The 72,089-nt window shown below is 42.9% G+C and overlaps 2 protein-coding genes and 1 long non-coding RNA gene across 3 annotated transcripts; 2 read left to right on the top strand and 1 right to left on the bottom strand.

The window, feature by feature from the left end:
- Positions 1–32,371: 32,371 nt before the first annotated feature.
- LOC142664295 (uncharacterized) lies at positions 32,372–37,182 on the bottom strand. Its single transcript, XR_012851259.1, has 3 exons — positions 37,128–37,182; positions 32,957–33,120; positions 32,372–32,470 (listed from the first exon to the last, which is right to left on the bottom strand). It is a non-coding gene; the product is annotated as an uncharacterized LOC142664295 (long non-coding RNA).
- A 5,457-nt stretch (positions 37,183–42,639) lies between these two features.
- LOC142703389 (oocyte zinc finger protein XlCOF29-like) lies at positions 42,640–43,502 on the top strand. Its single transcript, XM_075848233.1, has 2 exons — positions 42,640–42,787; positions 43,269–43,502. Exons 1-2 carry the CDS (start codon positions 42,710–42,712, stop codon positions 43,500–43,502), a joined length of 312 nt encoding a protein of 103 aa, XP_075704348.1. The 5' UTR covers positions 42,640–42,709.
- Positions 43,503–64,584: 21,082 nt separating this feature from the next.
- LOC142664128 (uncharacterized) lies at positions 64,585–66,403 on the top strand. Its single transcript, XM_075843094.1, has one exon. The coding sequence runs from the start codon at positions 64,606–64,608 to the stop codon at positions 65,713–65,715; it is 1,110 nt and encodes a 369-aa protein (XP_075699209.1). The 5' UTR covers positions 64,585–64,605; the 3' UTR covers positions 65,716–66,403.
- The last annotated feature ends 5,686 nt before the right edge of the window (positions 66,404–72,089 follow it).

The raw sequence follows: 72,089 nt of genomic DNA, 5'->3' as shown, positions 1-72,089 counted from the left end.
AACAAAAATAGAAAAGGTCCTATTCCTTTCCGTTTTTTGTGGAACAGTCTCGGCCATTCCATTAATTTGGTCTGTTGAAACAACGGACCACACACGGAAGCCAACCATGTGCGTGTTTCACGGATCCGTGATTTGCGGGCGCACAATGAGCAACGGATGTGTCCATGAGGCCTTAGTAATATGAAAAATATAAATACTTATACTCACCTACAGCAGATTTCTCCTCGTATATTAGGGTCCAACGAAAAATAATTTCCTTAGGGCATGTTCACACGACGCTAAGAAAAATAAATGCTGAATACACAAGCGTTTCTTGTGAAGCAGTTTTTAAAATACAGGGATTTTGACACATTTTTTGAAGTTTTTTTTGCGTGTTTTGTGTGCGCTTTTTGCACGTTTCTGGGAGTGTAGTTTGGACCCCCACTGACTCTGGGAACATTTGGCGCATTTTATGCACCAAAGAATTGATCCAACACTTCTTTTTTACGCAATGCCTTTCGTATGTTTGTTATGTACTAACAGCTCGCTTTCCAATTGATGTAAATGGAAAACTTAATCAAGTGTTTGACGCTTTTTTTGCGTGTTTTTTTTTACTCATTTTGTGTGCGCTTTTTGCAAGTTTTTTTGTGCATAATTAGGACTCCCATTGACTATGGGAACATTTGGCGTGTTTTACGTGCCAAAGAATTGACTCAACACTTCTTTAGTTACCCAACAAGTTTTTTAAAAAACGCTTGCGTAAAAAAGTGCGTTGTATGTACTAACGGTGCATTTACCATTTATGTAAATGAAAAGCATAATCAAGTGTTTTTGGCACGTAAAATTCGCTCAAGAATGCGTCAAATACACACCGTGTAAATCTGTTAACTGAAATGTCATGCACCACAGGGTCTCCCTCTTCATTTTCATCATTCCTAGGGCTTGTCCACATGTAGCAGAATAGCTGCGTATTTTCCATCCAGAATTGCGGACGGAAAAAACGCAGCAGAATTGAGTAGCACCAAAGTGGGTGAGATTTAACAAATCTCATCCACACTCTGCGTAAAAATTCAGAGCAGAAATTTACCTGCAGGGCGTATTTTTTGTACCGCAGCATGTCAATACCTGCTGCAGAAACTTTACTGAATTGATGTTTTTCAGAGGTGATGTCGCCATCTCCCAGCATTGTGAAGAATGCAGCAATATACGCAGCATTATCTGCAGAAAACAAACGCAGGAAATGGTGAATTTTTTTTCCAGAGCAGAATGTTTGCTATTTTCAACAGAATTGCTACAGAAATTTTCTGCAGTAATTCCCTTACGTGTGGACAAGAACTTAACTTTATGGGGTGTCCTACAGCTTCTGCCCGCTATCATTTGTACAATCTCTTCAAAAATGGGAGCTGGACAATGCTTAGCTATTTGAAGACACCTTTTCCTGGCTTGTAGCCAAAAATAGGGAGCGGGTGAGTCCCCCTCCCACATTTACAGCAGCTGTAAGTCAGGTTGCTTTGCCTGATTTACCTTGCTGTAATTCTTGAAAGTGCTCCCTATGGTGGCCAACATAGGAAGACATGTCAAATTATTATTTAAATTGTAATATTTCGAACCTTGTGGAAGAATAAAAAATTCACCAAAAAACCCTAAAAAAAGAATAAAAAGAAGTAACTTACTTAAAAAAAATTTTTTTTTGCTATTATAAACAAGAATATGCTTTCTTCCATACGTAAATTTTCTGAGTTCCAAATTTTGATATCTCTGTAAGACATCTTCCATATATAAAACATCAAAATGGCTTCTCCCCTGTGTGACTTCTCTGATGATCCCTAAGCTCACCTTTAGTAGTTAAACATTTCCCACATTCTGAACATGAATACGGCTTATCTCCTGTGTGACTTCTCTCATGTGTAACAAGACGTGATTTATCTGTAAAGCATTTCCCACATTCTGAACATGAATACGACTTCTCTCCTGTGTGATTCTCTCATGTTTAACAAGACCTGATTTTTGTGTGAAACATTTCCCACATTCTGAACATGAATATAGCTTCTCTTCTGTGACATCTCTCATGTATAACAAGACTTGATTTATCTGTAAAACATTTCCCACATTCTGAACATGAATATGGCTTCTCTCCTGTGTGATTCTCTCGTGTCTAACAAGATATGAGTTTGCCGAAAAACATTTTCCACATTCTGAACATGAATACGTCTTCTCCTCTGAATTCTTCTGTTTGTAAAAAGACCTGAGATTTTTGTGAACCACAATGAAACCTTTTACCCCCTTTCTGAGCTGTACTTGTGGTAACAATCTGTGATTGGTCAGGAGAAGGTTCCCCATGATTAGAGGAATTATATGATAGATCTTTACTGTAAAGTCCTGGCTGTACATTAAGGGTAATGAGGTTTTCTCCTGAAGACTGCTGCATAATATCTTCATCTTCTACTTTATAATTGGTCGATACCATGAAGATTCCCTCAGACTTCTTACTGGGATTTTCTGTTAGGATTAAAAATGTATTTTGTGATTTTGTTTCAAAACAAAAGTTGACAAATTTATCACATTCATAAGCTAGAAACACACATGCAGTGTTTTGTGCCAAAGCCAGAAGTGGATCAAGCAGGAAGGAGAAGTTAAGTCATGCCTTTTAAATCTACTGCTGGCTTCAGCTAAAAAAAAACCTGCCCTAAAAACTATGCGTGTGATTCAAGCCCTATAACGTGTTGTATAACACCTTAAAATATATTGATGACAAAGTCCAGGATTCTGGTCTACACCCAGTCCTCTACTTTTATTAAATAAAGCTTAAATTAATAGAATTTAAAATAAAAAAGAAGAACCGTGACTGTCTTCTGCCAACAAATACATTTGGCCCTTTAATACTAACTAGACATTCAACTTCCTTACGACAGCCATACGGCTACATACGTTCCAACCGCCAATGCCCCGCACAGTTGTCATGTCTATAAACGTTGACAGCCTGGAACGGGGTTTAATGTGTGCAGTGTTGCTTCAGTGTAAGCAGCGCTGCCCTTTCCTGTCTACCGGCTCACTCCATAAGTGCCGGCACCTCTCCCCCTTCATCAAACAACCATGTGTTTGATCGCTGGTAGGGGGCTTAGAAGTACAGCGCTGCACACACTGAAGCAGTGCTGCACTTACCTGTCTTCCGGCTTTCTCCCCAATGGAGTCTCCGGTGGACTCCTGTCTTAGAAAACCCCTTGATGTCACTGTTCATATATGGACAGTGACATTAGGTGCTTTGAGATTCCCACAATACCCCTTCCTCTAGATAGTGCCACTCCCTGTGTATTACCCCATTATCCTTGTATATAACCCCCATCATCCATGTGTACTACCTCATCATCCCTGTATATAACCTCCATTATCGCTGTGTATTACCTCATCATCCCTGTATATAAGCCCCATCATCCCTATGTATTACCCCATTATCCCTGTGTATTACCCCCAACATCCTATAGAGGGATGAAGGTGGTTATATACAGGGATAATGGGGGTTATATACAGCGTTGATGAGGGTTATACACAGGGATGATGAACCCATCATTCCTGTATATAAACCCATCATCCCTGTAAATAACCCCCACCATCCCTGTATTTATATAATCCCTGTAATAACTGTATATTTCATCGGGGCAGGGGGGGGGGGGGGCGGGCAACGCGCTACCCGGTCATTACATAAAAAGTGAAAGGGACAGGTATCAGAAGCGGAAGACTAAATGAGGAGGGGGCATGGGCGATGAGAGGAGACGGGCAGGCAGTGCTGGAACTCCGATAGAGAGGAGGGGGCGTGTACTAGCAGAGACGACATTCCCTGTCTTTGCTTAGCCAGCACTTCCGGCAGAGCAGAGCCACATCGCGTCAACAACTAGGTTTTACAGGCAGTGGGCTGGGCGGATGTTTCATGAGCTCTTCAGAGCTCTGCCTCTGGTACCACTGCCTGTAAACCTAGTTGATGACGCGCTGTGCATCTGCTCTGCTGGATGTGCTGGCTGAGCAAAGACATGGAACATCAGAGGAAGTGAAAAACTTATTCTGGGTGCGGTCACGTGACCGCATATTAGCAGTAACGCCACAAGCTATAAACAGACATTATATTAGGAAGTTAATTGTATATGTCACATTGAGTTAAAGTAGAAATAAAATGTATTCCTGGACAACTCGTTTAATCCTCAGTTTTCCCTGAGGTAGTGGGTGGAGCCGAACTGCTATCATGTCTTCTATACACATCATACACAGAGCAGAAGACCATTCTGGTCCACTATCTCTCTGTAGCACACCCTTAAAAGCTGCAGCAGCATGAAGCACATCATAAAGCAGTAAGCAGTGCAGTGTAAAATCCAGCACTAGGGTGACATATAGCTCTTACCAGCAGCCTATGTCTTCTCTCTCTGCGTCCCCCTCACCTCTCCATCCGGTTTAAGCGTTCCATCGACATCAATGGTATAGCGCGCCGTTAGTGCATACGACACGTTTTGTTTAAAAATGTAAAACACGTCGAAAATGCGCCAAAATCGCACCTAATTTCTATAGTCAATGGGAGTTCTGATCGAGCAGGAAAAAAAAACGCCGAAGGCGTGCAAAAAATGCAATAAATACGCGTCAAAAGGGCCTGTAGTTTAAAAAGAACTTTACAAAAACACTAGTGTTTTTAAGGGTATGTGCATGCACAAAATAAAAACGTCTCAAAATACGGAGCTGTTTTCAAGGGTTTTCAGCCGTTTTTTTATACAAAGTCACGTTTTTCGCTTCGTTTTTTACAGCCGTTTTAGGAGCAGTTTTTCTATAGTCTTTGAAAAACGTCCCCAAAAACGGCTGAAGAAGTGACATGCACTTCTTTTTAGTGGCTGTATTTTTCCGCAGCCGTTTTCCCAATGGGCAGATGTTTGGAGGCATTCTGCTTCTGATTTTTCTGCCGTTTTTAGCACAGTGTGAACAAGGCCTATGTTTTCACATTACGTCCTGCCTGTCCACTTATCATATGCGGCGGAAAATCTTCTGGCGCATACAGTATATGGACACAAAAAAACATACAGTATAATTTTTTTTACTGGACGCCACTGCATAAAATAGCGCAGTCCCACCTGAACTGTGGCTTTTTTAACCTCCATCAGGTATATGGGACTGTTTACCATACGTTCTGGGAGCTTTCCCGGTGCATACATTACACGGATGGGCAGGATGTAATGTGAAATTACCTTTAGGCTGAGTTCACACGGGGCGGATACGCTGCGTAAAAGAACGCAGCGTATCTGCCCTGTGCGCCGCAGGGAATTTGGGGCGAAAAACCGCACCAAACTGTGGGGCAGTTTCTTGTCTGGAATGTCTGCTGCAAAAAACTGCAGCACTTAGCCAGCCTGCAGCAGCGGTCACATGGGATGAAGCGTCATCCCAGAAGGCCGGTCCTCTGACATCCTCCAGGCCAGCCTCCTGGGATGACGTTTCGTCCAGCGGAGGTCACATGAGATGAAGCGTCATCCCAGGAGGATAAAACACAGATTCCTAGGTAAGTATAATATATTGTTTGTTTTCTGAGTTGCGTTTTTTGCAGGAGGATCGCTGCGAACCCGCCGCAAAAAACACAACTGCTATTTACCACCCCATTGAATACAATGGGGAAAACCCGCAACAAATAAGGCGCGTTTACGCAAATACAATTGACATGCTGCAGAATAAAAGTCTGCACCGAAGGTCAGTTTTTTCCGCACAGTATTTACGCAGTGTAGATGAGATTTGTTTTATCTCATCCACTTTGCCGTTACTGTATTTGCTGCAGATTTTCTGCAACTAATTCCGTTGTGTAAAATCCACAGTATTTACGCAACGTGTGAACTGGCCCTTACTCCGTTTACTAAAAGGCTATCTTTTAGCAAACCGAGTAATACCCCAAAATATACTAGTGGTCCTAGTGACTAGATAACAAGCCCAGAAAAAGAAACAAGTCACGACCAAATAATTGAAAAAAATATATATAAACAGTCTTTATTGAAGTTGCTTTAGACACAGAGACAACATACAAACAATTAAATATATTAAAATACCAGAAACCCTCGAACAGGGATGGAATCAGAACAAAAAAGCAGAGCGACCCCCAGATAGTAAAATATGGTCCAAATAATCCAACCAGGAAAAGACCCTAAATTTAGCTATAACGATTTCACAGAAATGGTGCAAAACTATTGTACTCATTAAGCCCATATGGGTATAGGGATCCCAACCTCATAATCCAAGTGGTTTCTTTCTGTCCCAAGACCTTCTTTCAATTTCCTCCTCTAGGACCGATAAGTACCCGATCAATAGCTCTCACTTTCAGGAGTGATGAATCACAGTTATGAAATAACCTGAAATGGCGAGGAATCGTATTAAGTTGTGATACATCATCAATTCCCATAGCTGCTTGGATGCTCAATACGTGTTCCCGTACCCTTCTGCGTAATTGTCTGGTTGTCATACCTACATAAATTTTGTCACAAGGACAAACGGCAAAATAGATGACTCCCGTGGTGGTACAATCAATGTGATGGGTAATCTTAAATTCATGTGTATGATCAAAATCATAAAATGTAGTTGCCTGTTCGATGTTTGGAGAGGCTACGCAGCGTCCACATTTAAAGCACCCCCATTTGGGACCTCTAGATCCGAATACATATTGAGGTTGTAAACCTCGGTGGTAGCTATGTACCAAGAGATCCTTAAGGTTTTGGGCTCTCCTAAATGTGATGGAGGGAATAGGTGGTAACAATTTACCCAAAGTGTGGTCCTGCTGAAGTATTGGCCAAAATGTTTTCATTATCACCAATATTTCCTCGGATTTGCAATTAAAGTTAGTGATCAGGCGAACCTTGTTTTCGGTGGCATCTTGACGGCTCGAGCCCTGTAACAGCATCGTTCTTTGACTCCTTTTTGCCCTATCATAGGCTCGCTGAATAGATCGATTACTGTATCCCCTTAATTTGAAACACTTTTTGAGATCTTGGGCTTGCCTTTCAAAGGTGTGTTGGTCTGAGCACAAGCGTCTTGCTCGTAAATATTGACCAACAGGGATGTTTCTAATAAGATGTTTAGGATGGGCCGAGGATGCATGTAAAATCGAATTAACAGCAGTCTTCTTTCTATACAGATCCGTATGTATCAGTCCGTGATCATCTACTCTAATCTGGATATCAAGAAACTCAACTGTAGTCACGGATACTTTTATTTATTTTGGGGTTTTAATTAATTGTTTATTTCTGGCCAATTTTTTTGATTTCAATTTCTTTGATAAGTTTTTTCTGCAGCTCCCTGTCTCTCTGCCCTCACTGGTGGTGCCGCGTCGAGTGGGCTGGTTGTTCTTGTCTCCCCGCCCGCTTGGCGTGGCTACACCACTGGAGGCAGACAGGGGAGGAGGTTATCTCGATCATTGGATTACACGATGGGACGCCATCGTGGGTAGGTTGGATGTATCGGCGGCTGCCATTTGTGGCTGCCGCTGAACACCTAACCACCCGATAGGGAACAGCTGGCAACTGCTAGTGAGGTAGGGGTATTTAAGGCAATCTGGGGCATTTGGACAACAACCCCTGACGAAGCACGAGCGAAACGCGCGTTGGGTCAAGCAGAGGTCCCCCTTCCTGGTCCGGATCTCCCATTCATCTTATATCATGTAGGTGTAGGTACATTGCTCAGTGTGCTATATGTACTTAGGACTGCATTCTAGATTGTTGACTATTCACACTATGCATACGTGTCCATCTGTGCAAATGTATTATGCCTAGCACTTGCTTAAATAGCTTATATATATATATGCACTTTAGCTGTATATAGGAGTTGATTGTGACCATATTTTACTATCTGGGGGTTGCTCTGCTTTTTTGTTCCGATTCCATCCCTGTTCGAGGGTTTCTGGTATTTTAATATATTTAATTGTTTGTATGTTGTCTCTGTGTCTAAAGTAACTTCAATAAAGACTGTTTATATATATTTTTTTAATTATTTGGTCGTGACTTGTTTCTTTTTCTGGGCTTTTTAAAAGGCTATCTTTTGTATAACAGGAAAAACTATTAAGGATGCTATCCATGTGGGCAATGTAGGTCCTTTTTTTTTTTTACTTCTTATTTAACTCACTGTAAAGGCCGTAAAAAAAAAAAGTAAATAACCAAAATCGCTGCTTTTTGTTCACATTAACTCTAAAAAAAAATAATACAAAAAATTAATAAAAAGTTGCATGTACCAAAATATTCTACCAATAAAAGACACAGCTCGTTCCGCAAAAAAGAAGCCCTCACACCGCTTAGACAAAAATATAAAAAAAGTTATGTCTCTCGGAATGTGGTTAAACAACATTTTTTTTTTAACAAATAGTTTTCTTTGTATAAGTAGTAAAATATATGAAAAACCTATATAAATTTAGTCTCACCGTAATCGTATTGGGCCGCAGAATGAAGTTAAGTTGTCGTTTTTACCGCACGATGAAAGCCGTAAAATCGAAACCCAAAAAACTATGGAGAAATCACAGTTTTTTTTCTAATTTCAGCCCATAAAGAATTTTTTTCAGTTTCCCAGTAAATTATATGGTACTATAAATGCTACCAATAGAAACCAGAACTCATGCTGCAAAAAATAACCACCATACTATTGACGGAAAAAGAAAAAAAAGTTATGGCTCTAGGAAGGCGGGTAGTGAAAAACGTATGAAAAAGCAATAAAATGTCTCAGTCCTGAAAAGGTTAGAATAAGAAAGCAGCCCATACTTACCTCTCTCTTCCCAGATGTTCCTGCGTTGGGGGCTCCCGTCACCTCTGTTTGTATACAGAGTGGCTGCAGTGGTGACATGATGTCGACAGTACATCACCGCTGCAGCCTATTACTGGTCTCGGCTGAACACCGCTGAGGCCATGAATAGGCTGCAGCTGATGTCACTGATGCAGCTGCTCTGTATACAAACAGTGAACAGAGGTGACGGGAGCCCCCAGCGCAGGAACGTTTGGGAGGAGAAAAGTAAGTATAAGTTCTTTTTTTATTTTAACTTCTCCTCTACTGCTTCAATAGAATTTCTTTTTAACCCCTTTAACGTAATGTGCACAGGGTCTAAAAAGGCAACAAATGGTAAATGTGCACTATGGAGCAACTGAACAATTTGCCCATTTGCCATTTATCAACATTCATTCAGTGCCACCTTGGTGCCCATTTGCCACTTATTTCCCCTTTAGTACCTTATGTTCAGTGCCCCCTTGATGCATATTTGCCATTTACTGACCCTTTAGCACCCTCTGTCACAGAAGAACAATAAATGGGCAATAAATGGCAAATGGGAATCGAAGGGGCACTGAACAGGACACTAAAGGGGCAATAAGTGGCAAATGGGCACTAAGGTGGCACTGAATCCTCTGCCCATTTGCCATTTTTAGACCCCCATCAGTGCCCCCATACAACCAAAGCCCGACAGTCTGACTGACCTGCTGGGCTTCTTACAGTGCACGGAGTCCACTGATGCTGCTGAAACGGAGCCCTGGGGAAATAGCCAGAGCAGGACCGCATGGTAAGATAGTCTCCTCCCTGTCTTGCGTCCTGAGTGATGTCATCACGCCTGATCATCACTCAAGACATAAGACGAGGAGGAGGAGCAGGGGAGCGGTAGTCGCATCGCAGGGAAACCAGTAGTGAGGTCGGTGAGTGGCACCTGACCCGCTGGCGCCCCGAGCAGTAGCCACAGAGCGGGAGAAATTCACCCACTGGCGCCCCCCTTACAGCATGGCGGCCGGAGCCCTGTGCGACCGCATGTGTCGTACGTAGCTAAGGCCGGCAATGATGATAATTATACTGGATGATACGTATACTGGATTATATGTATACGGGATGGTGTGTATACTGGGTGATATATATATATTGGATGAAATGTATACTGGATGTTATGTATAATGTACGATATGTATACTGGATGATATGTATACTGGTTGATATGTAAACTGTGCGGTATGTATACTGGGTGATATGTATACTGAAGGATATGTATACTGGCTGATATGTATAATCAATGATTCCCCTGTGTATATGGAGTGTCAGTACGCATGCGTGACCACCGCTCCACTCACTGTCTATGGGACTGACGGAGATCTCTAAGTTGCTCCCTTTATCGTCCGGACTGTGTTACAGCTGAGGGCCTTACTTCGCAGTCGAGAGGACAGGGAGTAGGGCTATGTCTCTCCATTGACTATCCCGACTGGACTTTGGGAGTTATTCGAGTTTCTCCGTTCATGGTATCTGGGCAGTGAATGGAGCAGTGGTCACTCCTGTGAACTATCGCTCCATTCAAACAGGTTATGCGGGGACCTCCGTTCTCATAAACACTGAGGTCCTAGTGGTCTGACCTCCAGCGATCAGACATAACCAAAAATGTTTGTTTCTGGGAAAACACCTTTCACATTTAGAGTGTTCCTTCTTTTAGATTGTAAGCTCCTATGAGCAGGGCTTAAGATTTGAAGGAACCCTTAGTAAATAATTGATTGTAAGCCTTAAAGTCAATCTCCGGCTGTAGCGCCTTTAAGGAGCTGGGAACAAGAACTTCTTATCAGAAGCGCCTGTCATAACTCCAAGGAGGTTTCCTATGTAAACTACATCTTATAATATTTAATTATTACTTACCCTTTCCTTATGCATTTATCTATCTAGGGGCATAGCTATAGGGGGTGATCTATCTTGTCTCATGCTCTCTGTCTCTCTATTCCATCTATATTTACGTCTCTCTATATCATGATTTCGCTCCAGATCTTTCACTCTCTATCACTATTAATCTATTAATATATTCTCTTCTCTTTCTCTATGGATTTATCTTCTCCATCTTTCTGAATGGTAGTTGTGGACATTAGTCAGCAGTGACCATCAGATAATCCTCACACAATATCTGATGACGTTCTAGAAAGAATTAATATGTTTACAATATAAAACTGGAGATTGACTTTATTGGCAGGATCCTCTCTTTAGCGTTAGGCGTCCTAGTAATAATTGATTGTGAACTGTTAGAGAGGATTCCTTTCTTTACATTGTAATGTAGACATGTCACATTGTATTATATGTTATAACCAGACTCTGCTTTATGTCCAGATGCAGTAGGCAGACAATAGATCTGATCCATGGTAATATCCAATCGCCACATATGGGGTCAGGAAGGAATTATTTTTCCCTCTTAGAGACAGATCTCCGGGGGTTTTCTTCGCCTTCCTCTGGATCATTGGGTTGTGGCTCTTACCTCAGGACCTTAGGTAAACCACTGTCTCTTGTTTCATTATTCTCCGGAATTCTTCCATAACACGGGTATAATATAATGGAGAACAGAGGGGCAGATTTATGTAGACCAGTGTTTCATATTACAGTCTAAAACAAACATTTGTTGGAGTAAAGTGTGGCAACATTTTTAAAAAGTGCACGTCACTTTATACATTTGCTGCATTTTGCTTTGTCTTAGGCCTCATGCACACGACCGTATTTTTTCCCACCCGTAAATACTGGCGGAAATACGGGTCCGGTGTCACACGTATTCCACCCGTTTTGCACCAGTATTTACGAACCCGTGCCCGTAAATATGGGTCTGGTGTCACACGTATTCCACCCGTATTTACGAGCACGTTTTTGTCGGCAAAATAGCACTGCACTAATCGGCAGCCCCTTCTCTCTATCAGTGCAGGATAGAGAGAAGGGACAGCCTTTTCTGTAATAAAAGTTAAAGAAATTCATACTTACCCGGCCGTTGTCTTGGTGACGCGTCCCTCTCTTCACATCCAGCCCGACATCCCTGGATGACGCGGCAGTCCATGTGACCGCTGCAGCCTGTGATTGACCTGTGATTGGCTGCAGCGGTCACATGGCCTGAAACGTCATCCAGGACGTCGGGCCGGATGTCGAGAGGGACGCGTCACCAAGGCAACGGGCGGGAGACCGGACTGGAGGAAGCAGGAAGTTGTCGGTAAGTATGAACGTCTTTTATTTTTATTTTTTACAGGTTTATACTGATCGGTAGTCACTGTCCAGGGTGCTGAAAGAGTTACTGCCGATCAGTTAACTCTTTCAGCTCCCTGGACAGTGACTATTTACTGACGTCGCTTAGCAACGCTGCCGTAATGACGGGTGCACACATGTAGCCACCCGTTATTACGAGAGCTCCATAGACTTCTATGGACTGTCCGTGCCGTTATTACGGCCTGAAATAGGACATGTTCTATCTTTTTCAACGGCACGGGCACCTTCCCGTGAGAAAACGGGAAGGCACCCGTCGCCAATAGAAGTCTATGAGCCCGTTATTACGGGTCGTGATTATGACCCGTAATAACGGGAGTTTTTACGGTCGTGTGCATGAGGCCTTAGTGTCAGGAAAGCAAAGGATAGATTTGTGCTACAGTTTGCACCATTTTATGGCATAAGAATTAGTAAATCTGTTAGACCTATGGTGACCCCAGCCCTTTAGACTTATTCCCATCTAATTTTCAAAAGTAGTGAGAGAAAAGTCGCAAATTTTAGCACAAATATAGCGCGCACCAACACTTGCGTCATTTCTACACAAGAAAGCTGACGTAACTCAATTGATGAATTCCCCCTGGGATCATTGGTAAACCTCCTCATTTAATTAACATCTGGAGCACAACCTGGCCAGTCCTCACTCTAACATCCACCATGTCCTGCAGTTTGGAATATCTGGCCCAGGATATTTGCCACCTTTACCTGACCAGGGTAAATAAGGGCGGTGGTTATTGGCTTAACACAGTGTGATTTGAATGCTGGAGCAGGAAGAGGAGCTACAGGGTAATGGAAAAGAAGTGACAGGTTATTATTTATTAAATTTTTATAAAATAAACCTAGAAAAAAAAAAATACATACTGGAACACTGAGGTACTACAAGTACCAACATAGCCCAGATTAGGATAAACACAAACTGAAACACTGAGTCCCAGCATAACCTAGAAAATAATAAATAGAAACTGGAACATTGAGGTACTACAAGTCCCAGCATAGTTTAGAAAAGAATAAATACATATTGGTACATCAAAGCACTAAAATTCCCAGCATAGCCTAAAAATAAAGACTTCACTAGCACCAGCATCTAGAACATAGGACCCAGATATTTGTCCCGATTCCCTGGATCCCCCAGGATTCAGATATAGTTAAATACTATGGAAAAGGACGGTGCGGTCAGCTCCCTGCTCTGCCATTCACTCTCCCGGTCTACAGGCCACATTAGCCCTGCAACCTATAAAACCCTGTGACAGGACCCCTGCGCAGGCCGATGTGTTCCATTGACAGCATACTCACCTGCGTTATCATAAGTTTGGCGCATTGTGCCAGCCTGCATAGGGTTCCCCTTCAAAGATGCCTGGGTACCAAATTGAACAGGCGAGTTGTGGCCGTGTGAAGTCGTCATGGTGGTCTGGGCCGAATAGGGAAGAAAAAAAAAGCTGAATGACTCCAATCAGGAAAGACGTCAACTGTGAGTGACTGGATATAACTGTACTGTAATCACTTTTATAAAGGTCTATAGCATGATTATACACTGCCGAGCGCCTGTGTAAAACGTGTACCTACCACTATATTGTCACCATATGGTGTTATTATTGGTTATTTTGGTCTTTATGGTGGTAATATTTGGTCATGGTGTGGTAGTATTTTTCAGTAACAGTATGGTGGTATTATTCAGATACTATGTGGTGATAAGTGTAGATTTCTAACATTAATCTGTTTTCCCTTAGTCCTAACAGCAGCACAATAATGGGGTGTTTCTGCCCCTGTGTAGGTCAGATGGAATTTTTAATTTAATCAAATTAAACACTAACTAACTAAGCCCCCTGACCCTATAACAGGACATCTAGCCTCTTCCACCTTGTGTTTATTGTAAAGCAGTAGCATTAGTCAGGGCAGGAAGCTTGTTCTGCAGTTAGGACTTAGGGAAAACAGATTAACGTCCTTCCAGCAGCACAATAATGGGGATTTAGCAAGAAGTAACCCCATCGGGAGGCCCTCTTGTCTGGTGGAAGTCAAAATTAAGAGCCCTCTCCTCGGAGAACCAAAAAATTCAACCTATAAAGGTTGATTAATATTAAGTGTGAGTTCCAATCTGCACAGCAAATCTTATCCAGCTGGATCAGACTTTATTCAGCCCAAGAGGTGGCCACTGCTCTAGTAGAGGGGGCTCTAGAAAAATGAGGTGGACCAGAGTTCTAACAATGTAAGTCAAACCATTGGCCTCTACACTTCATCTACACAGGGTGGGTTTGGTGGATTTTAAGCCTTTGTTTATTTCAGGAAACAATAAATTCTCAACCTTCCTGATCTCTTACTCCAAGCCAAAGAGATCAAGACAACAGGAGAGATCTAGGAATGGAGATTATATTCCTCACGAGAGGAAGGCCCATGCCAGGACACTGGAGGGGAGCTGACCAGATTACAGGTTACAAATGAGGGAGTGTTGGGAGTCAAGTTTAGCAGGAGCCTTAACCCATCCGCACTCAGTGACGTACTATTTCATCATGGTAACAATAGCATTCGAGCTCCATGACGGAATAGTACATCACGGGATGAACGGCCATACCGGCCATCTTCCCGACACATACAGGAGCTTTGACAGCTGCCGTCTCATACAGCAGTTGCCGCAGCTCCTATAGCGGGGACGGATCGCTGTGTCCCCGCTGATAAACCCCTTAAAAGTCGCGTTCAATAGCGATTGCGGCTTCTTAGGGGTTAAACCACCATCGACGGCCCGCTACATGATAGTGGGCAGCGATGGTTGCTATGGCAACCAGATGCCTAACAATAGCATCCGGCTATGCCATCGACGGAAGCCTAGTGGGTCCTGACATAGTCAGGACCCACTATTCTTGCTGTCAGTGAGTAGCTGACAGCTCTAATACACTGCACTATGCATGTAGTGCAGTGTATTAGAATAGCGATCAGGACCTCCTGCCCTCAAGTCCCCTAGTGGGACACAGTAATAAAGTTGTGTAAAAAGAAAATAAAAATTTTAAAAGTAATAAAAGTAAAAATCCCCATCTTTCACCCTATCAGTCCTTTATTATTAATAAAAATAAATGAATGAACAAATAATTTATACATAATTGGTATCGCCGCATCCATAACGGTCTGAACTACAAAATTATTTTGTTATTTATACCGCGCGGTGAATGACAAAAGAAAATAACAATAAACCATACCAGAATCACAATTGTTTGGTCACTTCACCTCCCAAAAAATGTAGTAAAAAGAGATCAAAAGGTCGCATGTACCTAAAAATAGTTCTGATCGAAACTGCAGTTCGTTTCGCAAAAAACAAGTCCTCACACGGCTTTCTTGATGGAAAAATAAAAAAGTTATGGCTCTTAGAATATGGTAACACAAAAAGTAAATGATTTTTTACAAGAAGTATTTTATCGTGCAAACGCCATAAGACATAAAAAAAACTATAAATATCTGGTATCGCCGTAATCGTATAGACCCGCAGAATAAAGTGAATATGTCATTTATAGCGCACGGTGAACGCTGTACATTTTTTTAAATAGAAAACAATAGTAGAATTGCTGTTTTTTAGTCACCACACCTGTTAAAAATAGAATAAAAACTAATCAAAAAGTCGCATGCACCCCATGAAAACTACAATCAATTCCTCAAGGGGTCTAGTTTCCAAACTAGGGTCACTTTTGGGCGGTTTCCACTGTTTTTTTTTCAACTGCTGCATGAAACTCATCAGTCCAGACTCAAATCTTTGCCAAATAAAGAAAATATCGTCAATATAACGTATCCAGGAAAGCACATGGTCAGCGGTGCGGGCGCCGTCCTCATGGAAGGCCTGTCGCTCCCAAAAACCGAGGAACAGGTTTGCATAGGACGGAGCGCACGCTGCCCCCATGACAGTATCCCGTTTCTGCAAATAAAAAGAATCTTTAAATGCAAAGAAATTGTGGCTCAAAATAAATTGTAATAACTCCAAAATCAAGCCACAAAGTTTGCTATCCCGGTTGCCGGTCCCCAAGAAGAGCAATAATTCATGGGGGATATATTACTTTACTTACTTTCTATTTGGGTACGCTATATTAGTTTAGGGAGTCGATTTGTAGGATAGGCATCTTCTCAGCATCTTGGGCTTACATTCATCTAGATCCATCTCCAGCGATGATGTGCGCATGCCCGCTGTGGTCGCTGGCGGCGATGCACGGCCCCCTTCGGCTCCTCTGACGCACTGTGCATGTCCGGAAATCCCGTTACGTGACGGGAATCCGGATGTGCGCTCCAGAGCTTGGAGCTTGAAGGGGGGCATGTCTCGCTTCCGGTCGCGTCAGCGAGAATGCGTTGATTCTCATTGTGGCGATGGTGTATACTAAGATACACTTACCTCCACACTATATAAGGGTCGGATATTATCAGGACACAGCACATACCCCCTGAGGAAGCACTCACAGCGAAATGCGTGTTGGGATCTTTGTGGCAGAGCCAACACCGGTTTAAACACTTTTTGCTGTAATGGGTAAGGCTGCTTTCTGACTGATATCTGTATGCACTGACACTTTGTCCTATCTCCCATTTTAACAGTCAATGTTTACAGGGCACTAAAGGTAATTAGAGTAGTACCCATTTTGGGACTACAATAGATTTTGCTATTATTCAGCACAGCCTTTCTATTTCTAAATTTTATCCAGCAATTTCCATGTCTCGCTCTATAATACCACATTGTTTGTACTAGAGTCTTGTCTTTATGTTTTTTTAAAGTGTTTGTCATATTTGTGTAATAAAATGTTTATATTCTTATATATTTCTGGCTACATGCTCTATTTTTTAGTATAGTTGATAATGAGCAGTGCCAACCCCATGATGACCCCAGTTTTGACCATTTGTATAAACCCCTATTAGACCATTTCAGCGCCCAGTTTTCCCATGCATACACCCCCGAGAAGTGTATTTATTTTTTTTTAAATTTACATAGTTTTCAACATAACAAAACAGTTAAGAAACAAAAAAACGAGAAGTGTATTTCTATTGATGAGTCCCTGGTACATTTTAAAGGGAGGCTTCAATTCCGCCAGTACCTGCCGAGTAAGAGGGCAAGGTATGACGTGAAGATGTATAAGCTGTGCGAGAGTGCATCAGGGTATACCTACAAATTTAGGATATATAAGGAGAAGGACACCAGTATTCAGCCCCCAGAATGCCCCCCTCACTGGGAGTTAATGCAAAAATTGTGTGGTACCAGTACAGAGACCCCCAAACCAGACTGCATCCTGGACTACAATAGGTACATAGGAGGGGTGGACTTGTCAGATCAAGTCCGGAAGCACTACAGCGCCATCATGCAGTGTTGTATAAGAAGCTGGCCGTGCACATCATACAGATGGCAATGTACAATATAAGTGCTACGTCGATGTGCAGGCCAGAGGGGAACTTTCCTGGAATTTCAAGAGGTGGGTATCAAAAACCTAATCTTTAGGGAACAAGAAGGGGGGCCACATGCATTGTACCAGGGCAACACTTTCCAGGAGAAGTTCCCCAAACTGGTACGAAGGGAAAGAGCCCAGTAGAACCCACATTACAGCTTATGGGGTGTATATCTCCGGTGGCACATGCTGGGCACAATATATTGGACACTGAATTGGCAAATGTGTATAGAAAATTGCAAATCTCACTCTGCACCATCTGCTGCGCATTATCTTTTACACAATTCCTGTGGGGTCAAAATGCTAACTACACCTCTAGATGAATGCCTTAAGGGATGTTGTTTTTAAAACGGGGTCACTTCTCGGGGGTTTTCAACTGTACTGGTACCTCTGGGGCTTCTGCAAACATGACTTAGCACCAGAAAATCCCCAGTAGACCAAATGGTGGTCCTTCCCTTCTGAGCCCTGCCGTGTGCCCAGGCAGCAGATAACAGCCACATGTAGGGTATTGCCGTATCCAGGAGAACCCACATTACAATTTATGGGGTGTATGTCTCCGGTGGCACAGGCTGGGCACAATATATTGGACACTGAAATGGCATATATGTATAGAAATTGCAAATCTCACTCTGCGCCATCTAGTGTGCATTATCTTTTACACAATACCTGTGGGGTCAAAATGCTCACTACACATCTAGATGAATGCCTTAAGAGGTGAAGTTTTTAAAATGGGGTCACTTCTGGTGCGTTTCAATTGCTTTGATACCTCTGGGGCTCTGCAAATGCGACATGGCATCCGAAAACCAATCCAGCAAAATCTGGACTCCAAAGTACACACAGCGCTCCTTTCCTTCTGAGCCCTCCCATGGGCCCAAACGGCAGTTTATCACCACAAATTGGGTATTGCCGCACTCAGAACAAATTGGGCAACAAAATAGGGTATTTTGTTCCCTGTGAAAATAAGAAATTTTGATCAAAAATGACATCTTATTGGAAAAAATTTACATTTTTAAGTTAATTTCACAGCCCAATTCAAATACGTGCTGTGAAAAAACAGTGGAGTCAAAATGCTAACAACAACCATAAATGATTTCCTTGAGGGGTGTAGTTTCCAAAATGGGGTCACTTTTGGGGGATTCCTACTGTTTGGCACCTCAACACCTCTTAAAACCTGGCATACTGCCTAAAATATATTCTAATAAAAAAGAGGCCCCAAAATGCACTAGGTTCTGCTTTGCTCCTTGGGCTACTGTTTTAGTCCACGAGCACACTAGAGCAACATGTGGGACATTTCTAAAAACTGAAGAATCTGGACAATACATATTTAGTAGTGTTTCTCTGGTAAAACCTTCTGTATTACAGAAAAAAAAAATGGAATAAAAATCGAAATTCAGCAAGAAAATTGAAATGTGCAAATTTCACCTCCACTTTGCTTTAATTCCTGTGAAATGTCTAAAGGGTTAAAAACTTTCTAAATGCTGTTTTGAATACTTTGAGGGGTCTAGTTGTTAAAATGGTGTGTTTTATGGGGGTTTCTAATACATAGGCTCCTCAAAGCCACCTCAGAACTGAACAGGTAAAAAAAGGCTTTTGAAATGTTCTTAAAAATATGAGAAATTGCTGTTTATGTTCTAAGCCTTGTAACATCCAAGAAAAATAAAAGAACATTAAAAAAAACAATGCCAATCTAAAGTAGACATATGGGAAATGTGAACTAGTAACTATTTTGGGTGGTATAACCATCTGTTTTACAAGCAGATGCATTTAAATTCCGAAAAATTATATTTTTTCAACATTTTCCCTACATTTTTCATAAATAAACACGGGATATATCGAACAAATTTTACCACTAACATAAAGCCCAATGTGTCACGAGAAAACATTCTCAGAATCGCTTGGATAGGCGTCCTTAAGGGGTTAAGGTAGTGATAAATATACTTATGATATTTCCTTCACTGATAAAACATCTGTGAATTTTTATTTTGAGAAATTATTGAAAAGTTAAATTTGCTCGTCGTTTTTGTTGTATTCCATCACTGTTATCATTTTATAATATTTGAATGAAGATCAAATTTTGCTATGTCCATATATGTTAAAAAATACAAATGTTGACATGGGGCATCTGTACGGTCAGTCTGGATTCCCCTGTAGAGTGGGAGCATATATAAATACAGTAATAAGACGTGAGGTTCATGGTGACAATTCAGCTTCTCTGCTTTGTAAGTAAACCAGGCTCTTCTTTCTTCCTTATAGCCACAATACTTTCTCTTCATAGATTCCGGTCACAATTGAATTCAGGTAACTACAGGATGATTCAAAAAGGATGGTGCAAAAGTAGAGGCCTGTAGTTAAATCAAAATCAGTGGTAAATGGCCATTGACTGAAAATCAAAGAAAAACTAGCTTAGTGGCCCATAACAACCAATCACAGCACAGCTTTCATTTTCCATAGCCAAATTTGAAATGTGGTTGCAGAGTGTGACATAAGATGGCGACATCGAAGCAAAAAATAGCTTTTTCTGTGTTGGAATCTGCAAGAACGGGGTTTGTCGTGGCAGTAGAGTGAAACTTTCAGAATAAATTTGCTAAATGTGTTCTGTATAGAAACTGCATTTCGCATTGGGTGATGCAATTAGAAACCACTGGGTGTTTATGTCATGGGAAAAGTTTGGGCCACCCAAAGACATGGGATGAGACCGTGAGAAGGATTCAAGACGTGTACGACCATGCTGACTAGTATGGAACTACAGGTGCACAAACCACAGTATGCCGTATCTTACGAAAACACAGGTGTTTTAAGCCAGATTACATCTTCTTCACTGAAACCAGACGACAAACCGAAACGCAGTGACTTTTGCATTGACTCTCAGGGCCAATTGGAAGAGGAAGAATTTTCTGAAAGGCTGGTGTTCAGCAACGAGGTTACCTTTCATCTCAGTGGGAAGGTCAATCAACACAATGTCAGAATTTGGGACTCAGAAAAACCATGCGCCCTTATCGAGCACAGGAGGGACCCAAAAGTAATCGCGTACTGTAAAATGAGAAGGCACAAAGTCTACGGTCCCTTCTTTTTCGCTGAGAATACTGTCAGTGGCCACTTCTACCTGGACATGTTAAAGGAATGGCTTATGCCACAGATAGACTATGTTTGGCAGATCTTCCTCTATCAGTAGGATGGTGCACATCCACATTTTTATTTGGACGTTCGCCAATACTTGCCAGAAACAACGATTCAACAATTTTGCGCTGGCCTCTATGATCGCCAGATCTAACATCCTACGACTTCTATCTGTGGGGTTACATCAAGGACTTAGTGGATCTTCCCCCCAGCCACATGATCTGAATGACCTCAGACAACGCATCACTAAAACAGTGGAGTACATATCAGAGGATAGGCTGGCACCCATACAGACAGCACTGGACTACTGCCTAGACATCTGCCGTGTCACGAACGGAAATCACTTTGAACATTTGTAGAGCATAGCTAAAACTTGGATAGATAGGGTCTTTTCATGTTAATAAATTTGTGTTACGTTCTCTCGGTTATGAATACCGAGGCTATAATTTTGCACCATCCTTTTTTTAATTGCCCTGTATAATTTGGGTGCTTGGCAGGCTAATTCCATCTAAAAAATGAACACTCTTGATGGTACCCACACACACACACTGTTTCTATTAACCCCTTTAGGACGCAGCCTGTTTTGGCCTTGTGGCACAGCTGATTTTTTCAAATCCGACATGTGTCAATTTATGTGGTAATAAATCAGGAATGCTTTTACCTATACAAGCTATTCTGAGATTTTTTTTTCTCGTGACATATTGTACCTTATGATAGTGGAAAAATATGTTAGATAAATTCAATATTTATTCGTGAAAAACACCAAAATTTAGAGAAAATTTGCAAAAATGGGCATTTTTCTAAATTTATCTGCTTGTAAAACAGATAGTAATACCACACAAAATATTCACTAGTTACCATTTCCCATATGTGTACTTTATATTTGTATAGTTTATTGAACATTCTTTTATTTTTCTAGGATGTTACAAGGCTTAGAACTTTAGCAGCAATTTCTCACATTTTCAAGAAAATTTCAAAAGGCTAATTTTACAGGGACCAGTTTAGTTCTGAAGTGGTTTTGAGGGCCTTATATATATTAGAATCCCCCAATAAATCACCCCATTTTAAAAACTGCACCCCTCAAAGTATTCAAAACAGCATTCAGAAAGTTTCTTAACCCTTTAGGCGTTTTACAGGAAATAAAGCAAAGTAGAGGGGAAATTTACAAATTGCTGGGTTTTTTTGCCGAAATTAATTTGTAATAAAAAAAAAAATTGTGTAACACAGATTTTACCAGAGAAAGACAACTCAATATTTATTGCCCAGGTTCTGCAATTTCTTGGAATATCCCACATGTGGCCCTAGTGCCCTAATGGACCGAAACACCTGCCTCAGATGCAAAGGAACCACCTACAGGATATTGGGGCCTGCTTATTTTTAGATTATATTTTAGGCACCATGTCAGGTTTGAAGAGGTCTTGTGGTGCCAAAACAGTGGAAACTCCCCAAAAGTGTCCACATTTTGGAAACTAGACCCCTCAAGGAATTTATCTAGCGGTATAGTTAGCACTTTGACCCCATCGGTATTTTGCTATATTTATTGAAGTTAGTCTGTGAAAATGAAAATCTACTTTTTTTTCTGAAAAAACATAGACATTTGTAATATTTACAAGGAATAAAGAAGAAAATGCACCCCAACATTTGTAAAGCATCTTCTTCCGATTACGGAAATACCACATATGTGGTAATAAACAGCTGTTTGGACCCACGGCAGCACTGAGAACGGAGGGAGCGCCATTTGGATTTTGGAGCGCAGATTTTGCTGGAATGGTTTTTAGTGCCATGTCGCGATTGCAACGCCCTGGAGAGAACAAAACAGTGGAAACACCTCAAAAGTGACCCCAGTTGGGAAACTACACCCCTCGAGGAATTTTTCTAGGGGTATAGTAAGCATTTATACCATACAGGTACTTTGCAGAATTTAGTAGAATTAGGCTGTGAAAATGAATATTAACATTTTTGTCCGCTAAAATGTTGAATTTTTACATTTTCACAAGGGATAAAAGGAGAAAACGTCGCCCTAAATTTGTAACGCAATCTCTCCCGAGTATGACAATACCCCACATGTGGTAATAATTTATTTTTTTAATAGAAATTAATGAACCTTTGCAGGACTGATCCTTTTTTGCTTTTCCATTTTAGTTTTTCACTCCCCGCCTTCCAAACGGCATAACTTTTTTATTTTTCCATGAATTGAGCGGTGTGAGGGCTTTTTTTTGGCAGGACGAGCTGTAGTTTTTATTGGTACCATTTTTTGATCACTTTTTATTACATTTTATTTAGAGCTTTGGTGACAAAAAACAATGATTTTGGCGTTTCAAATTCTTTATTTCTTACGGCGTTCATGATGCGCTATAAATAACAATTTTACTTTATTCTGCGGGTCGGTACGATTACGGCGATACCATATGTATATAGTTTTTTAATGTTTTCCAGCGTTTGCTCAATAAAATCACTTCTTTATAAAATTATTTATTTTCTGTGTCACCATATTCTGAGAGTCGTAACTTTTTTTATTTTTCAGTCAAAAAAGCGATGTATGGGCTTGATTTTTGCGGGACGGGTTGTAGTTTTTATTGGTACTATTTTCAGGTACATGTGACTTTTTGATCACTTTTTATTCTATATTTTGGGAGGGGTGGTGACTAAAAAATAGTGATTCTGGCATTGTTTTCAGTTTGTTTTTTTTGCGGCATTCACCGTGCGGTAAAAATAACATTATTGTTTTATAGAATGGGTCGTTATGAACGCGGTGATACCAAATATGTGTACCGTTTTTTAACGGTTTCATTTTTTCCCTATAATAAGACTTATTATAGGAAAAAAAATCTTTTATTTTTACACTTTTGTAAAACATTTTTATTAACTTTTTTCTTTACTTTTTACACTTTCTTATTTTATCGGCAGCTCTGATCGCTGCTAGAATACATTACACTACCTAGGTAGTGTAACGTATTCCAACTGTCAGTGTGACGTCACAGTCACTCTGACAGTTAGTCTACGAGGACCAGCCAGAGGCTGGTCCTCATAGGCTTCCGTACATGGCAGACATGGAGGCCATTGGCCTCCAGTCGCCATGCTAGCCATCTGCAAACCTCACGATTTCATTGTGAGGTCTGCCGATGTGCTAGAAACCCCTGAATGCGGCGATTGCAATCGATCACCGCAATTAAGGGGTTAATTGCCAAAATCAGCCGCTGACCGGCATACAGTGGAGTGGCAGCTGTCAGGGACAGCTGGCCTCCCGGTGCACACTGCCGCCGACAGTGTGCACTGGGAACCACGCAGTATCTGTACGCCCCCGTGCGCTAAGACACTGGCCACATGGACGTACAGTTGCATTGTAGTGCGCCTAGGGGTTAAGAATGCCATGCTTTTGTTTGGTTTTTCCTTGGCATATTTTGTGGCAAGTACCGCTGCAAACAGATGTTAGCATGAATGCATTAGGGATTATTACACACATAAAAGTCAAATCTTTTGTGATGTTTTTTCCTTCTATCTTGTCAATGGTATTTTTAAAAAGAAAGAGATTACAGCATGGGGTTGATTAGGTGGTTTTCTTTCAGGCATTTTTCTATATAGGAAAAAAAAACACACTACTAAATAATACACATTAATGTGTGTTTAAGAAAAATAGCACCGAAAAAATGCATAACATTGATGGTCCTTTAAAAGAAATAAACAAAACACAATAAGTTTCTGTGAAGGATGGTTTAACCCCTTCCCTCTTTGGCCGCTTTTGACCTTCCTCACAGAGCCTCATTTTTCAAATCTGACATGTTTCACTTTATGTGGTAATAACTCCGGAATGCTTTTACCTATCCAAGCGATTCTGAGATTGTTTTCTCGTGACACATTGGACTTTATGTTACTGGCAAAATTTGCCCGCTACATTCAGTATTTAATTGTGAAAAACACCAAAATTTAGCGAAAAATTTCAAAAATTAGCATTTTTCTCAATTTAAATGTATCTGCTTGTAAGACAGGCAGTTATACCACACAAAAATGTTGCTAACTAACATCCCCCATATGTCTACTTTAGATTGGCATCGTTTTTTGATCATCATTTTATTTTTCTAGGACGTTACAAGGCTTAGAACTTTAGCAGCAATTTCTCACATTTTCAAGAAAATTTCAAAATGCTATTTTTACAGGGGCCAGGTCAGTTGTGAAGTGGCTTTGAGGTCCTTAGATATTAGAAATCCCCAATAAGTCACCCCATTTTTTTTTGCAAAAATTTTTGGAACTAGGCCATGAAAATGAAAATCTACATTTTTTCAAATAAAATGTAGGTTTAGCTAATTTTTTTTCATTTCCAAAAGAACTAAATTAGAAAAAGCACCACAACATTTGTAGAGCAATTTCTCCCGAGTAAAACAATACCCCACATGTGGTAATAAACGGTTGTTTGGACACACGGCAGGGTTTAGAATGGAAAGTGCGCCATTTGGCTCTTGGAGCTCAAATATAGCAGGAATGGTTTGCGGAGGCCATGTCACATTTGCAAAGCCCCTGAGGTGATAAAACAGTGGAAACCCCCAACAAGTGACCCCATTTTGGAAACTATACCCCTCGAGGAATTTATCTAGGGGTGTAGCAAGCATTTTGACTGGCCATTTTTTTTGCAAACATTTTTGGAACTGGGTCATGAAAATGAAAATCTACATTTTTTCAAATAAAATGTAGGTTTAGCTAATTTTTTTTCATTTCCAAAAGAACTAAATTAGAAAAAGCACCACAACATTTGTAGAGCAATTTCTCCCGAGTAAAACAATACCCCACATGTGGTAATAAACGGTTGTTTGGACATACGGCAGGGCTTAGAATGGAAAGAGCGCCATTTGGCTCTTGGAGCTCAAATTTAGCAGGAATGGTTTGCGGAGGCCATGTCACATTTGCAAAGCCCCTGAAGTGACAAAACAGTGGAAACCCCCAACAAGTGACACCATTTTAGAAACTATACCCCTTGAGGAAATTATCTAGGAGTATAGTGAGCATTTTGACCCCACAGGTTTTTTGCAGAAATTTTTGCAAGTAGGCTGTGAAAATGAAAATCTACATTTTTTCAAATAAAATGTAGGTTTAGCTAATTTTTTTTCATTTCCACAAGGACTAAAGGAGAAAAAGCACCATAAAATTTGTAAAGCAACTTCTCCCGAGTAAAACAATACCCCACATGTGGTCACAAACATCTGTTTGGACACACGGTAGGGCTCAGAATGGAAGGAGCACCATTTGGATTTTGGAATGGTTTCTGGGTGTCATGTCATATTTGCTGAGCCCCTGTAGTACTAGTACAGTGGAAACACCCCAAAAGTGACTCCATTTGGGAAACTGAACCCCCTGAGGAATCATCTAGGGGTATAGTGAAAATTTTGATCCCAAAGGTTTTTTGCTGAATTAATTAGAATTAAGCCATGAAAAATATATTTTTTTTCCAACAAGATGTCGTTTTAGATACACATTTTTCATTTTTACAAGGAATAGAGAAGAAAAAGCACCCCAACATTTGTAAAGTAATTTCTCCCGAGTACGGTAACACCCCATATGTGGTTATAATCAGCTGTTTACATATATGGGAGCATTCAGAAGAAAAGGAGCGGTATTTATCTTTTGGAGCGTAGATTTTTCTGGAATGGTTTGCGTACGCCATGTTGCATTTGCAAAACCCCTGATGTACCAAACAAAAGTAACCCCGTTTTAGAAACTACACCCCTAAAGGCATTTATCAAGGGATGTAGTGAGAATTTAGACTCCACAGGTGTTTTTCAGAAATGAATACACAGTGGATTATGCAAAGTGAAAATTGCAATTTCTCCACCGATCTGCCCATTCACCGCACAAAATTTTGTGACCCTAGAGAATCTTACCCCATAAATTGTTAAGCGGGTTCTCCCGGGTATGGTAATGCCTTGCTTGTGGACATAAATTGCTGTTTGGGCACACTGTAGGGCTAAGAAGGGAAAGACCGCCATTTTGAGCATGGATTTTGCTTGGTAATAGTTCTGTTTGGGGTTTTGCTGGTATTTCCGTTTATAATGTGGTGGCATATGTAATCTGTGCGGAGTACATCAGGGTATAATAAGAGGGTATACTAATGGGGTAAATAATACAATTATCCATAGATGTGTGTTACGCTGTAAAGCGATCCGTTATGCGCAGGCCGGTGTCACACTGATAAACTGTTTTCTTTCTTATCCCCCTTTTGTAACACTCTGCACCTTTTGGGGACTTTTTCTCCTTCGTAGTTTGGGAAATATTACTGGGAAAGTTTTGCGCTGGTATAATACGGGCGCCATCGCTTCCAGCGGATGTGCCATGTCCATTCCCTTTCCTAGTTCCTAAATACTAGGGCCCTAAAACTGAAGGAATGTTCCCCTCCGGCCTGCGCATTGAGATGTTTTTCATCACCGCATTACTAGTGCCGTAACTTTTTTATTTTTCAGTTGATTGAGCGGTGTGCGGGCTTGTTTTTTGCGAGACGGGTTGTAGATTTTATTGGTACCATTTTGGAACACATACGACTTTTTGATCACTTTTTATTTCATTTTTTGGTAAAGGAAATTACCAAAAACAAGCAATTCTGGAATAGTTTTTTATTGTTTTTTTTATCGGCATCCACAGTGCGCCCTAAATTACATGTAAGCTTTATTCTGCGGGTCGATACGATTACGGCGATACCAAATTTATATAGTTTTTTTTATGTATTGCAGCTTTTGCACAATAAAATCACTTTTTTTATAAAATCATTTGTTTTCTGTGTTGACATATTCTAAGACCCATAACTTTATTATTTTTGCGTGCACAAAGCGGTGTCAGGGATTATTTTTTGCGGCACGGATTGTCGTTTTTTATTAGTACTATTTTGGAGTAAATGTGACTTTTTGATCACTTTTTATAGCATTTTTTGGAAGGAGATGTGACCTAAAAACAAAGATTCTGGCGTTGTTTTTCATGTTTTTTTTTTTACGGCGTTCACCGTGCGGGATAAATTACATAATTGTTTTGTAGTTTGGGTCGTTACGGACGCGGCGATACCAATTATGTATAGTTTTTTCTATTTTTACGTTTTTTCCCATAATAAAAGACTTACTATGGGAAAAAAGTCAGTTTAGCTTTATTTTTATTTGAAACGTGTGTGTTTTTATTGTTTTACCACATTTTTATTAACTTTTTTGACTTGTCCCACTAGGGGACATGAGGGCCTGATGCCCCGATCGCTACTCTAATACACTGCACTACATACGAAGTGCAGTGTATTAGCGCTGTCAGTTATTCACTGACAGCCAGCCTATGAGGACTCGCCGCAGGCGGGTCCTTATCGGCTCCCGTACAAGGCAGACTCGGACGCCATTTTCTGGCGTCCGATTGCCACAGCAACCCAGCGATTGCATCACTGGGTTGCCGATCGGGTGAAAACCTATCAGATGCTGCGTTCTATTGAGCGCAGCATCTGAGGGGTTAATCTGCCGGATCGGAGAATAGCTCCAGTCCTGGCAGTTACAGGAGGGTGCCAGCTGTATAATACAGTTGTCACCCCGCCTTGATGGTGACAGCTCTGCTTCTGAGCCCACACCATCACTGCGCCGTACATATACGGCGCTTTGCGGGAAGCACCTCCCGACAACGCCGTATATATACGGCGGATGTCGGGAAGGGGTTATTGTCTGAGTAATCTGATGTATTCTTTTTTTTTTTCTATTATAGCATTTCCCACATTCCAAACAAGAATATGGTTTCTTCTCTATGTAAATTTTCTGATAAGTTAAAAAAATATATTTTCTTGTAAAACATTTTTACATCAATATGGCTTCTCCCCAACGTGACTTCTCTGATGATCCCAAGGTTGGTTTTAGTAATGAAACATTTCTCACATTCTGAACATGAATATGGTTTCTCCTCTGTATGTATTCTCTCATGTCTAACAAGATATGATTTTTCTGTAAACCATTTCCCACATTCCGAACATGAATACGGCTTCTGCCCTGTGTGTCGTCTCCGATGCATAACAAGATCCGATTTTGGTGCAAAACATTTCCTACATTCTGAACATGAATACGGCTTCTCTCCTGTATGAATTCTCCCATGTGCAACAAGTTTGGATTTTTCTGCAAAACATTTCCTACATTCTGAACATGAATATGGCTTCTCCCGTGTGAGTTCTATAATGCTTAATAAGACGTGATTTATATGTAAAACATTTCCCACATTCTGAACATTCTCTCCTGTGTGTCTTCTTCGATGCATTACAAGATCTTATTTTTCTGTAAACCATTTCCAACATTCTGAACATGAATATTGCTTCACTCCTGTGTAACTTCTCTGATGTATACCAAATTTTTGTTTTATCTGTAAAGCACTTTCCACATTTGGAACAGGAGTATGGCTTCTCTTCTGTGTGAATTCTTCTGATGGTAAAAAGACCTGAGCTTTTTGTGAACTGTTTACCACATTGAAACCTTTTACCCCCTTTCGGAGCTGTACTTGTGGGTAACAATCTGTGATTAGTCAGGAGAAGGTTCCTCATGAATAGCGGAATTATATGATAGATCTGTACTGTCAAGTGCTGGATGTACATTAAGGATAATGGGGATTTTTTCTGAAGACTCCTGCACACTATCTTTAACTTCTACTTTATAATTTAGCAGTAACATGAATTTTCCCTCAGAGTTCTTACTGGGATTTTCTGTTAGGATTAAAAACAGTTTTGTAATTATTTTTAAAAAAAAACAATGTAGACAAATTTATAACCTTCTTATTCGGCTGAATACATACACGTTTTGATGGGGTATTTGATGCAGTTTGAGCTGCAGTTTCCATAGCCAAAGAAAGGAATGGATCCAGCAGGAAGAAAAAATAGAAGCCATTCCTTTTAAATTCCTGCCTGGCATTGGCTAAAACAAACTGCTCCAAGAACTGCTACAAAAACGCATGTGTGATTCCAGCCTTATAACACTTTGAAATACATAAATTACAAAGTCCAGGATTCTGGTTTGCGGCCAGTCACCACTTTTATTACATAAACATTTGAAAATCATAACCTTGTCTGACAATCCCGCCTGTCCTCTGCCAACACAGTTATGCAACAAATCTGCTGTCGTGTGAATTCACTCGTCGTTCTCATTTACACAATTTTATTTTCCACATTTTTTGTCTTGAACATCATGCATTTGCAATTCATACATTAGAAACATGCACTTTTTTTTCTGCCATTATTCATGTCCTAAAGAGAAACCTATGAGAAAACAGAAAAAAAAATAACCCAGAGCATGCTGCATTTTTTTGTAAATGCAACAAACCCAAAAAAACTGCACCAAAAGGCCAGAAACAAAAATGCATTGTCTATTTTATATTTCACTATAGACTGTCAGATGACATATGACTGCAGCGGTTTTTGGCAAAAAAAAAAAACAAAAGGCAGGAAAAATTCCACGACAAACGTTGTGTGAAACCACCCCCACAGCGTCAAGGCTGGAGGTGTCACAGCGAGCCCCTATCAGTATTGATTGCAGTGTTTAAGTGGTTAAACTGAGTTCTCAGATCAAGGCTGTCAGTGCAGATGTTAATCGCAGCTGGTGCCCCCCAAAATCTGATGCTAAGCCTAGTGCATGACCGGATTCATAGAACACCTTGTAGAGAACTTCTATGTGCAGTCACAGCTCCCTCAGGTCCTGCACGATGTATAACACATTGTTTGAAGTGTTACTGTACTGTAGAACTAAGGAGGAACCCCACCTTAGCAAACCTCCCAATTCACTTTCTAAATTCATTATTACTGACCTGTGGTAACACCTCCTGGAATTTCCTCCTCCACTTCACTCTTACACGGTTGATCGCCCCTCACCCGCTCGTCTTCTGCTTCATCCTCCACTTTATTATTAATCAGATCTTCCCCGATTTTACATATGTAACAATTCAGTACAATACAGCAAGGGGTGCGAAGAATCTAACAGATCAACATAAGAAACCACCAAAATCTATGACCACATCTATGACCGCAGGACCAAAAAGCTCCACACCCCCTATATAGATCTGGTATAGGGCTCAGCTTCATCTACCTGATGATTCTCTGGGACATTGTGATTTTCCTCTGGACAGTCCTGGAAATACAGAGGACTGGGACATCTCTCTGGTGGGTTTCTCCTAATGGATCCATCTGTAGGAGACACACAGTGACTGAATACATGACTACTGTATATATATCACACACTTCTCTCTACACCTTACATTCTAGGTTTATCGATCAGAGCCGAAGCTACAATGTTGTGCTTCTCATCACCTGCGCCGCGGTCCCAGTGCTTTGTAAGCTGCAGGCCTATTGTGGCCTACCAGAGTAAATGGTGGGGAGCTGGCGGTTTTCTGCTCTGCCATAGTATTCAATTTTTGCATGCTCGACCCCCGCTCCTTCAGTTCTCCTCACTGCGGTTGAGCAGTGACGAGGACCAGAGGGCTCAAGACCCTCGTACTCCCGATCGTGGGGTCCCAGCGCTCAGAAAATTACTACCTATTTTATGGATTAGTGATAATTCTCGATTCTGGGAATACCAATTTAAGAAGCATTAAGGGACTCGAATTATGCACCAACCATATTTATATTTTGGATATTTAATTAAATTCTCAAATAGAGAGAGAATTTATGTATTTTTTTTTAAGTTTTATGTGATTGTTAGGGGGTAAAGCAGCCCTCTGCTCTGACTAAGAGTGGGGTACCGAGCAGGGGACCGCGTTTGTCATTAATATGTTCTTATAGGACATATGGACAGTGATTATTATTATTCTTTTAAGTGCAGAACGATTAACCCCTTAATGACCAGCCTATTTTAGACCTTAATGACCAAGGTATTGTTTACGTTTTTCCATCGTCGCATTCCAAGAGCTATAACTTTTTTTATTTTTGCGTCGACGTAGCTGTTTAACGTCTTGTTTTTTGTGGGGCTAGTTGTATTTTTTAATAGCACCATTTTAGGGGTACATAGAATTTTTTGATTAACTTTTATTAACTTTTTTTGTGGGGGGGGGATATAGAAATAAAACAGCAATTTCGCCACACGGTTTTGCGTCCTAAATTTACAACGTTTACCGTGTGCTATAAATAACACAATAACTTTATTCAGTGGGTTGTTAGGTTGTTATGATTGCAACATTACCAAATTTGTATAGATTTTTTATGTTTTACTGCTTTTACACAGTAAAAACTTTTTTTTCCAAAATTATTTGGTTTCGCGCCTCCATATTTGAAGAGCCATAACTTTTTTTATTGTTCCGCCGATGCAGTTGTATGAGGGCTTTTTTTTTCCACGGGACGACTTGTAGTTTATATCGTTACTATTTTGGAGTAGATGCGACTTTTTGATCACTTTTTATCACATTTTTTTAAGGCAGGATTCAAAGAAAACAGCATTGTTTTTTATTTTATTTTTTACGACGTTCACCGTGCAGGTTAAATGATGTAATAGCTTTATAGTCGGGGTCGTTACGGATGCGGCAAAACCAAATATGTGTCACTTTTTTTTACTTTATTTTGTTTTTTTTAATAATAAAGCATTTTGTAAGGGGAAAAAGTGGGTTTTTCATGTTTTCACTTTTTATTAAAACCTTTTTTTTTACTTTTTTACTAGTCCCACTAGGGGACTTTACTATGCGATCGTCCGATCGCATTTATAATACACTTCAATACTTCTGTATTGCAGTGTATTAGTGCCTGTCCGTGTAAAACAGACAGGCATCTGCTAGGCCATGCCTCTGGCATGGCCTTGCAGGTATAAACTACAGGCAGACCTATGAGCCTTTATTAGGCGTCTCGGCTGCCATAGAAGACACCGGCACTGTGCGATCACACGCAGGTTCTTCTCATGTATCTGGGAGTGAGGGGGAGGCTCTGTGATGGGGCTCTGACTACTGCTCCATCCTCCTGACTCATGGATGATGGGAGTCGTACAGTCACCCGATGTCTTCTTCACTATTGTGTACTCCTGTGTATGGAGAGAGGCACTTAGAGAACTGAACACAGTATTCCCCCCTCAGTAGAGAGAGGGAGATTGTGACCCCGCTGTATAGAGCTCTAGTGACCCCACATCTGTAATACTGGAGACCTCACCTACAAAAAGACATTAAGAAAATAGAACGAGGCCAAAACTAAAAAGGAAAAGGAAATAATATTGGGGGGGGGACTAGATGGACCATGTGATCTCCTCCTGCCGTCATCTTCTATGTTTCTATATAGATGTCAACCTGATCCTCCTGGTTCCTTGTCATTCACATTGCTCTACAGCATTACTATTACTGCACTGGTGACATGACACATAACTGACCATATTGGTCGCTGATCTTCAGCTTTTCTGCTGTTGGCTTCTTGACGTCACTTGGTCTGGACGCTGTTATACAGGACACTGGAGACTTCCTATTATGTATTGTCCCTTACCTATGTGTGACTTGTTCTATATTGTAGAAAAGTTTACCTCTCCGCTCAACAGGTAGATGATCTCCAAGGTGAAGTCTAATATTCTTCTGCTCATCTCATTCCTGTCCTTGTCCATCCTTGGTGGGTCACTCAGGAGAAGGAACGTTGTGGAGGAGAAGATGAGAAAACTGGAGGAACTGGAGGATCTAGTACTGCAGACGTCTTTATGGAGAAGATGGAAATCATACAGGGAACAACATTATGTGTGTCACGATGCGGGGTGTGGACCCACTGGGCCGTACCGCGTAGCGGGATGGCAGCTGGCCAAACAGGTAAGTATAGAGTTCAATTAGTTCAGCGAAGGTACCTGCGGCAATCGTAGGCAGTAGCGAGGTAGGCACGTCCTGGACCAGGCAGCGGGAAGTCGTCAGGTGAGGCGTAGCAGATCAAGCGTAGGCTGTAGCACAGCACGGCAAATAGCACAAGGTAGCACGGAAACAGGATACGGGATACAGGAGCAAGGTACACTGGGAAACTGGGAGACCATAAGCACGACAAACAATGGGTAACGAACAACGCTCTGGCAAAGAGCAAGGAGACAGGGCCCCTTTTTATAGCCCAGGGCATCCTGGGCTAGATTGCAGAGTTCCTGCAAAAATGTGCACACTGGCCCCTTAAGGCCGTGTACGTGTGGGCGCGCGCCTGCCGGAGACACTCTGAGTCCGGAAGTGAGTGCCGGCGCTTGACAGGAGGACGACGCTGCAACGAGATAAGCTGTCCATGGCCACGGCCGTCGAGGTTAACGACCGAACGTGGCCATAGACGTTACAGTATCCCCCCTCTTACGCCCCCTCTTCTTGGGACCAGAGCGGGAGAGAAACTTCCTCACGAGGACAGGAGCATCAATGTTCTCCTCTGGCTCCCAAGACCTCTCTTCTGGATCGAACCCCCTCCAATCCACTAAATAAAATGTCCTTCCTCCCACCTTCTTGGTAGCCAGAATCTCCTTTACTTCAAAAGTCCCCGATGAGCCGCCAGGGGCCACTGTAGAGCTAGGAGTCCTGGAGTAGCGGTTCAGGACCACGGGTTTCAGCAGGGAGACGTAGAAGGAGTTAGGAATCCTGAGGGTAGGAGGGAGCCGCAGCTTGTAGGATACCGAGTTGATCTGTAGCAGGATTTTGAAGGGGTCAAGGAACCTAGGAGCAAATTCGCACGACGGCACCTTCAGCCAGATATTCCAAGAAGACAGCCAGACTTTAGTCCCTGGAAGGCTGGAAGGAACTGCGGAGGCCCCCCCCCTTTTCTTGTATCTGCCTCTGTCTTCATGCGGTCCACTGCCAACAGGATAGAAGATCGGGTCTGTTGCCATATCTGTAGAAAGTCCCTGAAAGTTGAATCGGCTGCAGGCACCTGGGACATTGTAGAAACAGGAAGAGGTATACGAGGATGTTGGCCGTAGACGATGAAGAATGGACTGAAGGTGGTCGACTCACTGGTGTGGTTGTTATAGGAGAACTTTGTCCACGGGAGCAACTGCACCCAATCTTCATGGCGCCTGGAAACAAACTGACGTAGATAGTTCTCCAGAATCTGGTTAACTCTCTCGACTTGCCCATTGGACTGGGGTTGATGGGCCGAAGAGAAGTCCAATTTTACACCGAGTAGGCCACAGAGTGCTCTCCAAAACTTCGAGGTGAACCAGATATGCGGAAATAAATTAAAATAATAATATTTGAGGAATAACTGATTTTCCCCATTTCCCCCACATAGAAGTTTTGCAGTTGCAGTGACATTATGTGATACTTTATATGACGCCCAGAAAATCTACAACTCGTCCCGCAGAATCTAATCCTCGCACCGCGACACCGACAGGAAAACACAAAAGTTATAGATCCGATAAGACAGAAGGGAAAACTAAAACAGAAACTGTCCTGGTGGTTAAGGGGTTAACCTGCGGTGCGGATTATAAACACCCAGGATATCAGATTGATACCGTGACCGAGGCAGGAGGTGGACGTGATGGATGAAGGAACGGTGATATCACGATCACATGACCGCTGCATCAGGGGGCCGAGCTTAGAAGTGAAAAGAAGTTAAATCCTTGCGGTGATTGCGCGGTGTGAGGGGTTTAATATTTCCGGTGATTGCGCGGTGTGAGGGGTTTTATATTTCCGGTGATTGCGCGGTGTGAGGAGTTTTATATTTCCGGTGATTGTGCGGTGTGAGGGCTTTATATTTCCGGTGATTGCGCGGTGTGGGGGGGTTTATATTTCCGGTGATTGCGCGGTGTGGGGGGGCTATATTTCCGGTGATTGCGCGGTGTGGGGGGGGGGTTTATATTTCCGGTGATTGCGCGGTGTGAGGGGTTTTATATTTCCGGTGATTGCGCGGTGTGAGGGTTTTATATTTCCGGTGATTGCGCGGTGTGGGGGGGGTTTATATTTCCGGTGATTGCGCGGTGTGAGGGCTTTATATTTCCGGTGATTGCGCGGTGTGGGGGGGTTTTATATTTCCGGTGATTGCGCGGTGTGAGGGGTTTATATTTCCGGTGATTGCGCGGTGTGAGGGGGTTTTATATTTCCAGTGATTGCGCGGTGTGAGGGGTTTAATATTTCCGGTGATTGCGCGGTGTGAGGGGTTTTATATTTCCGGTGATTGCGCGGTGTGAGGAGTTTTATATTTCCGGTGATTGCGCGGTGTGAGGGGTTTTATATTTCCGGTGATTGCGCGGTGTGAGGGGTTTATATTTCCGGTGATTGCGCGGTGTGAGGGGTTTTATATTTCCGGTGATTGCGCGGTGTGAGGAGTTTTATATTTCCGGTGATTGTGCGGTGTGAGGGCTTTATATTTCCGGTGATTGCGCGGTGTGAGGGGGTTTTATATTTCCAGTGATTGCGTGGTGTGAGGGGTTTATATTTCCGGTGATTGCGCGGTGTGAGGGGTTTTATATTTCCGGTGATTGCGTGGTGTGAGGGGTTTATATTTCCGGTGATTGCGCGGTGTGAGGGGTTTTATATTTCCGGTGATTGCGCGGTGTGAGAAGTTTTATATTTCCGGTGATTGCGCGGTGTGAGGGGTTTTATATTTCCGGTGATTGCGCGGTGTGAGGTTTTATATTTCCGGTGATTGCGCGGTGTGAGGGGGTTTATATTTCCGGTGATTGCGCGGTGTGGGGGGTTTTGTGGCGCGAGATGTAAATTTTGTCTGTGACATTTTGGGGACTTTTTATTCCATATGTTGGAGAATCGCGGCGACCAAAAACAGCGACGTTCACATGTGGGTTATAACTTCATATTTTAATAATTTGGACATAACGGATGCGGCGATTACGCTATTTTTAAAGAGGCTCTGTCACCAGATTATCAAACCCCTATCTCCTATTGCATGTGATCGGCGCTGCAATGTAGAGAACAGTAACGTTTTTTGTTTTTTTTTAAAACGATCATTTTTGGCCAAGTTATGAGCAATTTTATATTTATGCAAATGAGCCTTTCTAATGGACAACTGGGCGTGTATTGTGTTTGTAACATCTGGGCGTGTTTACTTGTTTTACTAGCTGGGCGTTGTGAATAGACTGGTTTGTCAGCATCATACACTTCTATTCACAACGCCCGGCTAGTAAAACAAGTAAACACGCCCAGATGTTACAAACACAATACACGCCCAGTTGTCCATTAGAAAGGCTCATTTGCATAAATATAAAATTGCTCATAACTTGGCCAAAAATGATCGTTTTAAAAAAAAACAAAAAACGTTGCTGTTATCTACATTGCAGCGCCGATCACATGCAATAGGAGATAGGGGTTTGAGAATCTGGTGACAGAGCCTCTTTAATGTTTACACCATTTTTTATAAGAAAAAAAACACAAAAACTTACTACAATGTATTACTATGGTAACCGGTCGGCATCGCGCAGTTTCTTGTGAGGACAGAGGACGCCGCTATCTATAACTGATCAGATGTCGCGGTCGCTATTCATCACGGCATCTGAGGGGTTACACGGCCGGGATTGCGCGGTCTCTGATCTTGCAGGCGGCGGTCAGAAGTCGTGTACGGTGCAGGCTCCGCTCCTTCTAGTGTGACGGCGCACGTCCAACATAATACTATAGATCTGATGTCACCAAGGGGTTAAACCCTCCCGTATTTCATATTTACAGCACTAATAATAATCACCAACACTGTGCCAGACAAAAACGCACCAAAACCGGACAGAAATGACCTCATATAACCTTACTACTGCATCATGGGAAATCTCCCGACTGATAACAGAGAGAACACTAAACAGCGGTGACCGGAACTCATGTACACTAGACCAGCGCTGCTCCACCTCATACACGGCAACAGCTGGAGGACCTGTGATGACGTCAACATCATGTGATCGGGAGGGTACAGCACTCCGCCCCTCATGTCACGTGATCATCAACACTTTACACAGCATAGGAGCTTCGCCGCCTCACAGAACTCCGCCCCTCATGTCATGTGATCTTCGTCACAGGTCCTTCATACAATCTTTTGACTTCTAAGCTCCGCCGTGATGCTGTGGCCACGTGATCGTCATATCGTCACAGGTCCTTCATCCACCAAGCCTCCTCTTCGCAGATAAGTTCCGCCTCCCCTGCCCCGGTCACATGGTGGTGACGTAATCACAGGTCCTTCAGCTATTGACGTGTATGAGGTAGAGAGCAGCGCTGGTCGGGTGTTCTCTCTGTTATCAGTCACCCCTGTATGAGTGTGTATACAGAGTGCTGTCAATCATTGAGTGACCCCGCCCACTGGACTCCGAGCCGGGATTTGACCCCTTCAGTGCCGGCCTCTTTGGGGTAAGTGGTTATTTCGGGTGGTTTGTGGGACGAGTCGTGTTTTGTAATGACATAATATTCGGGACATACAACTTATTCACTGACTTTTATACATTTCTTGTTAATGTCGTTCACCGTGCGGTTTAAGGGAATGTTCACACGCAGCGAATACGACCCACAACACGCCAGGAAATCCCCCCCGAATATTCACCCCAAATGGTGGCCGTATAATCCCCCCGAATATCTACTACAGAAATACAACAAGGCCGATCCTCACCTCCCCCAGCGTTACCATAGCAACACGTCCCTGCTCTTCCGGCCGTGTCCAGGTGACCCCTATAATGACATGTGACCTCTCCGGCCTGTGATTGGCTGCAGGGGTCACATGACGCCTTCTTTTCTATACATGTGTAACCTGCAGCGTTGCTGTGAACACGCGGTGGAGCCGCAGAGGATTCTGGGAACAATGGCGTTTGGTGAACGTGACTTTCCTATTGAACTTAATGGGGAAATTCTGCAACAAATGCGCAGCGAATCCGCGGTATAAATCCGATATCCTGCGTGTCTATAATCCGCACCGCAGGTTAACCCCTTAACCCCTTGCGTACCTTCGACGTACTATTACGGCACAGGAATAAACTGTCACTATGTGAAATCACATAGTGACAGAACAGCGGCGGCAGCTGTCATTGACAGCTAACCGTCTCTGCTACCGGCCTGGGGACCAATTAGCAGTCCCCAATGCCGGCGATTGCTGTGATTGGTCAGTCTCTGAAGACTGACCAATCACAGCCGTCTGTGACGTCGTCTGCAGGAGAAAGCTCCTGTCACTTTCTCTGATCTCCTCACCTCTGTGAGATCCGTGAGGAGATCAGAGAAAGCGGTGTAAAAAAAAAAACACTATTTTTATTAACCCCTTCCCGAAAATGGGCGTATAGTAACGCCCTGAGGATGAAGCGGGCACAGGAGCTGTGCTCGCTCCATCTTCATCGGATGTCGGCTGTAATATACAGCCGACATCCCACTGCAACTACAGCGATCACTGTCCTCTCCGATCGCTGTAGTTTAACCCCTTAAATGCCGCTGTCAATAGCGACAGCGGCATTTAAGTGATTGATACAGAGGGAGGGGGCTCCCTCTGCACCCCATTGCCCCCCCCCCCCGCGAAAAATCGCGGGGTTCTTATGGTTGTAATGGCAACCAGGAAGCCTAGCAACGGCTTCCTGGTTGCCAGGTACGGGAGCCTATTAGGTCCTGCCCAAGGCAGGACGTAATAGGCTCAACTGTCAGTTGTAAAGTGACAGTTACAATACACTACACAAGTATATACAGAAGTAGTGCAGTGTATTGTGCAGGGGATCAGAAGATCAGATCTTCCAGTCCCCTAGTATGTGTAAAATAAAAAGTGAAAAAAAAGTTAAAAAAAAGTTTTCGATAAATAAATAAATACAAGTTTACCGTAATAAAAACAATAATCGCCCTGTTTCCCTGATCAAGCCCTTTATAATTAGAAAAAAAATGGAAAAAAGACAAAAACTAGACATAATAGGTATCGCCGCGTTCGTATCGGCCTGACCTAAAAAAATATCATATTATTTATCCCGCACGGTGAACACCGTAAAAAAATACCATAAAAAACAATGGCAGAATTTCCTTTTTTGGTCACGTTGTTTCCAAAAAAATGGAATAAAAAGTGATCAAAAAGTCGCGCGTAGCCAAACATGGTACCAATAAAAACGACAGTGTGTCACGCAAAAAATGTATGTACTCCGCACAGATTACATATGCCCCCACATTATAAACTGAAACACCAGTAAAACACTAAACAAAACTACTACAAGCAAAATCTGCGCTCCAAAAGCCAAATGGCGCTCCTTCTGGGCCTGGCAGTGTGCCCAAACAGCGGTTTATGACCACATATGGGGTATTACCGTACTCTGGAGAACCGCTTAACAATTTATGGGGCGTATGTCTCCAGTGGTACAAGCTGGGCCCAACGCATTGGGCACTGAAATAGCATATATGTGGAAAATGGCAATTTTCAATCTGCAACATCCACTGTGCACTAATTTCTGCAAAACCTTTGGGGGTCAAAATGCTCCCTACACTTCTAGATGAGTTCCTTGAGGGGTGTAGTTTCCTAAATGGGGTCACTTCTCGGGAGTTTTCACTGTACTGGTACCTCAGCGCAATGCAACATGGCGTCAAAAACAAATTTTGTAAAATCTCCACTCCAAAAACGAAATTGCACTTTTTCCGTTTAGACCCTTGCCGTATGTCCAAATAGCCGTTTACAACCACATATGGGGTATTTCCGTAATGAGGAGAAATTGTGTAACACATTTTGGGGTGTCTTTTCTCCTGTATTCCTTGTGGAAATGAAAAATTCTGAGCTAAATCTACAGGTTATTGGAAAAAAAAAATGTTTTCATTTTCACGGACCAATTCTAATCAAATCTATAAAACACCTGAGGGCTCAAAATGCTCACTACACCTCTAATTTAATTCTTTCAGGGGTATAGTCTCCAAATTGGGATCACATCTGGGGAATTTCTACTGTACTGGTACTTCAGGGGCTCTGCAAATGCGACATGGCCCCCAGAAACCAATTCAGCAAAATCTGAGCTGCAAAATCCAAATGGTGCTCCGTCCCTTCTGAGCCCTGCCGTGGGTCCAAACAGCAGTTTATTACCACATAATGGGGTATTTCCGTAATCAGGAGAAATTGCTTTACAAATTTTGAGGTGATTTTTCTCCTTTATTCCTTATAAAAATTAGAAAATTCTGTGTTTTTTCCAAAAAAAAGTCTCTTTTCATCTTCACAGACTAATTCCAATAAATTCAGCAAAAAACCTGTGGGGTCAAAATGATAACTATACCACTAGAAAAATTCCTTGAGGGGTGTAGTTTCCAAAATGGGGTCACTTTTGGGGGGATTCCACTGTTTAGGTCCCTCCAGGGCGTTGCAAACGTGACACGGCACTGACCATTCCAGTAAAATCAGAGCTCCAAAATCCAAATGGCGCTCCTTCCCTTCTGAGCCCTGCTGTGGGTCCAAACAGCAGTTTATTACCACATATGGGGTATTTCCGTAATCGCGAGAAATTGCTTTACAAATGTTGGGGTGCTTTCTCTCCTTTATTTCTTGCAAAAATTAGAAATTTTTACGTTTTTCCAGAAAAAAAGTAGATTTTCATTTTCACAGACTAACTCCAGAAAATATAGCAAAATACCTGTGGGGTCAAAATGCTAACTATACCCCTAGATAAATTCCCTGAGGGGTGTAGTTTAAAAAATGGGAGTCACTTTTGGGGGTTTCCACTGTTTTGGCACCACAAGACCTCTTCAAACCTGACATGGTGCCTAAAATATATTCTGAAAAAAGGAGGCCCCAAAATCCACGAGGTGCTCCTTTGCTTCTGAGGCCTGTGTTTCAGTCCATTAGCACACTAGGGCCACATGTGGGATATTTATAAAAACTGCAGAACCTGGGCAATAAAAATTGAGATGCGTTTCTCAGGTAAAACCTTCTGTGTTACAGAAAAAAATGTATTACAAATGAATTTTGTAAAAAAAAATGAAATTTGAAAATTTCAGCTCTACTTTCCTTCAATTCCTGTAAAACGCCTAAAGGGTTGAAACACTTTCTGAATGCTGTTTTGGATACTTTGAGGGGTGCAGTTTTCAAAATGGGGTGTTTTATGGGGGTTTCTAATATATAGGGCACTCAAAACCACTTCAGAACTGAACTCGTCCCTGAAAAAATCGCTTTTTGAAATTTTCTTAAAAATATGAGAAATTGCTGCTAAAGTTCTAAGCCTTGTGAGGTCATAGAAAAATAAAAGGATGTTCAAAAAACGATGCAAACATAAAGTAGACATATGGGGGATGTTAATTGGTAACTATTTTGTGTGGTATTACCATCTGTTTTACAAGCAGATACATTTAAAATTGGAAAAATCATAATTTCTTCATATTTTCGCTGAATGTTGGTGTTTTTCACAAATAAGCAATGAATTTATCGACCAAATGTTTGCACTAAGCTAAAGTACAATATGTCACGAGAAAACAGTCTCAGAATCAATTGGATAGGTAAAAGCATTCCGGAGTTATTACCACATAAAGTGATACATGTCAGATTTGAAAAAATGGGTCTGGTCGTCAAGGCCAAAATGAGCTGGGTACTCAAGGGGTTAACCACCAGGACAGGTTCTGTTTTCGTTTTTTCCTCCCCGTCTTCTCAGATCTATAACGTTTTTTATTATTCCGTGGATGGAGCGGAGTGAGGATGTGTTATTGGTGGATGACCTGTAGATTTTGATCACTTTTATAACTTTTTTTTTTTTTTTTAGAGCGACTAAATAACAGCGATTCTGACTTATATTTTTGTTATGTTTTATGGTGTTTATTTTTTGTACATGACTAAAAACTTTACCCGTACACCACGTCTTGTGAGATGTCAGCAATGTCTCCGCAGTATCCGCCATGTGTCAGGTTGTCAGGAGTCAGGTCTTCATTGTCTGGGGGGGGAAATGTCTTCATTTTACTCTTCTCACCTGAGAGATATGCCATAAATGTCTGATATATGGGGGTCCCACCTCTATGCGGAGAACGGGGGTCCCCCGACCTGCCTGGTGAGGTGATGACTACATCCGGGTGGAGAAGTGACCACACATGTGCACGACTCTCTCCATTCACTTGTATAGGAGGTCCAGAAACAGCCGAGCACGGGCAAAGGTGGAGCCGCATCTATCAGACATTTCTGGCATATCCTGGGGAGAAATGTCCGGGTGGGGAATACCCCTTTATACCATGTGGTGACGGCTCTGAGAAGATGTTTCTCTCAATGATGAATAAGTGAGGTTCTGTATGTCACACATGATGTTGTCCCCTGTATGATCTCCATCTTCTCCTTTCTTCATAAAGACGTCTGCAGTACTAGATCCTCCAGTTCCTCCAGTTTTCCCATCTTCTCCTCCACAACGTTCCTTCTCCTGAATGACCCACCAAGGATGGACAAGGACAGGAATGAGATGAGCAGAAGAATATTAGACTTCACCTTGGAGATCATCTACCTGTTGAGCGGAGAGGTAAACTTTTCTACATTCTAGAACAAGTCACACATAGGGAAGGGACAATACGTAATAGGAAGAATCCAGTGTCCTGTATAACAGCGTCCAGACCTTCCAAGTGACGTCAAGAAGCCACCAGCAGAAAAGCTGAAGATCAGCCACCAATATGGTCAGTTATGTGTCATGTCACCAATGCAGCAATAGTAATGTTGTAGAGCAATGAGAATGACAAGGAACCAGGAGGATCAGGATGACATCTATATAGAAACATAGAAGATGACGGCAGGAGGAGAGCACATGGTCCATCTAGTCCCCCCAATATTATTTCCTTTTTAGTTTTGGCCTCGTTCTATTTTCTCAATGTCTTTTTGTAGGTGAGGTCTCCAGTATTACAGATGTGGGGTCACTAGAGCTCTATACAGCGGGGTCACAATCTCCCTCTCTCTACTGAGGGGGGAATACTGTGTTCAGTTCTCTAAGTGTCTCTCTCCATACACAGGAGTACACAATAGTGAAGAAGACATCGGGTGACTGTACGACTCCCATCATCCAGGAGTCAGGAGGATGGAGCAGTAGTCAGAGCCCCATCACAGAGCCTCTCCCTCACTCCCGGATACATGAGAAGAAGATCTTAGACCTGATCTACAAGATGACTGAGTTGCTGACTGGAGAGGTGACACTGCTGGGAATGCTGGGAACTTCTACAGTAACAGCACTGGAGGTGTCTGGGTGATGACTGTATCATTGTGTGTGTCAGGTTCCTATAAGGTGTCAGGATGTCACTGTCTATTTCTCCATGGAGGAGTGGGAGTATCTAGAAGGACACAAGGATCTGTACGAGGAGGTCATGATGGAGAACTACCGGCCCCGCACATCACAAGGTGAGAAGAGACAGATATATATATATATTGGCCATTACTTGGGGCACAGGCTGGACAGGCGGCCATGTTGAAGTCTTAATAGCGTCATGTGCAGTACATATACACGTGTATACAATGATCTGTAATGTAGCAGCTCCACAATTTCTGCTCTTTTCACATCACGTTAGATCCTTATGTTTCCTGTATATGGCCAATAAATCCAGAGCGCTCCATTCACCAGACAGATTTTGTCTTTGCCAGAAATGAAGCCCAGAGCAGTACACTGTACGAGCGCAGTGAAGCGAGGTGTACCATCCTCGGCTTCATGTGTGTAATGTTCATGCTCTCATTCCCACCGGACTCCTCTCAGTAACTTGTAATTTCCTTTGCTGAAACGGAGGGTTTTGATGTAGGCCGGTTTGGAACACTAAACTCCAGTTACATAGCGACATGCTGGGGGTTTAGTGGCTCCAGACCTATTGACAGGTTCTCTTCTAAGGCTGGGTTCACATGACCATGTTACGTCCGTAATGTACGGAACGTATTTCGGCCGGAAGACCCGGACTGAACACAGTGCAGGGAGCTGGGCTCCTAGCCTCATAGTGATGTACGACGCTAGGAGTCCCTGCCTCTGCGTGGAACTACTGTCCCGTACTGTAATCATGATTACAGTACGGGACAGTTTTCCTGCAGCGAGGCAGGGACTCCTAGCATCGTACATCACTATGATGCTAGGAGCTCGGCTCCCTGCACTGTGTTCGGTCCGGGTCTTCCGGCCGAAATACGTTCCGTACATTACGGACGTAACATGGTCGTGTGAACCCAGCCTAAATGTTGCCAGGACTCCTAGAGAAAGCCTGTGAGTCCTGCATCCCCCGCCCACTCAGAATGATTGACAGGTTTTCCTTTTGTGATCCTGCTCATAAAATCTGAGGGTGTGACAGACGTTCCTGATGGGGCCGATGCCGGAGCTCCAAACAGACGTTCTTTGCTTTACCTCCTGTACGTGCAGAACATGTAAGGAGCGATGCTGGAAGGGGTTAATATCAGCCCCCCACAGACATTGAGATCCGCTGCTGTAAATCTGTGATGTGGGGGCCATTATTTTATACCTCTGTACACATTTGTGGGGAGGAACAGCACAATTATATTCTGTGACATGCCGCTCATCTGTAGTGCGGAGGATGGGCAGTCAGACCAGGTATATGTTACTGCCGGTCATCACTCTACACCAGTGTGCTAAGCTGGTCATACACATTAGATGTATGTCTCCTGGACCTGCTGACTTTCTAATGTATATGGCGACTTCCCAACTCTCCCCGGACGTCCGATGTCGGGAGAGAGAAGGATCGGGCTGCGGAATTTGAACATGCCGGATCCTTTTGTTAGTAGATCACTCACTATCAGAGGAGTTTGGCAGCGACTTTCCCCTATTGAAGACCCATACACACCCGACCGAGCGTTCATGTACATGGAGGAGGGGAGGAACGATGGTTCACCTGACATCTAGAGTGTATGACCGGCTTTAGACTAGTAGTTCACAAACTAAGAACTTCTGCAGGTCTCAGATAATGGCTGCAAATCATTTCAGAAAGAATAATGTCCTCAAGACTCATGTAACGGAATCAGTAAATGGTGGAGACTTAAAAACTAACTTTAATAATCACCATTTAAACGGGGTTATATAGACTAATAAAACAGACAGAAAACAAAAGAAGTTACCGATGGCTTCAACCTTCTCATACATTCTGTGTTACATAGTTAATAAGGATGAAAAAAGTCACAAGTCCATCAAGTCCAACCTATAATCTGACCGTGTTGATGCAGAGGAGATAAAACACCCCATGAGGTGGATGACAATTGTCTCATTAGGGGAAAACTCCTCCCCCGACTCCAAATCTGGAAATCACAATAAATCTCTAGATCACCGTCCCGTCTCCAGAATCTAGTGCCCAGAACTTGTAATATTAAAGAGAACCTCCGATTATACTGACATTATATAGAAAACTATTATACTGCCGGAGTATAATAGTTTAATGTCCAGAGACGTCGGGCGCTCCCTCTAGAAGCACTATTCCCGTCCAAAAATGACGGCAACGCTTTGGCAAGGGATTCCGCTCCTAGAGGGAGCTTCAGTGGCGCTATCTACAGGGGGTGTGTGGTGCTATCTACAGGGGGGGGTGTGGCGCTATCTACAGGGGGGGTGTGGCGCTATCTACAGGGGGGGTGTGGTGCTATCTACAGGGGGGGTGTGGTGCTATCTACAGGGGGGGTGTGGTGCTATCTACAGGGGGGGTGTGGCGCTGTATACAGGGGTGTGTGGCACTTTCTACAGGGGGGTTAAGGTGTTATCTTCAGGGGTTTGGCATCTAAGTTTGATGAAACTAAGGGGGAGATGTTCTGGCACTTGTGGAGAGAGACGGCAGACATGAAAGTGCAGCTCTGCACACATTAAACCTCTGTCCTATTCTGCCAACGTTTATATATGTGACAACTGCCCGGGGCATCAGTAGTTGGAACGTATATAGCCGTATGGCTGTCGTGAAGGGGTTAATAATAATGTATAGACAATATTGCCTACAGAGGTGTACACAGCCTTTAAGAGGATAATAAGCAGGTGACGCCCAGACACTTTTTTTTCGGTTGTAGGGAACTCTCGATATAGAGGAGCCCTGTGTCCCGCTACTTTCATGTGTATCCACGTCCACAGAACGCAGATACAGTTAAATACTATGGCGGAGCAGGGAGCCGTCAGCGCCCCGCCGTTCACTCTGGTAGGTCACAGTCTACTTTAGGCCTGCAGCTTACAAGGTGCAGGAACATCGGCACAGGTAGTGAGGACCTCAACATTGTAATTTCGGCTGTGATCAGTAAACATAGAAGTGTAGAGAGAAGTGTCTGATATATAGAGAGATATACAGTAGTCATGTATTCAGTCACTGTGTGTTTCCTACAGATGGATCCAGTAGGAGAAATCCACCAGAGAGATGTCCCAGTCCTCTGTATTCCCAGGACTGTCCAGAGGAAAATCACAATGTCCCAGAGAATCATCAGGTAGATGAAGCTGAGCCCTAGACCACATCTATATAGGGGGGTGTGGAGCTTTTTGGTCCTGCGGTCATAGATGTGGTCATAGATTTTGGTGGTTTCTTATGTTGATCTGTTAGATTCTTTGCACTCTCTGCTGTATTGTACTGAATTGTTACATATGTGAAATCAGGGGGAAGATCTGACTAATAATAAAGAGGAGGATGAAGCAGAAGAAGAGCGGGTGAGGGGCGATCAACCGTGTAAGAGTGAAGTGGAGGAGGAAATTCCAGGAGGTGTTACCACAGGTCAGTAATAATGAATTTAGAAAGTGAATTGGGAGGTTTGTTAAGGTGGGGTTCCTCCTTAGTTCTACATTACAGTAACACGTCAATGTGTTATACATAGTGCAGGACCTGAGGGAGCTGTGACTGCACATAGACGTTCTCTACAAGGTGTTCTATGGATCCTGGATCTGAGAGAACTCAGTTTAACCTCTTAAACACCACATCAATACTGATAGGGGCTCGTGGTGTCACACCACATTTTTTGTGGCGTCCTTGTTACATAAAAGTCTACAGTGAAATATAGTCAAACAAAATGCAAAGTCGTCCCATGGTATTTCTCTCTCCTTGTATGTGTAATACAACTGTCCTCCCTCCCCCTCCACTTGTCTCTATGGGTATCGTAACTAAGATCCATTTCATAGTTTATGCAGAGGATCCACCGTTATGATACCCATACAATGTATGACACACAAGCCAGGAGCTTTGTATATTGTATGAACAGCTGACTATGAAGAAGATGATAGTTACGATACCCATACAGACAAAGCGGGAGGATGGGGGAGGGGAAGTAGATTTACAAGTCAGGAGCTCTGTAGAAAGTATAATTGTATCATAAATAATCGACAGATTACACCTCCGAGAAAGGAGCGGTTATAGCATAGACAGAAAGAGAGGGAACTCCAGATTGGATAGGCTGCAGTACAGGAAACACAGGCTCTGGATGCTGAGAAGCCTGTGTACGGGAGTGTGTCTGAGGTGTGCCGGGAAGATTGGGAGCGCGCCTGAGGTGTGCCGGGAAGATTGGGAGCGCGCCTGAGGTGTGCCGGGAAGGTTGGGAGCGCGCCTGAGGTGTGCCGGGAAGATTGGGAGCGCGCCTGAGGTGTGCCGGGAAGGTTTGGAGCGCGCCTGAGGTGTGCCGGGAAGGTTTGGAGCGCGCCTGAGGTGTGCCGGGAAGGTTTGGAGCGCGCCTGAGGTGTGCCGGGAAGGTTTGGAGCGCGCCTGAGGTGTGCCGGGAAGGTTGGGAGCGCGCCTGAGTTGTGCCGGGAAGATTGCGAGCGCAGGACACAGCCCCTGCTATCCAGTGGCTTTAAAAGTGCAGAGCAGCAGAAAAAAATTTTTTGCAACGTCCTTTTATTTTTCTAGGACGTTACAAGGCTTCTAAGTTTAGTAGCAATTTCTCACATTTTCAAAAAAAATTCAAATGCCTGTTTTTTTTTTTTTAGGGACCAGTTCAGTTCTGAAGTCGCTTTGAGGGGCCTATATATTAGAAACCCCCATAAATCACCCCATTTAAAATCTGCACCCCTAAAAGTATTCAAAACAGAAGTTTTTTAACCATTTAGGCGCTTCACAGGAATGAAAGCAAAGTGAGGCCGGATTCACACAAGCGTGTGCGTTTTGCGCGTGCACAAAACGCGGCATTTTGCGTGCGCAAAAGGCACTTAACAGCTCCGTGTGTCATTACCATATGATACACGGCTGCGTGATTTTCGCGCAGCCGCCATCATTATGACACTCTGTTTGTATGTTTGTAAACAGAAAAGCAAGTGATGCTTTTCTGTTTTCAATCATACTTTTTACTGCTGTTGCGCGAATCACGCGCGTCACATGGAAGTGCTTCCGTGTGGTGAGCGTGGTTTTCACGCACCCATTGACTTTAATGGGTGCGTGATGCGCGAAAAACTCACAAATATAGGACATGTCGTGAGTTTTCCGCTGCGTGAAAATCACGGACAGTCTAAACGGTTCCATTGACTAACATAGGTCCGTGCGAGGCTCGTGAAAATCACGAGCGTTGCACGGACGTATTTTACGTTTGTCTGAATAAGCCCTAAAGGTGACATTTCAAAATTATTATTTTTTAAAATTACATTTTAAAGGGAATGTGTCGCAAATGAAAACTTTTTTTTTTAAGTGTCGTTACTTATTTCTATTATATTTTTTAAGTTTTTTGCTGTATTTTTTTTTTTTTTTCCGTATGGTGGAAAGTATTAAAAATTAAATAATAATTTGACATGTTTTCCAATGTTGGCCACCAGGGGGAGCACTTCCCAGAATTACAGCAAGGTGAATAAGGCAAAGCAACCTGACTCACAGCTGCCGTAAATGTGGGAGGGAATCTCACCCCCCCCTCCTACAAGCCAGGAAAAGGTGTCTTCAAATTGCTAAGCAGTGTCTGGCAGCCATATTGGGTGTGATTCTGCAGCTGGAAGAAGTTCTAAGACACACCAAAAGGCTAAGGGTATGTTCACACGCTTACTAAACAAAGGGAAAACAGCTCCTGATTTTCAGCCATTTTTTAATCAAACTCGCGTTTTTTAACGGCCGTTTTTGGAGCTGTTTTTCTATAAAGTCAATGAAAAACGGCTCCAAAAACGTCCCAAGAAGTGATGTGCACTTCATTTTGGTCGGGCGTCTTTTTACGTGCCGTTTTTGGAAAACTACCACGTAAAAAACGCTTCCGATTTTTCAGCTGAAAACATTGTGTGTGAACATACCCCTAGGGTATGTGCACACACTAACTGCATTTACGTCTGAAATGACGAAGCTGTTTTCAGGAGAAAACAGCTCCGTCATTTCAGACGTAATTGCTCGTACTCGCGTTTTGCGAGGCGTCAATTACGGCCGTAATTTGGAGCTGTTCATTGAATTCAATGAAAAACGGCTCAAATTACGTTCCAAGAAGTGTCCTGCACTTCTTTGCCGAGGCTGTTATTTTACGTGCCGTCTTTTGACAGCGACGCGTAAAATTACAGGTCGTCGGCAAACCCATTCAAATGAATGGGCAGATGTTTGCCGACGTATTGGTGCCGTCGGCCGACGGCCTTTGAAGCTCATGAGCGATTCATCTACAGACAAATTTTTGTCAGGGGTGTACAACTTTATAAATCAATAATTTAGAAACGTGATTAATGGCCTTAATTTATTAAGCCGATCATAGGCTGGGTCACTTCTTGGGGGGACTTGGGAATTGTCGGTAAAATGCATGAACCGCATTAGAGCCTCATAGCGGTTTCTGGACATCACTGCTGCAAATACAGGGGTAACGTGGACAGCACTAGAAGTCCAGTAGGACCGGACAGATGTTTTTTTAACTAAACCCATATCGAGGGTAATTCCTAAAATTTCTTTCATTTCTGGGACACTTGTGGGGTTCCACATTCTTGAGTATATAGATGCAGGCTTTTTCAGAACAAACTGCCTAGCATAAAGATTAGTCTGCTGGACTATCAAGTCTAGGACCGTATCAAGTACAAATAAATGAAAAAATTATAGGGGGTAAAATTTTGGATATCAACATTAATTCCTGGAGTCGCTTCAAATTTGGGTACTTGGGGGGAACATGATAGTGCGGGAGCCCACATCACGGGAGGGACTGCAACACTCGGCCCTGCACTTGACACCTCTATAGCGACTGCTGTATCTACCACCATAGGACTATGGGGTTCAGTGGTAGAATTAGAATAGTCACTGTCGGGGAAAAAGTTCTGAAGCGGTGTCTGTTTCACTTTCAGAACATAGCAAGGCGTAGGCTTGCTCCGCGCTGTACATTCTGAGACATTATATTTATAGATATGTATATATATGCCCTATAAGTTCTATTAGAACCCTAAAGTAAACCTAGAAACGACACAGATTTTTTTAAAACCTTTTTTTATATAACAGACGTAAAAAAAATTCAATAAAATAAAGCCCTAATGTAGTATTACAGCCCTAAGCACTACCGCTAATCTAACACTAACGCTAATCTAGCACTACCGCTAATCTAGCACGAACGCTAATCTAGATTTTAAATATTATATATATATATATATATATATATATATATATATATTAGAAAGCGGTGATTTGTTTTTTCACTTTTTTTGGACAGCACAGGACGCAGACTGATCTCTCTCTCCTCTCACAGACCAACTACTGTGAGAGGAGAGAGAAACACAGCCTATGTCCTGGCTGTGTTATGAAAATAACGGTCTGTGATAGGTTTTATCACAGAGATCACCTGATCAGGGACCAGTCACAACGGTCCCTGATGGTTGCTGTGCCAGCTGCTGACACAGGCAGGTTATGCACAGCGCATGCGTGCGCCATTTTGTGTGGGGGGATTGGATGGGGGGAATCAGACGTGGGAGGGGGGGGTTCACCTGGGGTATACTGCAGAACACTGATTACCCGTTCTCTCTACTCTCTAAGAAGTCATTCCATGAGTGGAGAGAGAAATGGTAACGATCTGCCGCTTTGCAGTGAACGCTGTGATTTAACGATTCACGACGATCACGTGACCAGAGACCACTCGTGAAGGTCTCTGATTGTTGCTTCGAACACTCAGCTACCTCCGGTAGCTGAGAGAACAGGGCTTTGATCATTTGTTTTGGCGCTACATTAGGCTAAAGCACTGCCGTGAAAAGGCGGCGCCTTAGCCTAAAGCCCCTTAGTGACCGCCATGAAAAGGCGTATTGGTGGTCACTAAGGGGTTAAGGATTGGAGCGGATCCATAATTGCCAAGGGAACATCATCGGCATAAAGACCAATTTTATGGGCCCTAGAACCGACTGTAATACCCCTAATATTCGGATCATTGCGTATCAACTCTGCCAATGGTTCCATGACTAAGGCAAATATGATAAGGGATAAAGGACAACCTTGCCTCGTGCCATTCTGTATCTTAAATGAGTCAAATGGGACAAAAAACCTGAGGAAAGAAGTCTAGCTGAAGGAGACGAGTATAATGCAAGTATAGGGGATTTTATGAAGCCTCTAATACCAAAATGCTCCAAAAGATTAGATAAATAAATCCAATGCACTCGATCAAACGCCTTCTCCGCGTCCAAAGCTAAAAGCAAGAGAAGGCCTTTGAGATATTTCCGCTCACTGCATCAGATTCATAAACCTACGAGTTCCATCCGGGGCCTGCCGTCCTGCCACAAACCCTACTTGATCTGATTTAACTAATTCGGGGACAATTTTGAAAAGTCTGTTTGTGAGAAATTTTGCAAAAGGGAGGTCGGGCGGAAATTAGCTGGAGATATAGGGTCTTTTCAAGGCTTTGGGAGGGAGAATATGGTGGCAGATAAAATTTCCCCCGAGAAATTACCATCTGCTGCAGCCTTATTGAAGACTTGCAGGAGATGAGGGGCTAAAGTTGTGGCATATACTTTATAATAATTGTTTGTGAATCCATCAGGGCCAGGAGCCTTAAATAATTTAAGGGAAGATATGGCTTTTAGTATCTTCGACTCAATTGAGCCGAAAGATCCAGTAACTGGGATTGGGAAGCCTGTGGCAACGGAACAGAGTTAAAGGCATGGTGTCGCCCCAAAAACATGGTTTTTTTTTAAAATTTAAACATTTAGTGTGTGGGTGATAAAACATTGTTCAAATTTTTTTTATTTTTTTCGCGAGTCAGGAAATATTATAAATTTTTTCAAATTTATAATACTACCCATTTTTGGTCACTAGATGGAGCTGTTTGGAGCTAGTTCCCAAAATTGCAGCATTGCAACATTGGGTTAAAAGCTATCGCTCTAGTGAGCGCTCAGCATCCCCCCCTCCTTTATCCTGGCTAGTGCCGGGATAAACGAGGGGTTTGAAAGGTTTAACCTCCTACACTGTGTGTCGCCATTTTTTGAGGTAACCCACAGTGTAGTAGGTTTACATGCAGTAGTAAACACACACAAACACTAACATACATTGAAATCGCTTACCTGCTCCTGCCGCCGCGGCCCGTCCGCTCCCTTTGCTGCCGCTGTTCCATGTGCACTTGTCCGGAAGCCGCGACCGGAAGTAGTAATATTACTGTCCGGCCGCGACTTCCGGTCCACAGGAAAATGGCGCCGGACGGCGCCAATTTCGAATAGGACTGTGTGGGAGCGGCGCATGCGCAGTTCCCACACAGACGCCGTACACGGCAGTCAATGGGACGGGAGCCGTTCGCAGTCCCTATGGGACTGTGGCTGCCGTATTCCATGTCTGTGTGTGTCGTTAATCGACACACACAGAAATGGAACAAAAAATGGCAGCCCCCATAGGGAAAAAAAAGTGTGAAAAAAAGAAACAGTAAAACACAAACACACAAATGAAAATAAACGTTTATATTAAGGCACTAACATCTTTAACATATTAATAAAATATTTGTGATGACACTGTTCCTTTAAGAAAGTCGGTGATATCAGGCCCTGTAGGTTGATAGGTGTCACTATCTCCATGTAGATTATACAAAGCACTATAGTAAGCTTGAAATTTCACAGCAATTAATCTAGGATCCAGGATCTTATACCCCTTTTTCATCTATAAGATAGGTAATGCGAGAGTGCGGGGCTGCTTGTTTTAGTTTCTTAGCCAAGAATGCCCCAGCTTTGTTATTATGCATGTAAGTATATATTTGCATGCGTTTTGAAATACAAATCATGCTGGGAAGCAAGTAGTGATTGTAAATTTAAACGTAAGGACCGCAATTCAGTCGCGTAACTTAATGAGGGGGCTACTTTATTTTTCAATTCCAAACTCGAGATGTTCTTAGTTAAAGGGAAGGTGTCATGATTTTTTTTTCTTCTTTTTAATATATTGCTTTTAATATAATGTAAACAAAAATTTTATTTATTTGTGTTTGTCACTTTCTACTTTTTAATGTATTCATACTTTTACTTCTCTATGGTGGCTGCCATTTTATATTCATCTCTGTATGTGTCAATTAAAGACACATACAGAGATGGAATACGGCAGCTACAGTGCATAGGGCACAATCAACGGCAGCCGTCCACTGCCTCTGCTATCTGGCTCTGTACTGCAGGTCAGAGTCACACAGCAGAGAAGCCGGTTTGTAGGGAGAAAGCAGGCGCCATTATGAAGACCAGCTGCACTGCAGGTAAGGTGTCTCTCTCTTTCTCTCTCTTTCTCTCTCTTTCTCTCTCTTTCTCTCTCTTTCTCTCTCTTTCTCTCTCTTTCTCTCTCTTTCTCTCTCTTTCTCTCTCTTTCTCTCTCTTTCTCTCTCTTTCTCTCTCTTTCTCTCTCTTTCTCTCTTTTTCTCTCTTTCTCTTTTTCTCTCTTTCTTTCTTTCTTTTCTTTTCTTTTCTTTCTTTTCTTTCTTTTCTTTCTCTCTCTCTCTCTCTCTCTCTCTCTCTTTTTCTTTCTCTCTCTTTTTCTTTCTCTCTCTCTCTCTCTCTCTTTCTTTTCTTTTCTTTTCTTTCTTTTCTTTCTTTCTTTTCTTTCTTTCTTTTCTTTCTTTTTCTCTCTCTCCCCCCAGACGGGCCGGCCATGCATTGCATTGCAGACTACAAGCTGACATAAACGGCCCTTGTATTCTGTTGACGATACATGCAGTGCAGCCGTGGAGTCTGTCATCCCCTGCCGGTTTATTATCAATGCAGCTCCTGCTGATAACATATCGTGCTTGTTCTGATCTTCTAAGGGCCGTTGCTTCTTTGTGTTCCCTGTAAAATCCCTGCCAGTATCTGTATGTAGCAGTGCTGACTGTGTGTGTCTGTGTAGTAGAGCTGAGTGTGTATGTATGTATGTATGTAGCAGTGCTGTGTGTGATATGTATTGTCAGTGTGGACGGTGTGCGGACTGTGATCGGTTGAGGAGGTGAGGTATCCGTCAGCAGGATGTTGGGGATGAGACTGTCAGCAGCAGATGGTTATTCCTATCACAGAGTGGTGTGACAGTCTCCTCTACTACGGAGGAGAAGTTTAGCAAGATTGTATGGGGACGATGGAGGAGACTGTCAGCAGTATTGGGTGGTGATGCTGGAGGAGACTGTCAGCAAGATTTTTTGGTGATGCGTCCCCACCCAATCTTGAAGACAGTCTCCTCCTCCATCACCACCCAATCTTGTTGACCGTCTCCTCCATCACCACCCAATCTTGCTGACAATCTCCTCCATCATCACCACCCAATCTTGCTGACAGTCTCCTCCAGCGTCACCATACAATATTGCTGACAGTGATGCTGGAGGAGACGGTCAGCAGGATTGTATGGTGATGCTGGAGGAGACTGTCAGCAGTATTGGGCGGTGATGCTTGAGGAAACTGTCAGCAGGATTGTATGGTGACGCTGGAGGAGACTCAGCAGTATTGGGCGGTGATGCTGGAGAGGAGACTGTCAGCAAGATGGAGGGATAAAGACATTTAGCAGGAGAGGCATGTAAAATGCGCAAAAAAAAATGTGTCAAATAGACACCGTGTGAACCTGTCAACTGAAAAGTCATTCACTTCACTTTCATCATTCTAAGGGTATGTGCACACACACTAATTACGGACGTAATTCGGGCGTTTTTGCCCCGAATTACGTCCGAAAATAGCGCCTCAATAGCGTTGACAAACATCTGCCCATTGAAAGCAATGGGCAGACGTTTGTCTGTTCACACGAGGCGTATATTTACGCGCCGCTGTCAAATGACGGCGCGTAAATAGACGCCCGCGTCAAAGAAGTGACCTGTCACTTCTTTGGCCGTAATTGGAGCCGTTATTCATTGACTCCAATGAATAGCAGCGCCAATTACGTCCGTAATGGACGCGGCGTTCAAGCGCCTGCACATGCCGTTACGGCTGAAATTACGGGGATGTTTTCAGGCGGAAACATCCCCGTCATTTCAGCCGTTACGGACGCTGTCGTGTGAACATACCCTAAGGGTATGTTCACAAGCAGTGTTTTCAGCCGTCTTTCGGGCCGTAAACGTCCCGAAAAACGGCTGAAAAATCCGAAGCAGAATGCCTCCAAACATCCGCCCATTGGTTTCAATTTGAAATACGGCGTTCTGTTCCGACGGGGCGTTTTTTCACGCGGCTATTTTCCAAAAACGGCACGTAAAAAGACGCCCGCCAAAAAGAAGGGATGTCACTTCTTGGAATGTTTTTGGAGCCGTCTTTAATTTACTCTATAGAAAACCAGCTCCAAAAATGACCATAAAGAACGCTGCCAAAAACGCGAGTTTGATTAAAAAATGGCTGAAAATCAGGAGCTGTTTTCCCTTTATTTAGTAAGCGTGTGAACATACCCTTAGCCTTTTGGTGTGTCCTATAGCTTCTGCGAGCTGCATTTCAACAATCACACCCAAAATGGCAGCCGGTCACTGCTTAGCAATTTGAAGACACCTTTTCATGGCTTGTAGAAGGGGGGGGGGGTGACATTCCCTCCCACATTTATGGCAGCTGTGAGTCAGGTTGCTTTGCCTTATTCACCTTGCTGTAATTCTGGGAAGTGCTCCCTCTGGTGGCCAACATAGGAAAACTTGTCAAATTATTATTTAATTTTTAATATATTCCACCATGTGGAAAAAAAATAAATAAAGCAGAAAATAAATAAAAAAGGTTTATTCGCGACACATTCCCTTTAAATCAAATATCTCCTTTTCCCTTTTAGCCTGTGAGCAAGCTTTTATCAGTATCCCTCTCATATAAGCCTTAGGCCTTATTCACACGAACGTGTCCGTTTTGCGCGCGTGAAAAACGCAGCGTTTTTCCTTCGTAACAGTTCCGTGTGACATCAGTGTATTGTGCTTCTCAGCGTTTTTTACGCGCGTATGTCGTCCGTATGTCATGCGTTTTTTACGAAGGTGGTGGTTTTCTTTTTCTCATTATTTCTTTAACAACTGTTGCGTGAATCACGCACCGCAAACGGATGTGCGTCCGTGTGCTGTCCGTGATTTTCACGCACCCATTGACTTCAATGTGAGCGTGATGCGCAAAAAACGCACAAGTATAGGACATTCAGTGAGTTTCACTCAGCGAACACACGCTGCGTGAAAAACACTGAATGTCTGAATGGCCCCATTGACTTGCATAGGTCCGTGTAACGTGCGTTATTTTCACGCACATAACACGGACGTGAAATACGCTTGTGTGAATTAGGCCTTATGGGCATTCCACAATACGTGTGGACAGGAAACTGAGCCCTCATTAATAGAATATACAACATTTTTATTAACTGTTTCAATAAGGTACTTGAAGGCATGCAACTCTGATCACTATACTAATACATTACACTACCTACATAGTGCAATGTATTAGAGCTGTCCGTGTGACACTGTCAACAAGCCAGAGGCGGGTCCTAACAGGCTTCTGGACTTGGCAGACCTTTGTTAGGCCTCCGGTTGCCATACCAACCATTGGACCCACGTGATCGGCTCGCAGGGGTGCCGTTTGTCTAAAAAAAACTTAGATTCCGCGATTGCTGTTGACCTCGGCATCTAAGGGGTTAATTGGGCTGGATCGGAGACTAGTAATTAGAGCAGGGTCTCAGCTGTAATATACAGCTGACATCCGGCGGTGATGGCACGGGATTGGCTTCTGAGCCCGCATTATTACCGCAACGTAACTGTACTGCGGTTTGTGGGAGCTACTGTACTGTATATATATGGCACATGTTGGGAAGGGGTTAAGCATAATTTTGGAATAGTCGACATAAATAAAAAGAAATTAACACATACATTTTGGTGATTTCCTTTGTACTTTGTCATTTTTTTGGTTCTTCCATTACTGATCCCCTAATAATAATAGCTGAAAAGAAAAATCCTCATTATAGTTCTATGTTTAATATGGGACTTTGACAAGAATTGAGGAACTGTTGGAAAACACACAAGGTCCCCATGACAACTCTGCACACAAGTCACAAGGCGACATGTTGGCTTCAGGATACTTCCGTAGTACAACCTTAGGCCTCAATGTCAAGCACTCAGATCTCTGCTATAATCTATTGTACATTTTTTGAAACATGTCTTCTGGTAGGTCTCTGCTTTAAGCTTTTATAGTGGCTTTAGCAATGTGGGTTTTTTTGGTTTGTTTTTGTAACTTTCGGGGCAATCTTCCAGATCTAATGATTATTAGGAAGCTTGCATTTCCCATTTAAATATTGTACATACAACAACGTTTCAGTGATGATCACCTGCACTCAGAGGGCACTTCGCTAGATTCACCTTTTCAGTGCTAGACAGAATCCTCTTTCCTCTTAGAACAGCCTCAATTCTGAGGCCTGCTTCTCACGGCTGTATTTGCACTGTATGTTGGCTGTATTTCCCTGACCAAACACCACTCAGGGAGCCAGACACCTAGCAGCATAATGATGCATGATACTATGAGTCACTGCCTCTCCACGGGACTACCGTACTAAAGACAAAATTGCAGCATGGGGCAGGGACTCCTAATATTATAAATAACTATGATGGTAGAAGTCCGGCTCCCGAAACTGTGTTTGGTTCGGGAAATCCATCCGACATACGGTACAAACACGGCCATGTGAAGCAGGCCTTTAGTGGAATGGATTCAACAATGTACTGGAAACCTTTATTACAGATTGTGAGTGATAACCTCACTCTGTCTATTCCACTGAGGCGTCCACGGCAGCGGACCGCCATTCCTGCTCACCCCTCGGTGGCCACGTCCATGGATCTGTGAGTGCTGGCCGGCATCTCACTTCCGCTCTGTTCGGCTGTGTCCCGTAGGGTGCGCATTCATGCTCGTGCCCGGCTTTAAAGGGCTAGTGCGCGCACATGAATTTTATTATTAATCAGCCCTTATCTCTCTGGACTATAAAAGGGGTCCTCCCCTTTCACTCCCTGCCTCAGCGTTCTTTTTAATTCCCATGTTAGTCTTTGGAAATGGTCCCTCTGTGTTATCCTGTTCCCAAGTGTTCCTGTGCCCTACTGTCTGTTCCAGTTTCCTGTGCTGTGTTGGTTCCTGAGCCCTATAGAGTGTTGGAGTCGTGTTCTTTCATCGGTCACGTCTGCTGTCGTACACCACGTCTGGCCACGCCTGATATTCTCTGCCACGTGTGGCATCCTCTGCCGTCCATCTGTGCCTAGCTATTGCAACTGTCTGGACTATTCAGGTACCGTTGTGCTGGACTTTGTATTTATTGGGTACTCTGTTATTTGGCCAGCTGCCTCCCTGCTACAGCGGTGCGGCCTGGTGGGTCCACATACCCGCAGATTGTGACAGTACGCTCAGGCCATGGACCCCGCTGGTCAACCCAAGACCTTGACGACGTCACACAAGCCATTCAGGCAGACTTGCAAGACCTTCAGTCACGACAAGACCAACTCCTCCTGGCGGTGAACGCTATTGCACATTGGCTGGATGCGCAAGCCACAGTAGTCATCGCACCTATTCCTGCTGTTCCTCCAGTTACACCTCCTGTTCGTACCAGTGCCGACCCCGATGCTCCCTGCCGCTGCCTCCTCGCTATGACGGAGATACGAGGTCCTGCAGGGGATTTCTGAACCAGTGCCAAATCCACTTCTACATGCAAAGGCCTTCCCCTCTGATGACGCAGGGATCGCCTTCATAATCTCTCTCCTTACTGACCAGGCCCTGGAAAGGGGGTGAACCCCCTTTGGGAACATCAGGGACCAGAGACTCGTGACTTTCAGTATTTTTTACAGACTTTCTGTTCTATATTTGAAGAATCTGGGAGAGTTTCTTCTGCTGCTGCATCCCTGCTGACCCTACACCAGGGAGACATCTCCGTGGGCGAGTATGCCATTCAGTTCCGTACCCTGGCTGCAGAACTAACCTGGAACAACGAGGCCTTGGTGTCTACATTCTGGCAGGGACTGTCTTCTCGGATTAAAGACTAGATTGCCGTGCGCAATTTGCCACCTACCCTGGATGATCTCATTCTACTAGCCACCCGGGTTTACATGATGATCTGGGAGCGTTCCCAAGAGGTTCAGCGGGAGAGAATATTTCCTGGTTTAGCTCCTACTTTCCAGCAATCCCTACTGTCCCCATCAGTTGTTACACCAGAGGAGACTATACAGGTGGACCAAGTCAAATTGTCTACACAGGAGAAACTACGCAGACACACTTCAGTACTTTGTATTATGGCCTCAGAGGCCATGGTGTGCGTTTGTGTCCCCAGAAGCCAAAGAAACTCCAGTGCCTAGGATTGGTTGGAGAGACAACTGTAGGCAGAAAGGCACTAAATAAAAAATTCTCTTCCAAACTGACCATTCCTGTGACCATAGTGTCCGGCGAGAAGACACACCGGGTCTCTGCCTATCTGGACTCAGGATCCACGGCAAACTTCATCTAGCATGACCTAGTGGATCATCTCCAGTTGCCCACTGTTCCCCTGGAAACGTCTTTGGCTGTTGCCTTGGTGAATGGTTTTCCTCTGCCCGATCCAAACGCGTCTGTAACCAAGCCGCTGAAGCTCCAAGTTGTACTCCTTCATACTGAAATGATTACCTTCCTTGCCTAAAGCCGTCAATTCGGTTCTACTTGGCCTGCCTTGGCTCCGGCTGCATGCGCCTGTCCTGTATTGGAGTTCCAGAGAAGTTCTCCATTGGGGACCCAAATGTCCCCACCACTGCCTGTTACAGATCCATCCCCTCTAGCCTTCTCTGCCTTAGTCATTAGCGGGATTACATGCAAATTTTTTCCCAATTTGCAGATGTCTTTAGCAAAAAGGAGGCTGAGATGCTTCCCCCACACTGGTTTTACGACTGTCCAATTGAACTGTTTCCAAATGCTTCTCCAGGTGGACGGGTATATCCTCTCTCCTTGCCAGAGACTCAATCCATGTCGGCCTACATCAAGGAGAATCTGGAGAGGGGTTTCATATGAAAGTCTTCCTCCCCGGCCACGGCTGAGTTCTTTGTTAAGAAGAAAGGCAGATCTCTTCGACCCTGCATTCACTACGTTGATCTCAACCAGGTCACGGTTAAGACAAAATACCCGTTGCCACTAATATCCGAACTGTTTGACCATATACGAGGAGCCCGGATTTTTTCGTAACTAGACTTGCCTGGGGCTTACAATTTGATCAGAATCCGTCAAGGTGACGTGTGGAAGACGGCATTCAACAGTCAAGACGGGCACTACGAATACCCGGTGAGGCCCTTCAGTCCATGTAACGCTCCCGCGGTCTTCCAGGAATTCGTCATTGGTATTTTCAGAGATCTCCTCTATGTCTGTATTGTGGTCTATGCTGATGATATTTTGATTTTCTCTCCAGATCCGACGACTCATCAGGGGCATGTTCGTCAACTTCTACTTTGATTAAGGGAGAATCGTCTGTATGCCAAGCTGGAGAAGTGCGTCTTTGTTAAAAAAATTCATCTCGGATCAAGGTCTTAAGATGGACGCTGAGAAGGTAAAGTCCGTCCTGGAATGGCCACGTCCTCAGGGTGCGCAGACCATACAGCGTTTTTTTTGGAATTTGCCAACTTCTACCGGCAGTTTATCCCAAACTTCTCATCACTGACTGCTCCCACCATCTCTACCCTTACCAAGAAGGTTGTGGACACCAGAGTTTGGACTCCAGAGGCAGAATCTGCATTTAATAGCCTTGAGAGTGCTTTTACCTCAGCTTCAATCCTCAATCATCCTGACGTCTCTCGACAGTTCTCGTTGGAGGTGGACGCTTCCTCTGTTGGTGCAGGTGCACTTCTGTTCCAGAGAAGCTTTAAAGGAAAGGCAGTGGTGTGTGGCTATTATTCATGACTTTTTTTTCCTCCGCTGAGCGCAAGTACTCTATTGGGGATCGGGAATTATTGGCCATCAAATTGGCTCTGGAGGAGTGGAGACATCTGCTAGAGGGTACAGCTCATCCCATCCTGATATACACTGACCACAAGAACCTCACTTATCTCCAGTCGGCTCAACGGCTAAATCCCCGCCAAGCCAGATGGTTGCTGTTCTTCACCTGTTTTCAATTTGTGCTCCACTACCGTCCTGCTGACAAAAATGTGAGGGCCAATGCCCTATCCAGGTCGTTTGAAACAGAAGACATTGATACATTGCAGGGACTCAACAGAGACCCGTCCTGCATTATTACGGCTAATCCTCTGCAAGTTAGAGACATCCCTCCGGGGAGGACTTTTGTGCGGTTGGCAGAAAGGAGGAAAATACTTTGCTGGGGACACTTCGCCAAACAGGCTGGACACGCGGGTGTTTGTAAGACTCGAGACCTGATAACTCGTCATTTCTGGTGGCCCACGCTGTCCAAGGATGTTGTGGACTTGTTCTCTTCCTGCAATGTGTGTGCTTCTAACAAGGTTTCTCACTCCAAGCCTGCCGATCTGTTCCAACCACTTCCTGTGCCCAACGCCCCCTTGCAGCATTTTGCAATGGACTTTGTCACTGACTTTCCTTCATCAGTGGGATGCAATGCGGTCTGCGTGGTGGTGCATCGGTTCTCCAAGATGGCTCATTTTGTTCTGCTGACTGGCCTACCTTCTGCTCCTCGACTGGCTAATCTCTTCAGTGAGCACATCTTTCGCTTGCATGGCTTGCCTCTTCACATCGTGTCTGATCGGGGGGCTCAGTTCACCTCAAAATTCTGGAGAGCTCTGTAAAATCCTGGATGTGAAATTGAACTTTTCCTCCAGCCTACCATCCCCAGTCCCATGGTCAAGTCGAGAGGATTAACCAGATCATGGAGAATTATCTCCGCCCATCTCCATGCAGCATGATGACTGGGTACAGCTTCTTCCATGGGCCAAGTTCTCATACAACACTCACAGAAGTGAGTCCACCACTTCCACACCGTTCTACATTGTGTATGGTGAACATTTTAGAATCCCTCTTCCTGTGTCAGCTACATCTCAGGTACCCGCTGCGGACTCTGCATTTGGGGACTTTCTGCAAATCTGACAACCGACCCGGTCCTCTATTCTGCTAGCAGTTGATTGCTTGAAGAGAAAAGCGGATATTAAAAGGAGAGCGCCGCCTTAGTATCTTCTAGGTACCAAAGTGTGGCTGTCCTCACGGGTTATCCGTCTGAAGATGCCTTTGTCTAAGTTTGCTCCCAGGTACCTCGGACCCTTTGAGATACTACAACAGATAAACCCTGTCTCCTATAAGCTTCGGCTGCCTCCTACCATCAGAATCCCCAACTCGTTTCATGTGTCCCTCCTGAAACCGGTGGTGCTGAACCGCTACAGTAAGACTCCCAGTCCCGCAGTTGCTCCCAGTGGTTCATCTGATGTGTTTGAGGTGAAGGAGATCCTGGACTGCAAGAGGGTAAGAGAAAGGACTTTCTATTTGGTAGACTGGAGAGGGTTTGGTTCTGAGGAGAGGTCCTGGGAGCCAGAGGAGAACCTTAATGGCCCTACCCTCATTAAGTAATGTCTCTCTCGCTCCTGGTCATAAGAAGAGGGGCGATACTGTAGCATCCATGGCCGCGGACCGCCGTTCCTGCTCACCGCTCAGCGCCGCAGCCATGGATCTGTAAGTGCTGGCCGGTATCTCCTTCCTAGGAGACGCCAGCACCCACTTCCGCTCTGTTCGGCTGTGTCCTGTAGGGAGCACGCGCACATGAATTTTATTATTATTCAGCCCTAATCTCTCTGAACTATAAAAGGGACCCTCCCCTTTCACTCCTTGCCTCAGCGTTGTTTGTAATTCCCATGTTAGTCCTTGCAAATAGTTCCTCTGTGTTATCCTGTTCCCAAGTGTTCCTGTGCCCTACTGCCTGTTCCTGTATCCTGTGCTGTGTTGGTTCCTGAGCCCTCTAGAGTGTTGGAGTTGTGTTCTGTCATCGGTCACGTCTGCTGTCGTGCACCCCATTTGGCCACGCCTGATATCCTCTGCCACGTGTGACACCATCTGCCGTCCATCTGTGCTTATCTACTGCAACTGTCTGGACTATTCAGGTACCGTTGTGCTGGACTTTTTATTTATTGGGTACTCTATTATTTGGCCAGCTGCCTTCCCGCTATGGCGGTGCGGCCTAGTGGGTCCACATACTGACAGATGGTGGCGTCCAGTACATATTAAATGTGTTCTATAAAATGGAGATCTTGGGACTGTGCAGCCATTATTATCTCATTTTCATGGCCATGAATCTCTAACATTATCTTGTTAAATGTAGACCGTGGGTAAGGTTAGATTATCAGTACGTCCCCGGTCTCCAGACAAAATTATAAATGTGATTGGGTATATGGTGTAATATTGTCTGGTTCTGTTCAGTTGTGCCCCTCTGCTGTGGATGCACTGTTTTAGGGTCCCCTCTGTTCTCTGAAAAAGGCCATAGCGCTTCTTAGACTGTCTAAGATACTCCATCTGTTCACGTATTGGACAGAACTGCTCGCGTGTGCTGCTCTGGCCAATCCGAGAACAGTAGGAGTATCTCATAGTCAATTAAACGCTGCAGTCATTTTAGGATCCCCTCTGTGCTATCCCAAAACGGCAAATCCACGTCAGAGGGACACCACTGAAGGGCACCTGGTACTGTTACACCATATACACTATCATAGTAAAAACATTGTCCTGGAACCGGAGGGTTGCTTTAAGTTGTAGTTTTAAAGTGATTTCTAATTGGTATTGAAGGACCAAATGTGTTGGTAAAAGAAAGCCTTGATTGCCAGGTAAGGTGGCGCTCACATTTATTTGTTTTATTGAGTCAAGGCTTATGTAATAAAATCGGTGACTAGGAATAGACCAGAAACCTGGACTTTATCATCGATATATTTTATCTTGTTATCAAAGTTTTTTTTTTAAAGCCAAAGCCAGGAGTAGAATCAAAACTAACTACTTATACTTCTCCTTCCAGCTTGATCCACTTTTGGCTTGGATTTAAAAAAAAAGAAAAAAACTGCCTCAAAACTGCGTTTGTGAAATAAATGTTATAAATTTTGTCTACTTTCTGGTTTAAAAAAAGATAATTGAAATTCATCCTAATCCTAACAGAAAACTCCAGTAAGAAGTCTGAGGGAAACTTCATGCCATCGATAAATTATAAAGTAGAAGATGAAGATATCATGCAGCAGTCTTCTGGAGAAAACCTCATTACCCTTGATGTACATCAAGTACTTCACAGTACAGATCTATCATATATTTCCCCTAATCATGAAGAACCTTCTGACCAATCACAGATTGTTACCACAAGTACAGTTCAGAAAGGGGGTAAAAGGTTTCACTGTGGTAAACTGTTCACAAAAATCTCAGGTCTTTTTACACACAAAATTCCAGCAGGAGAGAAGCCATATTCATGTTCAGAATGTGGGAAATGTTTTACATATAAATCAGGTCTTGTTAGACATGAGAGAATTCACACAGGAGAGAAGCCATATTCATGTTCAGAATGTGGGAAATATTTTGTACAAAAATCACATCTTGCTGTACATAAGAGAAGTCACACAGGAGAGAAGCCATATTCATGTTCAGAATGTGGGAAATGTTTTACAGATAAATCACATCTTGTTAAACATGAGAGAAGTCACACAGGAGAGAAGCCATATTCATGTTCAGAATGTCGGAAATGTTTTACACAAAAATCACATCTTGCTGTACACGAGAGAAGTCACACAGAAGAGAAGCCATATTCATGTTCAGAATGTGGGAAATGTTTTACACATAAATCAAGTCTTGTTATTCATGAGAGAATTCACACAGGAGAGAAGCCGTATTCATGTTCAGATTGTGGAAAATGTTTTACCGATAAATCACATCTTGTTACACATGAGAGAATTCACACAGGAGAGAAGCTGTATTCATGTTCAGAATGTGGGAAATGTTTTCCAGATAAATCACATCTTGTTACACATGAGAGAATTCACACAGGAGATAAGCCATATTCATGTTCAGAATGTGGGAAATGCTTCACACATAAATCAAGTCTTGTTATACATGAGAGAATTCACACAGGAGAGAAGCCATATTCATGTTCAGAATGTGGGAAATGTTTTACAGATAAATCAAATCTTGTTATACATGAGAGAAGTCACACAGGAGAGAAGCCGTATTCATGTTCGGAATGTGGGAAATGTTTTATTACTAAAGGCAAACTTAGGACTCATCAGAGAAGTCACACCGGAGAGAAGCTGTTTTGATGCTCTATATGTGGAATATATTTTACAAGGAAATACGTTTTTTAAACGCAGAGAAGTTAAAAACAAGCCATATTCTTGTTTGGAATGTGAGAAATAAGATTCTAGGGATTGCTCATCCAGGAGACAGTCCTACACCATGGACCAGGAAAAAGGGATAATTCACCTTGTCAAAGTCCTACAGTCCACACAACTTCACTCACTAGGTATTTAATGCAGTAGGTAAGCAAGCTAGTACATCTAAAAAGTATCGATAGGGAAGGTTCTCCGCTAAGATAGCAGAAAACTCGCCTCTTGGGTAGATGGTTGAGGAGGATCGGTTGGGCTATTCTCTCATGCTCAGGAGTTGGCACCACATCCTGGTTCATTGTTGTTTTTACCTTTTATTAAAGTAATGGAGGATTGCTTGTAATGTGGTGGCGCCCAGACTGGTGTAGTTAATGATCAAAAACGAAACTGTAATGTTAAAGATAGTAGTATGGGGTATCCGCAGGGACAATAAAGCTCCAACGCATTTCAGGGACAGAACGGACCTATTCGTCAGGGATTGGATTGCCCTAGCTGATCTGCTTCTCGTTATTTCACCAGAAGAGCAAAACAAGAATTAAGTCTAAGGAAACCAAAATCATCTGTTACTGCGTTCTTATAATTAAGTGTATGTGAAAGTGATTAACAGATGTTTAAAAAAGTACATTGTGTGGACTCTATCTTAGTTATTTTGAATCCATTTTGTCTCAAAGACTCCATTTTGTGTTTGAAAAGTCATGATATTGAGTGATCTTGACCTATGTTTCCGCCATACTGTATATGTCCTGCCTTACGATTATACAGTGTCCTCTTTTTGTATTATTTAATGTGCAATTTGGTTTTATGGCTGCTTTTTAAATGGTATGTACAACTGTTTTGTGTCATAACCCTTTAGTGACCGCCCCATAGTGTTTTTACGGCGGCCACTAACGGGCTTTATTCCGATATATAAGCCTTTTTACGGCACTGCGTCTGAATAAATAAACAGAGCAGGGAGCCGTTAAATCTCGCTACTCTCAGCTACCAGGGGTAGCTGAGGGCTGGGGGCATCCCTGCTGGAATGTGTGAGATCGATATTCGTATCAATTTCACCCGTTTAACCCCGCAGATGCGGCGATCAATAGCGAGCGCCGCATCTGAGTGGTTTTGGAGAGAGGGAGGGATTTCCCTCTCATCCCACTTATACCCGGTGATAAGATCGCGGAGTGTCTGTGTCTCCGATGCCAGCCTGTGGCATGTCCTAGCAGATGCCTGTCTGCACGGACAGGCATAATACACTGCAATACAAAAAATTTTCCCCTTACAAGCTGCTTTATTATTAAAAAACAAAATAAAGTTAAAAAGTTACACATATTTGGTATCGCCGTGTCCATAACGACCCCGACTATAAAGTTATTACATAATTGAACCCGCACGGTAAATGTCGTAAAATATAAAATAAAAAAACATGCAAAAATTGCTGTTTTCTTTAAATCCAGCCTTAAAAACAATGTGATAAAAAGTGATCAAAACGTCGCATGTACTCCAAAATGGTACCGATAAAAACTACAAGTCGTCTCGCAAAAAAAAGCCCTCACACAACTGCATCGGCGAAAAAATAAAAAAGTTATGGCTCTTGAAATATGGAGGCACAAAAACAAATAATTTTGAACAAAAAGTGTTTTCACTGTGTAAAAGTATTAAAACACAAAACCGGGTAAGAATCCAACGACATGCGCAAACATTAGGCCCCTTTCGTTGATTAATGTGGATGTGAAACTCTTTGCAAAATTGATTGCCTCTCTCTTCTCTCCGTTATTGCCTGACTTGGTCATGGATGACCAGGTGGGTTTTGTATGTGGTAGAGAAGCCCGGGATAATACTAACAAGACCCTTCTTTTAACATCATATTGACAGACACGCAAGATACCGATGTGTTTACTTTCTGTTGATGCCGAAAAGGCTTTTGATAGGGTGCACTGGGTGTTTCTCCGTAGTGTCTTGAGTCAGGTTGGACTTGGCTCTAACATGGTGGATAAGATTATGGCACTGTATCACAGGCCTACAGCTCGGGTTCGAGTTAATGGTCTTTTGTCTTCCTCTCTGCCTGTTACTAATGGTACGAGACAGGGGTGTCCACTCTCGCCTCTGTTATATGTTTTGGTCATGGAGCACCTGGCTGTGGCACTGCGGAATAACCCTAGCATTAATGGCATTTGTGTTGGTGTATGCATCACAAGTTAGCACTCTATGCTGATGATCTTCTCGTGTACATCACGGATCTTATGATTTCCTAGCCATTTTTGACTGGGGAGTTTGAGCGATTTGGTAATTTGAGTCATTTTAAAGTCAATTACTCTAAATCGGAGGCGTTGATTATATCTCTAGACGCTCCTCTTGCTGCTCAACTCGCTCGGGTTTTCCCGTTTAAGTGGCAGTCCATGTCTTTAAAATATTTGGGGATACATATCCCCACACATTTGTCAGATCTATTTACCCTGAATTACACCCCTGTTCTACAATGTACCTTGTGAGAGTTGGAGGCGTATGGGAGTGGGCGCATGTCGTGGTTTGGGCGTATTAACGCTGTTAAAATGGATATATTACGCAAATTTTTGTACATATTTCAGACTGTCCCTATTGTGGTACCTGCTGTCTTCTTCAGGACATTACATAGGGCCATAACCAAATTTGTGTGGGGCTCCTCTAAGCCTCGCATTAGCTTTTCTGTCCTTAGCCGGCCTAAACTGGAGGGGTGGGGGGTGGGGGGTGGGTTTGCCGGACTTTAAACGTTACCATCAAGCTGCGATCCTCATTAGATTGGTGGACTGGTTCCGCTCAGATGTTGGTAAGCAATGAGTGCGCATAGAGAAAGGTATGTCCCCTCTTGCATTGTCCTCTTTGCCTTGGTTGACTGGTTCAAAGCGACCAACGTCTTCTCTGCCTTTCCTCACACGTCCGTTTCTTGTAGTTTGGGAAAGGATCATTGGTGCTCTGGTCCTTGCTCACCGTCCGGGTCCTTTTACTCCTCTTTTTGATAACCCTTCCTTCCCTCCGGCTGTGGGTGTGGACACATTCCTCTGTTGGGGGAGACAGGACTGAGGATACATGGCTCAGAACCTTACACCTGATGGTGCAATTTTGTCGCTTGCTGTTGTCTCTGAGGCCTGCCCAGGGAGACTATCAATGTGGTGGTGTTATTTTCAGTTGCGGTCATATCTCTCTTCCATGGGCGATTGTCTTGAGTTGCTACAGGATAAGACTCCTTTGGAACATTATCTGTCCTTGTCTTCTGCTGCTTCTCATATGCTGTCCTATCTACATGGGATCCTCAACCTGGTTATTCTTATTCTCAGTTGGCGTTCACCATGGCTTGGGATGAGGAAATGGGGTTTAACACTCTGAGGAGGATTGGGGGACTTCTTTCCTCTTGGCCCATAAATTGCCGACTTCCTGTTTTGCTCAGGAGAAAAATTATAAAATTCTTACAAGATGGTACCGTTGCCCTTCTTTTTTACATAGGATATTTCCTGATGTCTCTGCTGTTTTTTGGAGGTGTGGGGAGGCTCCTGGAACTATGTTGCACATTTGGTGGGATTGCCCTAAGCTCCATCCCTTTTGGGGAAAAATTTTTGATCTCGGAAACAATCTTTTTGACACTGATGTTCCTACTTCTCCTTGTATTAGAATGCTTTCCATGGTTCCTGTATCACTCCCACACCTCAAAAAGGGCGGCTTTAGGCATTTTCTGACTGCAGCTAGAACTGTCAAACCACGTCATTGGAAGTCCATTAATGTGCCTTCTTTGCAGGAATGGGTAACTGAAATGAACTGGATTATGAGAATGGAGGAGTTGATGTCTGCTGATCGGGGTAAATCCACAAATATTTGTTCAAACTTTATCAGTGTGGTCAGGGTTTCGGGGTGGTGCTGATTTGCCTCTCTGGTTGGATGACCTCTTTTGAACGCTCATATCGACAATTCTATGCCGCTTTTGTCTGTTTGTGTTTCCCTTTGTGTTTGTGTAACTTTGTATAGAATTTAACACTTAAAATGTCATTGCCATTCGTTTTCTGGGACTGGTTCCCTACATATTGCACTACTCTTGGTTATGGTTATTGTGCCGCTACTTGCCATTGGCTATTATTATGTTGTTTTTTTTATGTCTGGGAGGCTACATCCTACAATTGTTATTATGACTCTGTAAAAGTTTTTATACAGCTTGATTTTATTGCACTGCGTGCAAAATGTTGAAATAATGTGATGTTTTATATGCTCTGTTTTATATTCCAATAAAATTGTTGATCAAGTAAAAGTAGAAAAACATCCAAAATCTATAAATTTGGTATTGTGGCCATCACAACAACCCGCTGAATAAAGTTATTGTGTTATTTATACCACATGGTAAACAGCGTAAATTTAGAACGCAAAAAAGTGTGGCCAAATTGCAGTTTTTTTCCTACCCCCCCCCCCCAAAAAAAAAGTTAATAAAAGTTAATCAATAAAATCTATGTACCCCAAAATGGTGCTATTAAAAATTACAACTTGTCCCGCAAAAAAACAAGACCTTTTACAGCTATGTCGACGCAAATATAAAAAAGTTATAGCTCTATGAATGAAATGATGGAAAAACATAAAAAATGGCTTGGTCTTTAAGGTCTAAAATAGGCTGGTCATTAAGGGGTTAATAAAGAATTTCGCATTTATGTGCTGTATTGGATGGATATTCTTTGTTATAGCATTGAGGGAAATGTTGTTATTATTATGTGATATCAGAGGACATTACAGGGAGGAGTATAATAGGAGAGAACTACAACTCCCAGCATGCCTGGGCTGTTATTATGTGATATCAGAGGACATTACAGTGAGGAGTATAATAGAGAACTACAACTCCCAGCATGTCCAGACTGTTATTATGGGATATCGGAGGACATTACAGGGAGGCGTATAATAGGCGAGAACTACAACTCCCAGCATGTCTAGGCTGTTATGTAATGTCCGAGAACATTACAGGGAGGAGTAGAATAGGAGAGTACTACAACTCCCAGCATGTCCATACTGTTATTATTTGATATCAGAGGCCATGGTTTTTTTTTCGTAGTGTATATATTTATTTACTTTGTGCATATAGTTTAACAGAAAGAATAAAAAATAAAATAAATTTTCTTTGTTATAGGTACCATGCCAAAAAACATGTGAGCACAGGCAAAACCCCATGTGGGTGTAACGTGATTATTCATTGCATATTATAGTATCTCATGTTGTATGTTGTTATTTTTTTTAGCATAAAGAGGCTCCGTCACCACTTTATAAGTTCCCTATCTCCTACCTAATCTGATAGGCGCTGTATATAACAGTTTTTTTGTTTTTGTTTTTTAAACGTTTATTTTTGACCGAGTTATGAGGATTTTTCGTTTTATGCAAATTTGTTCTAAATCCCCAACTGGGCGTTTTTTTTTTTTTTTACATTTCACCAAGTGGGCATTGTAAGAGAAGTGTATGACTCTGACCAATCTGCATCATACACTTCCCTTCATTCATGTCCAGCTGGTCATACTCCGGTAAAGTTACTTTGGGCGTAACTGACAGCACAGCGTGATCTTGTGAATACAGCTGGACATGAATGAAGGGAAGTGTATGATGCTGATTGGTCAGCGTCATACACTTCTCTTTACAACGCCCACTTGGTCAAAAGTAAAATAGAACGCCCAGTTGGGCATTTAGAACAAATTTGCATGAAACGAAAAATCCTCATAACTCGGTCAAAAATAAACGTTTTTAAAAAAACAACTAAAAAAACAAAATGTTATCTACATTACAGCGCTTATCAGATTAGGTAAGAGATATGGCGCTTATAAACTGGTGACCGCTTCTTTAACCTGTAAATTCTTAAATAGGCTCTTTGGTAATATACAAATGGGCCTGAATTAAAAGTAAACTATACGTGATATCGTTTCTGATATTACCCAAAAGATATATCACTGTATTCAAATTAACATGTCCCTCTCAGCTCATTTGGCTTAGAGGAGTCACCCGATAATTCATGGCTACTTTCTGTTACTAACTTTTGCTCTCTCTTTCCTCCACAATAGAGACTTCATGATGCTGTTCTGGGGGTGCTATTGCAAACACTAGGTTAGCGCTATTAGGGCATCTAATACAGAGCTCTGTCTTCTTTCCTTTATAATTCATCTAGGTTGCTGGATTATGTACAAAAACTCTACAGACATATCCTACATATATCTATTAGGGACATCTGTATGTGAATCAACGAGACCCGATCTATAATGGAGAGTAAATTAAGATTTGCTATGGTATTTAAGTATATTTTATTTTTTTTAAAGTGAAAGATTTATAAAAAAAAATTTCCA

This window comes from Rhinoderma darwinii, chromosome 1 (assembly GCF_050947455.1).
Source record: "Rhinoderma darwinii isolate aRhiDar2 chromosome 1, aRhiDar2.hap1, whole genome shotgun sequence".
In the NCBI taxonomy this organism is placed as follows: Eukaryota; Metazoa; Chordata; class Amphibia; order Anura; family Rhinodermatidae; genus Rhinoderma; species Rhinoderma darwinii.
The sequence above is the reverse complement of the archived record's forward strand: the minus strand, read 5'-3'. Positions and strand labels throughout refer to the sequence as shown.

What these genes read in the sequence shown, in the direction of transcription:
- LOC142703389 (XM_075848233.1), top strand. Translation starts at nt 42,710, where the DNA reads ATGGACAAGGACAGGAATGAGATGAGCAGAAGAATATTAGACTTCACC. An exon ending in TCTACCTGTTGAGCGGAGAG is followed by an intron (nt 42,788 to 43,268) that starts GTAAACTTTTCT and finishes CTCCATACACAG; the next exon opens with GAGTACACAATAGTGAAGAA.
- LOC142664128 (XM_075843094.1), top strand. Translation starts at nt 64,606, where the DNA reads ATGCCATCGATAAATTATAAAGTAGAAGATGAAGATATCATGCAGCAG.